Source organism: Tasmannia lanceolata, unplaced genomic scaffold, assembly GCF_043159265.1.
Source record: "Tasmannia lanceolata isolate RefF3 unplaced genomic scaffold, GAP_Taslan_0.1 ptg000006l, whole genome shotgun sequence".
Classification (NCBI taxonomy): Eukaryota; Viridiplantae; Streptophyta; class Magnoliopsida; order Canellales; family Winteraceae; genus Tasmannia; species Tasmannia lanceolata.
In genome coordinates this window covers 25,911,525-25,983,613 of record NW_027518683.1, presented here as the reverse complement: position 1 = coordinate 25,983,613, position 72,089 = coordinate 25,911,525, and the positions used below count along the sequence as shown (strand labels likewise).

The 72,089-nt window shown below is 39.3% G+C and overlaps 2 protein-coding genes across 8 annotated transcripts; both read left to right on the top strand.

Annotated features, from left to right (window-relative positions):
• The first annotated feature begins 17,029 nt into the window (after window positions 1–17,029).
• Window positions 17,030–21,759, top strand: LOC143880156 (uncharacterized). Of its 6 annotated transcripts, none has more exons than XM_077382936.1 (7): window positions 17,030–17,258; window positions 17,365–17,528; window positions 17,635–17,764; window positions 18,398–18,473; window positions 18,579–18,702; window positions 20,732–20,834; window positions 21,424–21,759. In XM_077382936.1, exons 2-6 carry the CDS (start codon window positions 17,495–17,497, stop codon window positions 20,779–20,781), a joined length of 414 nt encoding a protein of 137 aa, XP_077239051.1. In that variant the 5' UTR covers window positions 17,030–17,258; window positions 17,365–17,494; the 3' UTR covers window positions 20,782–20,834; window positions 21,424–21,759. The 6 variants fall into 6 exon arrangements, 5 of the variants coding, with proteins under 5 accessions (XP_077239051.1, XP_077239050.1, XP_077239053.1 ...); XM_077382935.1 differs by having other exon boundaries at window positions 17,031–17,258; window positions 20,732–20,851; XM_077382938.1 differs by having other exon boundaries at window positions 17,038–17,258; window positions 18,579–19,689.
• An 18,423-nt stretch (window positions 21,760–40,182) lies between these two features.
• ABCI15 (trigalactosyldiacylglycerol2) lies at window positions 40,183–70,771 on the top strand. Of its 2 annotated transcripts, XM_077382933.1 has the most exons (6): window positions 40,183–40,335; window positions 40,429–41,364; window positions 42,760–43,089; window positions 69,293–69,408; window positions 70,197–70,287; window positions 70,380–70,771. In XM_077382933.1, the coding sequence occupies exons 2-6, from the start codon at window positions 40,825–40,827 to the stop codon at window positions 70,470–70,472; spliced, it is 1,170 nt and encodes a 389-aa protein (XP_077239048.1). In that variant the 5' UTR covers window positions 40,183–40,335; window positions 40,429–40,824; the 3' UTR covers window positions 70,473–70,771. The 2 variants fall into 2 exon arrangements, with proteins under 2 accessions (XP_077239048.1, XP_077239049.1); XM_077382934.1 differs by having other exon boundaries at window positions 40,207–41,364.
• Window positions 70,772–72,089: the final 1,318 nt, after the last annotated feature.

Here is a 72,089-nt window from a genome sequence, read left to right as displayed (position 1 = left end):
CATGGGATGAGGTGGTTGGTGACATCATAATTGTTTCTAAAAAATAATAAAGAAAAGAAGAATTATAATTAGAAAGGGCTTGTATGTTCAGGTTACTAAAATTGCCATGACTTTTTACCTTCTTATCCAAAAAATTTGCCCTTATACTTGTTTCGAACGTCTTAAAAATATCTACAACTTTCTAGTTTATAACTTTTCCTGAGTCAGCCTCTAAATAGGTCAAAAATGAGCTCAAACGTCGGACAACCCTTTTTGGATGAAAATCATTCATAAAAGCTAGTTTCCTATGTGAGAAGGCTTCTAGATTGATCTTGAAGGATCTCCATTGTGTAATTTAGCATTGCTTGGCTTGCAAGAAATCAATATTAGAAGTAAATTCAATTTAGAAGGTAAGAAAAAAGAAAGCCATATGTGAGAATTGGAAACTAACTAAAGGTAGGAGTCCTTACATTGGAAACTTCTAAATCCAATCTAATCCTAACTTTTTCTATAAAAACAAAGCAAACACAACATTTGGCCTCTCTAGAAAATTCATCAATTTCTTTCTTCTTCCTTGGAATTCTTTCATCTCTTTTGTTGCTTTGGTATTCATCTCTTCCACTTGGTTCTTCACAAAGTGCTTTCACATATTCAATACATTCAACATATTGGACGCTATTTTATGATTCTTTGGGGTTTCTTTTGCGATTAAAAGGGTAAGTCAAAGCGTATATCCAAGAATTACTTACCCTAGAAACAGGGAGAGCTAGCAAGGTTGGTCTTCCAAAACTCTCTTTCATGTAGTTTAAACTAGAAGCATGCTAGGATTGAATTTTTTATTTTCTTTGAAAAGCTATGAATATGAAATTGTTTGCATGTGAAATTTTGAGGAGATGAGATCAAGTTTAGGTTATTTCATAATCTAAAATTTTTCTTGGAAAATCTATTTTTTAATATTAAAATCCAAATTTTGAATTTAAGAGGGTTAAATTCACTTTACAAAGTACATTTAATAAAGCTTTGAAATTTCTTGAATTTTTCATTCTCTGAGTCTATTGTGTATTAAAAAGCATAGAAATCTGAAATTTTCAGAAATTTTGACTCCGTTTTGACTACGATTTGACATTTTGAACTTTACCCTAAAATAGGTAAAATTCCCAAGATCGAATTTAAAATGATGTCAAAAAAGATAAAAAAATCAATGAAAATTTAAACATAACCGACTTTTAAGGTTTTGAAACGGTACGAATGTTTTGAAGAATTTTAGATTTAATTTAAGGGGTTTAAAAAATTATTTAATCCTAAGGGTATTTTTGAAAAAAAATTCTAAAGATGAAATTTGGTTGAGAATGAACTAAGACTTGATCTAATCTCCTGTGAATATTCAAGATTTTTTGTTGCTGTTAGATACTTGTTTATGATTTTTTATACCAAATCAAGCATGCCATATTAAATCAGAATAAAATAGCAAATTGCAATGAAAAATTCTGAAAATATTTTATTGAGAGTTACTGCTGGAATTACATGTTGTCACAAAGTTTGGATTGATTTGGATTAGATTTACAATGTGTTTCTTTGTAAATTCATAATCTAGACAGATACTTTTAAAATCACAAATTGATAGTAAATCATCTTTAAAATTCATGACACTTTTACAGTAATCCTCTCTGGTCTAGATAAATGTACTTTAAAAATGTCATATTATTTAGATTAGATTTTCTAAGAGTTTATGTGTAAATCTATAATCTGGACAGGCATCTTTAACATTGGGAAACGAATAATAAATTATCTTGAAAATTCATGAAAATCTTATAGTAACTTTCTATGGTTAAGAGGAAGCTACTGTAAAAAAATGAGCCTAATTGGATTAGATTTGTTATAGGTTGATGTGTAAATCTATAATGTGAACTGAAATTTTAAAAATCTTTAAGAAAATTGGAATAAATTCAAATTTTCAGAGAATTCTAATTCTCTATCATGCATTCAATATTTGCTATGCTATAGTTTAACCGCCCAAATTGTGTTCATAATCGTATCCAATTTGAGATCAATCCTTGATAATCTGAGCATTTAAATTATTGTATCTTGTTGGCTCCGAGGTCCACTATACACGAAAATCTTGAGAACTATGCCAGGCATTAACATATTATAATTTATGTGCCAAATTATGCTATGGTAGAAAGCACGATTCCCTTTTAATGAATGCAACTCAAAGCTAAAATTCGTCAAGCCCTAGAGCCTTTGGTATTCCTTAGATGTTAGGAATCGAAAATCTTTGAAAAATTGAAAATTATTAATTTAATAAATTAAGATCATTCAATCCATATTTTTAGAACCGTTGGAGAACGGTATCTCTTCGTAGGGACCTTTAGAACAGATTAGGAACACTCATGTCACGTTCTAGGTTATAGGATGTCCTAGAGTTAGGGAGTCCAGCCTCATCACGACCAATTGTGATTATTAGCAATTGAGTCATAGATCTAGTTACACTAGTTACCCCCTTTTCCCATAGGACAAGCCTAGTTACCTATGATGTAGGTTCACCTGCATTAGTCTAAGGGATGTCTTTCACTTAGATACGAATATATATAATCTTAGGTGGAGTCATAGGATAATAAAATCTACTCAACTTGAATTAAATAATCTCTTGAAAACTGTTGAAACAGTCAATCTAGTCTAGATTGGTATCCTAGATGTCTTAGGCATGTAGCTTAGTTCAGGCACCGAACTACGTCGACTCTGATCTCAGTGAGGCTTGGGTATGTAGGCAGCTTGGATTCTTGATGGCATACCAGTCACGAGTCGGCCCCACACACAATCAGTGGGGTTTTTTAGCGTAGTTTTTATTTTCTTTCATCATTTAAAATCTTAAATTAAAATTGATTAAATCACTTAGGACATTTTTCCAAATTAGAATTTTAGGAGAACTTTCACATATATTGAATCCAAACGAATTAAGAAAATCAAAATACACATTAGGAAATGCATTAAAATTAGATCTTAGGATGCATGTCATATACTTCGCACATTAATATAGAGTTAAATGAGCCATTTAAAAGAAATTCAAGAGAGCTAACTTTTGGAATTAAAGACCGAATTATCGGGCAAGAATGATGCATGTGATGGTAACTCCCCATACCTTCCATGCTCGTAATCAAGTAACAAATCTAGATTTCAGGTCAATTATGGGTCATAGATCTCTCATCTAGGTGGTGACTCTGTCATTCTCTTTTGCGTGAAATTTGGATTGCTTTAGTGATCCTAAGTTCACGGAAAAGATGAATTAAATCAATAATAAAAAACGGCACACGCCATTCGCGTGCATATGAGAGACCAAGAGAGGCGGGTCATGCGCCGCGCCTCTCTCGCAGGATTGGGTCCCACAGACTGGCGACTCTGCTGGGGACCACCTAACTTTATTAAAATTCCAAAGGATAACTCATTTGAATTGATTTTAATTGGCTCATGAAAACTCTATCTTATATCTTATATGCTTGATAGATTAGTTTGTATGTTTTATTTTCTCATCATATCATACTCAAACTTAATCTAACAAAATCTTAAGGCATCATAGATTGCACAAACTTATTTCACACACTTACATCATGTGCAACTAAACTCTTGCATCTCACATGCGCACACGTCCTATTTTAGGAACCCGGAGTGTTATCTAGCCTGGTTGACTAGGATTTCATCACCTGGTGCCTTCTTAATAGAGAAGCATTCCACTCTTAGCCTAGTACTTTTATGGTGCGTAAACGGATATCTTGTTCACGTATTGATACACTGGACACTGGTACAGTATATTGAGCACGGATTCGCATTAAGGGAACTCTTGGCCTTTTCCCTAGATTACCCCACACATACATATAGTACAAACACACGTGCATCACGTGTGTGAGCCTAGATTAGGATATCCTACCCATTTGTGTCTAGATTAGGCCGTAGTCCATCTTCCAATGGCTACGATCAGTTTTAGGTACACAAACAAAATCATGAGTTGGGATCCTCTCTCCACTCCGGTAGATTAGGACTAGGTGGATGCCTTCAGGTAATACCAGATAAGATGTAAGAAGATTAAAAGCTTTCCCTTAGAGATTAGGATATAAATCTCATCTTTTTCCAAGATCTCATAGGTTATCTTCTTAGATTATCCCTCATGTACGATCTCATCTTGATTGTATCCTTCTTCATCTATGATCAATCTATCAAGAACGGTGATTCTATTTCCATATTCCTCTAATCCCATAACTTTCATTGGTTTCATTTTCTAAAATTTTCTTACTTAATCTTCATCATTTTGAGGTTTAGAAAGTCCATTTTATAGGTCCATTACCTCGTCAGTCTTTGTTCGGATCATTGTCAAGGTTGTCATCTCCTCTCAATTGTCTATTCATCCGTCTCTAATACTTAAAGCTGTGTTTGAAGAACTCATTGGTCTCATTCTAGTCAAGAAAGTCCATTCCGTGATACCCGAGTTTGAGCTCATTGCATTCCTAGTCTAGGATTATGTTCCTTTGCACTATGAGCATTATTCAAATCTTCTCTCTTAATACCCAAGTGTTCATTTCCGTAGCCCTTGGACTAGGGGCATTCCCCTTTACTCATCATGGCGCTATTGTCATACCTTGCTTATTTCAAAATTCATTATGTCATCCCATTATTTGCAAAGGCCACAGTCATCTCTAATCATTGAGAAGAAATACGTGCTGAATCTCAATCTTATACCTTGCGCTCATTGTTTCCATGTCAGGAGTATTCACCATTGATCACCCTCAAGGAACTCGAGTTCGAGTAAGCTCTCCTTTGCTCAGGAAGTCACCTCCCCCATCTCCTTCGGAAGCTTCTCCAGCATCTCCATCTACATTCATGGCAGAACACATTGAGAACCCTCAGACTAATAACCTTAGTGTTATGATGGCTGCACTCCTCGAGCAAATGAGAGAAATCAAAGAGTGTAATCAGTTTCTTAAATCCCAATTCATCAAGAAGTTTGGTCCATCATTTTCTTCACCTTCAAAGGGCAAAGAATCCATGAACCTTACCATGTCAGAGCCTCTTCCTAAGCCTATGGTGATTCCCATTCCTCAAGGCCCATTTGAAGTTACTGATGAAGAACAATATGGTGATGAGAACTGCAATCCGATACCAATTGATAAGTTGGTCATGGAAAAATTAGAACTGCTGACTAAGAAGGTTGACAACGTACAGATTCAAGAGCAAGGGAAATTTAGCTTAAATGATCTCACACTCTTCCTAGAAACTTGTCTCCCTAAGAATTTCCAGATGCCAGACTTTGATAAGTATGATGGCAGGGGATGCCCTACTTCCCATCTCCAGATGTTCACTATCATATGCCAACCTCAAAACTTATCTCCTGAACAAATGGCCCAGCTTTTTTCGATTTCTTTAACTAAGGTAGCCAGGAGGTGGTTTTTGGGATTGGACAAGACCCGCTATAGGACATGGGAAGACATTGCTAAACAGCTTGTGAAGCAATTCAAGTATGATGATGGGGCAGAGATCACCATGAAAGACTTTGAAAAGACCAAACAAGATTCAAGGGAGTGTTTCTTGACATTTGTGAAAAGATGGAGGGGGTTGGCATCACAGATGATTGACCGTCCCACTGAGAAAGAGCAAGTTCAGATGATACTAAAAAACCTCTCTCCTAAGCTCTATTATCACATGTCTCTCCAGTATTATCCTGATTTCGAGCACCTCATTGATGTTATCATACAAATTGAAGAAGCAATGTCACAAGGGGTGTATAACCGAAGCAATCTTAATATCCAAGATTTTACGAAGCCTGCACCCGCGCAAGTCAAAGAGGTTGGCAATGTCTCTCGTGCCAATCCTCAACCGCCAAGACCTCAGAACCTTATAGTTATAGATTATGATCATCCCATGGTCGCACCCCAGCAGGAACCAAGGAAGGATTTTGATCCTCTACTTGTTCTACCTTCTAAAATCCTACAAGAATATTTAGCCTTAGGTCGCATCATCTTACCTCCCATTAGACCACCTCCCAATCCCTTACCCCGAAGTTGGAGAGCACATGAGCACTGCGATTACCACCAGGGCCCAGGCCACATCACTGATCGATGCATAGCCTTGGAGTATGTGATCCAAAAGCTGATTGATGAGAAAAAAATTAGCATTTCAACATAGGTCGAACGTCGTCAATAATCCTATGCCGACTCATGCAGTACCGCCACCGGCCAATGCTTGAGACAACCCAGGGTTCAAAGAAGCACAGGTTCAGTTGCAGTGAAGAAGGGGGTTGAAAGTACCAGTCATGAGCCGCCTTTGTCGAGCCTCCAAAGCCAGACCTTTGCAGCGCTTAAAGTTAAAGTTTCAGTCATTTACTATTTTGTGTTGAGTCGGTCAATATGTTAGTTCAGAAATTGAGTCTGGTCTTACAAGGTTATAGAGTCAATGCCTAGTCCGGGTGAGTCTTTTTCTGCATTTATTTTCAAGTCCAAAAATTATAAATCTTGAGCATGTTCAGGATAAGTCATCATTTGTAGTGTCTTTCAATTAAATGAAATTTGCTTCCCAATAATGTTTTAGTGATTGCTTCTGATCTTAATAAATAAAAATGAGACTCCCTCCTCTAATGAGGAAGAATATACCGACGAAACTCTCCTTGATTGGCAGCATATGTTCAAACAAGAGGAGGAGCGCCGGGTCCAGCCTCTCAAAGAGAAAATTGAAATGATAAACATTGTACGAAAATTTTAATCCAGTAAATGCCAATCGGAAATGCATTACCCTCTAAAAGAGCACGAAATAAACTCATTTCGAGGATAAGAGGATTATCTAGAGGCCCTATAACCGATACCAGGGGCAAGACATAGAAAGCCAAAGAGAATGAAGGAAGTGAGAGACATATACTATACAAGGGGCATGGATTGGAAACAACTTTCATATCTCCAGTCAATGACCTTGGTTCCCAAATTCATAATATGAAACCAACAAATTCAAGATAAGAGTTCAAGAGCAAGTATTGAAAAGCGATCGTCGAATATCAAAAGTTACCGATTCATAAATGGATGATGTTAAAGAACAAGTTTCGCTCCATCAAAGTCAAAAGTGCAGATCAGAATCTTGAAAGAAGAAGACCCATTATCTCTTAGCTGGAAATGCCGTTAAACTCTGTGAAAAAATAATAATAAAGAAAATTTATCAACCTAGATCAATTCCAAACCTGAACATTGGAAGGCCTTATTTGGCCGAACAAATCCCAAGTTCATGACCTAGTGTGAAAAAAGAATACTCTTTTTGTAAACCCCTTTGGGCCTGAATAATATTTTCTTTCAAAACCCATTATACTAGGGGCATCAGCCCCGAACTACGCGAGACCTGATCCCTACACTAGGGTACGTAGGCAGCTCGGTCAAACCGAGTTCGGTCGTTTCAAAAGAAAAATACCTTTGTTTGCCGTTTAAAACGTCATTTTGATCTGGCCAACCAAACATGAAAAGGTCGTTTGGCAAAATGCCGTTTTGAACCAAAACACCATTTTGCAAAACAACGTTTTAAAAGCTATTTCAAACAGTACGCCAAACACACCCTTGGTCATGGTAAGAGAAAATATCTAAGAAAGCTATACCCAATATCAAGATCAAGGATTCAAGAAGTTCAAGCAAGCACACCCTAAATCCTGAAAACTAGGGGCATGAAACCAAGCGATCGAAGGAGTGGTAATCGAATCCTTTGAATATTACTATTTTAAAGGAGAAGTCCAGTGTTTATCGATTGCAAAATTACTCTTTGAAAGGCCAGACCTACCAAACAAAACATTAACTAAGTCCGAAGCATCACTCTGTGTCCGTCTAGTCAGTTAATTCCTATGTTTCTTTGTTCATCCGTTCAAAAGTTCTAAAATAATCGAATAGTGTCTTCTACCAATTTTTCCCCCTCTAAGTAGAGTCGGTCGTTGTCTTCATATCGAAAGGTTACAACCTTCTTGGTGAAAGATGTAAGGCGTCAGCTTATCCACAACTGTAACTGAGCCATACGAATCTTGAGGGAAGAACTTCAGGAGTCATGTGAAAGATCTGGTTTAAGCAAAGCCACTTCCAAAAGTATTCAGAAGCAGAAACGTCAGAAGGCACAATTTTCATAAGAAGATCATATCCCGAAATGGCACCACAGGCTTGAGAGAGTCTCGTACGTGACAATGGTTGGACCGATTTCTTAGCAAGATGAATCATTAAAATTCTGATTTTTCTTCCAGTTCATTGAATACCATTACGGTCAAAAAATGTTTGTCTAAATACTTGCTAGAAAAAAAATTCCCACCTTCCAATTTCAGTATCCAAGAGAGCCATTGTTCTAGATTACAAGTTTAGGTATTTAGATCAAGATTTCAATTGCCAATACCAAGAATCCCCAACAGTAAAGACCAACAATCTTTATGCAATAATCTCTTCTTAAAAGTTCCTGAAAGCATTCTTAGCAATTCTCATAAGTCATGCTTCATTATTTCTTCTCTAGGGATAAATGTCAATAGCCGTTGCATTTAGTTCCTGATACACATTGTCTCGTCATTCGTTTGAATTTTGGTCTTCCACAACATCTATTTGTTCTCGAATCCGATTTCACATATCTAAAGTTTATCCATTTCCAAATTTATCAAATTTGAGTTCATGCTCAAATGTTGAAATTCAAGTTCATTTCAAATCATCAACTCAAGTCCATTTCAAATTTTCAAGTTCAAGTTCATTTCAGGTCATCAAATCAAGTTTAGATTAAATTTCAAAATCCATTTTCCATTTCTTTTCAGAGAAAAAGCGAAAGTGCCTCTGTATTGAAAATCCTTTTTTCTTTCTTTTCAGAGAAAAAGTGAAGGTGCCTCTGGATCGAAAATTTATCTTCCTTTTCTTTTCAGAGAAAAAGCGAAAGTGCCTCTAGATCGAAAATTCATCTTCCTTTTCTTTTCAGAGAAAAAGAGAAAGTGCCTCTGGATCGAAAATCCATCTTCCTTTTCTTTTCAGAGAAAAAACGAAAGTGCCTCTTGATCAAAAATCCATCTTTCTTTTCTTTTTAGGGAAAAAGCGAAAGTGCCTCTGAATCGAAATTGATCATCTTTTTCTTTTCAGAGAAAAAGCGAAAGTGCATTTGGATCGAAAATTCATCTTCCTTTTCTTTTCAGAGAAAAAGCGAAAGTGCATCTAGATCGTAATTCATCCTCCTTTTCTTTTCAGAGAAAAAACGAAAGTGTCTCTGGATCGAAAATCTATCTTCATTTTATTTTTAGAGAAAAAGCGAAAGTGCCTCTAGATCGAAAATACATCTTCCTTTTCTTTTCAGAGAAGCGAAAGTGCCTCTGGTTCGAAATTCAACCTCCTTTTTCCTTTCAGAGAAAAAGTGAAAGTGCATCTAGATCGAAATTCATCTTCCTTTTCTTTTCAGAGAATAAACGAAAGTGCCCCTGGATCAAAATTCATCATCCTTTTCTTTTAAAAAAAAACCGAAAGTGCCTCTTGATCGAAATCTATCTTTCGTTTCTTTTTAGAGAAAAAGTGAAAGTGCCTCTAGATCGAAAATTCATCATCATTTTCTTTTCAGAGAGAAAGCGAAAGTGCCTCTAGATCGAAAATACATCTTCCTTTTCTTTTCAGACAAAAAGCGAAAGTGCCTCTGGACCAAAATTCATCCTCCTTTTCTTTTCAGAGAAAAAGCGAAAGTACCTCTCGATCAAAATCTATCTTCCTTTTCTTTTCAGAGAAAACTCGAAAGTGCCTCTCGATCGAAAATCCATCTTCCTTTTCTTTTCAGAGAAAAAGCGAAAGTGCATCTAGATCGAAATTCATCTTCCTTTTCTTTTCAGAGAATAAGTGAAAGTGCATCTCGATCGAAATTCATCCTCATTTTCTTTTATGAGAAAAAGCGAAAGTGCATCTCGATCGAAATTCATCTTCATTTTCTTTTCAGAGAAAAAGAGAAGTGCCTCTGGATCGAAATCGATCTTCCTTTTCTTTTCAGAGAAAAAGCGAGAGTGCCTCTGTATTGAAATTCATCATCCTTTTCTTTTCAAAGGAAAAATGAAAGTGCATCTGGATTGAAAATTTCTTTCTTTTCAGAGAAAAAATGAAAGTGCCTCTGGATAGAAATTCATCTTCCGTTTTTTTTCAGAGAAAAAGCGAAGGTGCCTCTGAATTGAAATATTCTTCTCCTTTTTTGTTTAGAGTAAAAGCGCATAAGCCTCTAAACCAAAAAGATTCTTTCTTCTGTCCCAGAGAAAAAGCTTAGTGCCTCTATGACAGAGAATTTCATCCTAATAATCCAATTTCTCAAAATTCTAGGACTTCGTCTAGGGTCTTGCATTAGGAAGCATTTAGGTTGCATTGTGTGTAGTGAATCTTTTGTTAATTAAAGCTACGCAAAATGCTTCTGTCACTTTTACTTTGGTATTCAATGACCATGTCATCACTACCAAAGAGGGGCATCTGTAGACACTCCCATTTTGTTACGCTTTAAAAAGCGAAAGGGTTGTTTGGTCTGTGTCAGTCATCTGTATTAGGTTATGCATTCTTGCATTCTAGAGTGAATTTCACCTCATTTTAGGTGTTTTAAAGTTGATTAGCAATCACGAAGGTCTCTAGGAGGTTTCATTAGTCTCTAGAAGATGAGAATTCAAATTTCCAATCAAGTAAGAAAACCTGCTATTTTTGAAATTTCTCAGGTTTTTTCCTAATTTTATCAATTTTGCACCAGAGGGGTAATTTGGTAATTTCCAATGTGTTTCATTTTACCCCCGGGTTGTGTCTGAAAAATCTTGAGTGATTCCATGAATTTTGAAAAACCTGCTAAATTAGACCTCTCAGAGCTTTCGCTTGATTTGAAAATTTTGAGTGTTGAGGGCATTTTGGGCATTTTCAGGAAATGCCAAATGATCATGTTTGATATTAACCACTAAAAGAAGCAAATTTTAAAACTTTCTATTTTTTAGGTTTGACCACGAAAACTTTCCATTTTTAACTTTCCTTTTTAAAAAATTAACCAATTTGAGGGTATTTTGGTCGCATTTTGCTGGGTAATGGTCAAATAGGAGTGTTTTGGTCCAAAACATTTGTTTCTTTAAAGGGGATGGTTCAACCATATGTTAGGGGTGCACCATAAAGGTCACATGGGTTAGGTCAATACATAAAATATTGAATTTAAAATAATTTTATTAAATTTTTATGAAAAAAACCCAAAACCCATGTGAGAAGGCCCATTGGGCTAAAGCCCACAAGGTGGGGGTCCATGAGGACCCACCCATGTGGGTCGGCCACATAAGTGGGCGCTCCACATGAGGAGGTCACATGCAAAAATGTCTAACATGGGATGAGGTAGTTGGTGACATCATAATTGTTTCTAAAAAATAATAAAGAAAGGAAGAGTTTTAATTAAAAAGGGCTTGTGTGGTCAGGTTACTAAAATTGCCATATTTGTTTACCTTCTTATCCAAAAATTTGCTATTATACTTGTTTCGAACGTCTCAAAAATATCTACAACTTTCTAATTTATGAATTTTCTTGAGTCAGCCTCTAAATAGGTCAAAAATGAGCTCAAATGTCGAGCAACCCTTTTTGGACAAAATCATTCATAAAAGCTAGTTTCCTATGTGAGAAGGCTTCTAGATTGATCTTGCAGGATCTCCATTGTGTAATTTAGCATTGCTTGGCTTGCAAGAAATCAATATTAGAAGTAAATCCAAGTTAGAAGGTAAGGTAAAAGCAAGCCATATGTGAGAATTGGAAACTAACTAAAGGTAGGAGTCCTCACATTAGAAACTTCTAAATCTAATATAACCCTAACTTTTTCTATAAAAACAAAGCAAGCACAACCTTTGGCCTCTCTCTAGAAAATTCATCCCTTTCTTTCTTCTTCCTTGGAATTCATTCATCTCTTTTGTTGCTTTGGTGTTCATCTCTTCCACTTGGTTCTTCAAAAAGTGCTTTCACATATTCAATACATTCAACAAATTGGAGGCTAGTTTATGATTCTTTGGGGTTTCTTTTACGATTAAAAGGGTAAAGTCATAGCGTATATCTAAGAATTACTTACCCTAGAGACAAAGAGAGCTAGCAAAGTTGGTCTTCCAAAACCCTCTTTCAAGTAGTTTAAACTAGAAGCATGCATGCTATGATTGAATTTGTGATTTTCTTTGAAAAGCTATGAATATGAAATTGTTTGCATGTGAAATTTTGAGGAGATGAGATCAGGTTTAGGTTATTTCATAATTTAAAATTTTTCTTAGAAAATCTATTTTTTAATATTAAAATTCAAAATTTGAATTTAAGAGGGTTAAATTCACTTTACAAAGCACCTTTAATAAACCTTTGAAATTTCTTGAATTTTTCAATCTCTGAGTCATTTGTGTATCAAAAAGCATAGAAATCTGGAATTTCCAGAAATTATGACTCATTTTTTACCACGATTTGACCTTTTGAACTTTACCCTAAAAGGGGTAAAATTCTAAAGATCGAATTTAAAAAGATGTCAAAATAGATCAAAAATCAATTAAAATTTAAACATAACCGACTTTTTAGGTTTTGATATAGTACGAATGTTTTGAAGAATTTTGGATTTAATTTAAGGGGTTTAAAAAATTATTTAATCCTAAGGTTATTTTTGGAAAAAATTAATTTTCGAAAGATATATAGAATTTCTAGAGATGAAATTTGGATGAGAAGTGATCTAATCTCCTGTGAATGTTCAAGATTTCTGGTTGCTGTTATATACTTGTTTATGATTTTTTATACCAAATCAAGCATGCCATATTAAATCGAAATAAAATAGCAAATTGCAATGCAAAATTCTGAAAATATTTTATTGAAAGTTATTTCTGGAATTACATGTTCTCACAAAGTTTGGATTGATTTGGATTAGATTTACTAGGTGTTTCTTTGCAAATTCATAATCTTGACAGATACTTTTAAAATCACAAATTGATAGTAAATCATCTTTAAAATTCATGACACTTTTACAGTAATCCTCTCTGGTCTAGATAAATGTACTTTAAAAATGTCATCTTATTTCGATTAGATTTTCTATGAGTTTATGTGTAAATCTATAATCTGGACAGACATCTTTAACATTGGGAAACGAATAATAAATCATCTTGAAAATTCATGAAAATCTTGTAGTAATTTTCTATGGTTAAGAGGAAGCTACTGTAAAAAAAAATGAGCCTAATTGGATTAGATTTGTTATAGGTTGATGTGTAAATCTATAATCTGAACTGAAATTTTAAAAATCTTTAAGAAAATTGGGATAAATTCAAATTTCTAGAGAATTCTAATTCTCTATCATGCATTCAATATTTTCTATGCGATAGTTTAACCAACCAGATTGTGTTCATAATCGTATCCAATTTGCGATCAATCCTTAATAATTTGAGCATTTAAATTATTATATGTTGTTGGCTCCGAGGTCCACTGTACACGAAAATCTTGAGAACTATGCCAGGCATTAACATATTATAATTTATGTGCCAAATTATGCTATGGTAGAAAGCACGATTCCCTTTCATGAATGCAACTCAAAGCTGAAATTCGTCAAGCCCTAGAGCCTTTGGTATTCCTTAAATGTTAGGAATCGAAAATCTTTGAAAAATTGAAAATCATTAATTTAAAAAATTAAGATCATTCGATCCATGTTTTGGAACCGTTGGATAACGGTATCTTTTCGTAGGGACTTTTAGAACCAATTAGGAACACTTACGTCACGTTCTATGTTATAAGATGTCCTAGAGTTAAGGAGTCCAGCCTCATCACGACCAATTGCTATTATTAGCAATTGAGTCATAGATCTAGTTACACTAGTTACCCTTTTTTTCTATAAGACAAGCCTAGTTACCTAGGATGTAGGTTCACCTGCATTAGTCTAAGGGATATCTTGCACTTAGATGGGACCATATAGCATCTTAGATGGAGTCCTAGGATAATAAAATCTACTCAACTTGAATTAAATAATCTCTTGAAAACTGTTGAAACAGTCAATCTAGTCTAGATTGGTGTCCTAGATGTCTTAGGCATGTAGCTTAGTTCAGGCACCGAACTACGTCGACTTTGATCCCAGTGAGGCTTGGTACGTAGGCAGCTTGGATGCTTGATGGCATACCAATCACCAGTCGGCCCCACACACAATCAGTGGGGATTTTTAGGGTAATTTTTATTTTCTTTCATCATTTAAAACCTTAAATTAAAATTGATCAAATCACTTAGAACATTTTCCCAAATTAGAATTTTATGAGAACTTGCACATAGATTGAATCCAAACGAATTAAGAAAATTAAAATACACATTTGTAAATGCATTGAAATTATATCTTAAGATGCATGTCATATAGTTCGCACATTAATATAGAGTTAAATGAGCCATTTAAAAGAAATTCAAGAGAGTTAACTTTTTGAATTGAAGACCGGATTATCGAGCAAGAATGGTGCATGTGGTGGTAACTCCCCATACCTTCCATTCTCGTAATCAGATAACGAATCTAGATTTCTGGTCAATTATGGGTCCTAGATCTCTCATCTAGGTGGTGACTCTGTCATTTTCTTTTGCTTGAAATTCGGATTGCTTTAGTGATCTCAAGTTCATGAAAAAGATGAATTAAATCAATAATAAAAAACGGCACACGCCATTCGCGTGGGTACGAGAGACCAAGAGAGGCGGGTCACGCGCCGCGCCCCTCTCGCAGGATCGGGTCCCACACAAGCGGGCTCCAAAAATTAGTAGTTAACAACCACTAACCTTTTAGCATCTTTCAAATTAATAACAGAAGTCCTCATTCCCCTCTTTATAGACACTTTGTTAACTCAATTGTTAAATTTAAATGATTTGATGATCACACTCCTCATTTTATTAAAGTACAGTATGGCCCGCTCCATAGGATTATCCAAACCGTCCATTGTGGACTGTGGAGACTATTTCAATGTTGAAAAAGAAAAACACATAGGAACCCAAATTCGGGTTTCGGGTTGGGTCGGGTTGCCCGACAGCCCAACCCGACCCGACCCGATTTCCAATTCGGGTTATTTTTCCCAACCCAACCCGATTTGCGAAAAAGCTTAACCCGACCCATGTGAGAACATCTAAGTAACAACGATGGTTTGAAATTATATATAGTGCTAATGTCATCACTACCATATTTTATAATGACACTACTCACCGTATTTTGATCATCGCACTCCTCACTTTATTAAAATGTAAGGTATGACCTGTACCATAGGATAATCCAAACCGTCCATTAGATGGGCCACTGCCTACATAGGTTGTGCCCCAAAAATAATTTTCATAGGTTGATCTGAACCCTCCGATCTATACAGGGTTATAGGTTGATCCAAACCGTCCATGTGATGGAACACAACATCAATCAGATGTGCCCGTAAAATCATTTCCATAGGTTGATCCTAGCCCTCCAATCGATATAGGCGGATCCTAGCCCTCCAATCGATAGAGGTTTCCATAATTGTTGTTCCTCTTTAGGTGTCCGGAATCCGTCAATATTTTGCAAGTCTCCGGCATGAGTAATATAAAGAAGTTCTTTCGTCATTATCATATGTCTTTACCTCTTCTTAGTAGTTTTTTTCGTAATTGTCATAGACAGATACTCTGTGTCAGTACTGTTCGTATGTAGATTACGATTTTACCCTCAAATAATTTCTCATATAGATGTTAGATATAAGCAAAGGGGTTAATGGCAAAAGAGTAATGCTGACGTTTGGAGTTATCTTTGAGGGGCAAAATAGGGAATTGCTAGGGTATTTATTGCCCAACGTTAATGCCGTGATTACCCTTAAGGAAAATCAGAAATGTCAATGCAAAAGGTATTGTGCTGGGCTGTGGGACATGAATGGAAATAACGCAAAAGTGAGGATTAACCCCTGATTCACGCTTTATATATAGTATAACGATTTCTTCTTTCAGTTGGGCTAGGTTTGGGTCGGGTCGGGTCGGGTTAGCGTCTAGGGAATGCTATCTCGGTGGGGTCTCCGCTCAAAACACAGTGCAGTTCAACCCGTGGGAAGTTGTATATTCGCCCCCTTTTCTTCCTCCGCCCACCCCTCTTAGTAAAAAAAATAATAGACATAAATACACTCGACGAGTGGACTCGGGAAGAAGAGGGCCAAAAATGTCACTTCCGTCTAATTTTTGCATTCATTTTGGATTTTGAGAATTGATTGGGTCTGAAGCTGAAAATTAGACTCCAATAGTCAGTATTGGACTTAAAATCAGTTCTCAAATCCAAAATGAACAGAGCCTTAGAAACCCTCAAAAATCTATACTAAAATGGACCGTTTGGATCGCCACAGTGATTAGGTTGTGCCCCAAAAATCATTTCCACAGGGTGATCCTAGCCCTCTGATCTATTTATTTTTCTACTACTCGTTTTGAGATTTTATAAAATTTTCCATATTTTTTGAAAAAAAACAAAAAAAAGTAAGGTTCCGCCCACACCATATGGTGATCCAAACCATCCATTTGATGGTTAACAACTTAATTAGGTTGTGCCCGGAAAAAAAAAACACATTTCTATGACGAGAGTAATGGCTTTTGGCCAAATGTCTAGTTTCACAGCCTCAACTGGCAAAGATTAAATGTCTAGTTTCACAGCCTCTACGAGGTGAGGTTATAAATTCCAGTTTCCAGACCCTATTGGTTGAGTCTAAGATTGGTCTTTCATGACTATGCGCCATTTTCATCCACCCATTGGTTAAGGACGGGATACGATAATCATAGCTATGCTAGGGTTCCGTGTATATAACACCAAAGAGGTCCCATTGGACCCACAATATGAGGAAATTGTTGGTGAGCTTAAGCTCACCAAACTTATGGTGAGCTAGCTTGCCCAATCACATGATAGGAGCTGATTTTTGGTACACATCCTATCTATGATAGGGCCTTGCAAATGAATGGTTTGGATCACCACAGAAAATGTGGGACCCATGTGATTGGGGCGCTTAAGCTCACCAACACTTTCCTCTGTGTGTATATATATATAAAAGGAGGAAAGGGAGTTTCACTGTTTCAGGACACGTCGGCTTCTCATTCCCCCTTAAATATATTTTATGCTTTAAAAGGTCTAAAAAAAAAAAAAATGGGAAGAAAAATGAAAAAAGTAGGAAATAATGCCGGGAAAAAAGTCTAGACAAATGGAAAATGAATTTTGACCAATTTCCGCAACAAAATCTCGGCTAAAAGTCTAGACTCTCTCTCTCTCTCTCTCTCTCTCTCCTCGAGCTCAAGCCTGCTCTGCTTTCACGGATCCAAGAATCGAAGGTACTTTCCCCTTCTTATTCGTGATTTTCCCCTTTCTTCTTCTTCTCAGATTTTGTTTTCTCCCTTTCGCCCTTTCTCATCCCATCCTTTTTCTCTGAAAAATCAGGTCCTTAGCGATCCATGGAAATGCGGCATTTCTGATCAGTACTGAGGTGGGAGGCTGTGGAGTCCCAAGGAGTTTTGAGTTTCCGGCGGGACTTGGTGATGATTTCTTCGGATTCTTTGGGGAGCCACCCATGACTGAGACATGTAAAGCAACACCGATCGATAGTAATTTGTTTACTGTTTCTTAGCCATTTGGTGATGACTCAGACATTTTTCTGGCTCTTACGGTTAGACTGTGCTAATTGATTATGGTTATTTTATTTTGAATCAGAAATACCTACCAGGATCATGATTGCAATGAGAAGGAGAGAACTACAAAGCTTTTTCTTTTTTCGAGTTATTCCTGAGAAAACTATTGATCTCCCCATCAGGATATACAGTCAATCACCACACATAGTGAGGTTATTAAATCTTCGTATATATTTATGGTTGAATCTTGATTAAATGTTGCCAAACATAGTTAGCTGAAAGAGGTTATCAAATTAGCTCTCTGTTTCTTGGATGCTTGACTTTTCAATCTAGGTTTTCCTGTTTTAAGTATTTTTTTTGTTTTTATCTATTACGGGTGTGTCCAAGCAAATATTGGTTATGATAGATTTATATCAATCTGGCTTAATGGCTTCCAAATTGTCTTTATTAGCCCATTTGGAAATGAGATTGAACCGGTTCCCTATTCTAAACAATCCTTTCTGATCTCTTAATTCTGGGTACTACAGATTCTTAATCTTAAAGTTCCAAGTGGAATACTATCTGTTTCAGAAAAAACATAATCCATTCATACAATCCGCTCAAAACCGGATTGGGCATACTGTTTCAACAACCATGACTACGTGTATAAGCCTTAGGGAAGAGATGGGACTGCAATCAAACCTATATTACTTGGAACTGTGATATCTATATAAAGGATTTTGGTCCATAGTTAAAAAACTTTGCAAGAGATCAGTTTAAAAAATCCTTTTGAAAACAAAGATTATGGATATCCGTGGCACCCACAAATCTCACTCATATCTACTTGGGATTTCACTTCAATGCAGGATAAGATCAGAGAAGAATCACAGAGGTTTCTTCAAATGGGCTGGAAGTATATCATGGCCATGGGATTTGCATCAGGTAATAAAGTTACAAATTTTAATTTCTTTTTCTTTTCATTTTTTTTATCTCGCTTTCTCTCATTTTTCTCTTTTGCTCATAATATTCTTTGATGTTTCTGTGCAGCATTTATGGGCAATTCTCAAGTGCGGTAGCCTTTCTCCAGCTTCTAACCAGTCCTTTCCAATTTCTATGATCAATCATTTCTCCCTCAACGCCACAACTGCTTCTATGAAGCAACAGCCCCTTGGTGAAAAGGGGGTTATAGATTATTAGATTGATATCATTATAAATTGTTTCTCTTTAGATGGATATCATCATTGTAAATTTATAGATTATAAATTGATTCTTCTTGCTTCAGTTTGTGTACCCCATGCTTCTTCAAAAAACAGTTCTTCCTTAACTTCTTGCTTTTGATGAACTTCTTGCTTTCTGATGAACTTCTTGCTTTTGAAGTTTGATGAGCTTCTTGCTTTTTTAAATCAGCATTTAACTTGATAGTTCTCTAAGAGTGTATTTGGATGAACACCCCCACTGTTCATAGCAGTATGTATGATGATTGCTCTCTGTGGTATCAATTTCATCTTATTTTCTTGATTTTTTGTTCTTTTTAAATGGAAAAATTTCCTCTACCTCTTGGGTTTGGTGACATGATAACCTGTTTAACAAAATAAATTGACTATGAAATCATATTTGAGTAGTTCATGTAGAGGTAATGTTTCATAATTTTATTGCGACTGCTTTGTAGCCAACAATTCATCTCAGGGGCCGTTTGGGTATGCCGATTTTAGAATCCGGGATTTCTTCAAAATTGTAGATGAGAGGCAAGAGAAGAAGCGGACCTGCCGTCGTTTTCTGATTTCCCGCCCTTTTTCCCGTCAGCAACAACATAGTAGATCATCCAATGTTCCCAGGCTTTAGAAATCTCAAGATGCAGAAGAGAATTCTAAAACCTGGTTTCTTACTTCAAATCCAAGAAATGCTGTCAGGACAGCATACAAAAGCTTGATCATGAACCCTCCTTTACACTGTTTTCAAACTAAAACATGGAATCTAAAATCCGCGTATCCAAACAGCCCCTTGGTTTCTAGAATAATGCATGATCATGGCAACTTTTTTTCTTTCATGGCCTGAACCAGCTACTTGAAGAATTTTGTTTACTAGAGCTTAGGAGTCAAACCACTGAAATGGATGCATTGCCTTTGGTTTAATAGCAGCAGCAGATTGTAGAACTAAGGTAACTAGCACCTGTGAAGAGTCCTGCATTTTAGTAAATACTTTCTACTGCATCATTTTATACTTTTATGAAAAAATAGGTAATTATATTGGAATGATTAGCAAAAAAAACATTGACATGCTATTTTTTAAATAGGTACGGAAAAGGCTTTTTATGGAAATACTGGATTATTTGGTTGGATATGCTATCTTTTTCCAATTTGTTGATCTTGATTGGCTTCACGTGATGAATTTCTTGAATTTACGTTGATCAGTTCTCAGAAAGCTACCCGTTTAACTCATAACCTATAAGTATTGAAGAAACCCATGAAAAAATTGATTCAATCGAATTGTAATATTGAGTTTTGATTTTTAGGGAGAAAGTTATATTTTAAATATCTTTTAATTCTAATTACAGATATTGCAATTGAAATTCCGTAGTACATGCATAATCTGATTTTTTTTTTATGAATTTATGATTACTTCCATATTTCTTCCTTTCTGTGGGGCTTTTCCATATTTACCCAAGATTTATTCTTTGGGTTTCTTTCCTTGAGGGGTTTCCCTTATTCTATGAAAATCTAGGATTTCACCTGCAGAAATGCCATTTTCATTATCACCTATAAAAACATCTATGGCCTGCAGTGCAAGAAAAAATCCTCATTAAATGGGCCATGTTTGGGTTGCAAAGGAAAAAAACAATGGCCCATGTATCTCATGCCTTCCATTAAAAAAAATGATATCTCATTCCTTAAAATTTTGTTGCATTAATTATTGCTTACATTGATTCTTTTACCAAACCGAACTTAGAACTCCACATAAACTTCAGTCATGTTCCCCATCAATTAGAAACCTACATGGAAACTATTGATTCAGGAAATGATATTCAAACTCTGTTGTTTTGGTAATGGCAATCCACCCTTTCTATTATACTTTTCAAATTAACTATTAGAAGTCCAGTATGATTCAATAACAGCTGTCAATACCCAATTACAATAGTGTTTAATACAGTTAAGAGTTCCCCCCACTTGATATTTTTCATTTATTATTTTTTGTATTGGCAGCTTTTGCATTATTGAAGGATCGCATACTGTTCACGACTTTGAATAGATAATTCAAGGCAACATTAGGAATTGGAGGACCAAAATATTTTTCCTCATAGAAGAGGTGAAGATTCTTGAAGGGTAATGTAGATATATAATTGTAGGTTCATTGCCAAGAGAGTTTTCATTTTTTTAAGTTTATGCTTATGCAGAATGTATTTTTTTGTTTTCATATGCTCTATTGAATAATGAATAATGTCAGGAGATTAAGGGCGTGGCGTGTTGAATTTCTCTCTCTCTCTCTCATTTAAATATTTTTGTTGCCAGTATTAGGTTTTTATCACATCTATTCCCCGGATAATGGAATTATGGTTGACGTACTGATTCTAAAATTGGAGTTGCCATGTTGTGTTTCTTTGGAATTGCTTTCTAAACTTGGATGTTGAGGTCATTGGGATTGTTCTATAATATTCAATATTAGTATCTTTTTGTATTTTGTGTAGTCTGTGCATGGCTCGGAAGGTTTTCTATTACAAAAGTTTTTCCTGCAATCCAAATAGGGAGTCTTTGGAGTTTTTGGTTGAAGAAAATATCAGTGTTTTAAACCTTTTCTGCAAGTCCATTGGGTTGATAAACATAAGGACTCTACTCATCATTCTATGCATTCATAGTGTCTGATCTTTCGCATTGTGATTAATAGACTTTTTCTGCAGGTTTTGAATTACTTCTTCTTGAATTACTAGCCCAAACAGGCCTCGACATTTGGCTGCTGACATGTGACGAGATATGGGCTGCAATTAACATGGGGTATGCACCCTCCACATTGCAAAACACCGGAAGTAATCCTTCGCAAAAGTACTCAGCTCCTTGGCTGGCACATTATGACATTGGGTTTTGTACCAAATGCTAGATGAAAATTTTGTTGTATGAAATCAGATTTTGCATTGAATGTTGGATGAATTTTTTTGTGTGTGTGTTGCATGTCTGATACATTTGTTAATGATATCTTTGTTGAAAGAAAAAATAATACATATAACAATTTCACTAAACTCAGTTTGGCTACATAAGTTCAATTAGCAGCTAAACATTTATCCTCATACATTTTTTAAGAATGCATCTATTTTTAAAAGTCTTTAAGAATATTTTTTAAACTTGCCTCGTGCATCGCACGGGTGTCTTACTAGTACTACTACATAGCTAGAGGAAAAAGGAATTTCTTTTCTTTTTTATAGCTAGAGGAAAAAGGAATTTCTTTTCTTTTTTTGTGAACATTACATGCCAGTATTAATAATTACATTTTGTGCCACCCCTAAATTTTCTCTCCTATACTTTTTCTCAGATAGACACATAGCTCTCTCTCTCTCTATACGTTGCTTTTTCCTTTTTTTTTTTTGTCTTTTACTCTCTCTCTCCACCCCTGGCTCTCTATCGAGATATTTATCTTGCATCAAAAGGAATAATTTATTTGGATTTAATTAGAGATATTTGCTTTGTGTTATGGTTTCTTCCTTTTGTTTTCTTTTGTTGTTTTACCAAGACCATCTCGCTCCATTTTTTCTAATGATATCATCATTCCAAAAAAAAGACAGATTGAAATGGGTGTCATGCCAAATTTTAATGGTGTCTTTATCAACCTAATTTTTTACTTTGGAAAGTGACAACCTAATTTTTTACTTTGGAAATTGACGACTACTTCAATCAGAAAGACAAAGGCAATCTAGATTAATTTGCACGGCCATGATCCCTATTTACACATTGGATGATTTGATCTGATGATCCACCACAAGATCTTAACTACAAGATCAAAGCTCTAATCAGTCCATGGTTGAAATTTTGTTGACAAGCCCTAGATATCACTTATTTATATATTAATCGATAATTTAGGATCATCCTATCGTGGTCGGGACTATGTGTTAGATTTACAGTGGCCCACTAAATCAACGGACCTAATCTTCCCTCGCTCCAGTCCCAAAAGATTTAACTAATATTTACTCCCTCAGACGTCTTCATTTTGCGTAGTTGAGTTCTTCTCTTCCATAAAAAAAAAAATATTTACTCCCTGGTCTGTCTTCATTTGGGGTAGTTGAGTTCTTCTCTTCCATAAGAAAAAGCATATTAATTTTGGGCCACTGATATTGGCGCTAAAACATTTTAATAATCACAGTAACTCATTTTGTCTTTAATTATTTGAACAGATGTCAAATGTTATTACATTTCCTGAAAAGCTATCAGAAGCTTATTAAAAAATAAAAGACAAGTTGAGTTTGTGCAATTATTAAAATATGGTAGTGCCAATATCAGTAGCCTAATTTTGTAAGTGTAAAATAGAGATCGGAGTGCCACTGTTAAAGCGAGGGAGTACGGACATCAATTCCCGAAGGAGTACGGACATCAATTCCCGAAAACCATTTTCCAGCTCTGTTTAGATTGCAAGAACAACATTTCTCATGGAAAATTGTCTTGGGGAAAATTATAATTCCTCTAAAATACTAAAGCACAAATGGTTTTGGGGAAATTAGTATCTCGTTTTGGATTTCTAAAGAAACATTTTGGATGAAAATATTTTCTTGGAAAATTTTGTTCTTTCCACATTTCAAAGGAAAATGATTACATTAGGATGAATTTTGAGTGATGTTTTTTCTCAATTGAATGTCCCTTTATCTAATATATGTGAATAGGGGTGGTTCAACTTATGTTATATTGTGTGCAAAAAGAGTACCAAATTTTAGAATTTTTTTCTTTCCCAAACTTTCCACCCCTGTTTAGATTGCAAGAAAAACATTTGTGATGGAAAAACTTTTTTTGGAAAATTTTTTCTTTCCACAATTTAGAAGGATGTTTCTTATGAAAATAAATTTGAAAAAAACACTTCCTAAAAATTATAAATATTTTAATTAACCAATAATTGATTTTTTTTATTTCCATGATTTAGAGATAAATGGAATGATTTCGGTTAATTTAGAGGGATATTATCATAGGTAAAAAGTAAAATTTTCCTTTCCAAACTTAAAAATTTTTTTCCATGATTTAGCGAGAAATTTTTTATATTTCCATCATCCTCACAGGAAAACATAAATGATTCCAATTGGATCTTTCCAAACTCTTCCACCCATTTTTTTCTATTACATTCCCATTTCCTCCAAATTTCTATAGTTTTTTTTTTTTTTTTAATAACCAATTGGATCTTTCGTCTTAGCTTCGATCGTCAATTTTATTTTTTTTGCATTTCTATACATTGTCTTCATTTCTTGTTTCAGTTGGGTTAGGGTTGGGTCGGGTCTCATCGGGTTAGCATTTAGGGAATGCTATCTCGGTTGGGTTAGGGTTGGGTAAGACCCTTTTCAGCTCAAAATACAGTGCAGTTCAACCCGTGGGAAATGGTATATTGCCCCCTTTTCTTCCTCCGGACACCCCCCCTTAGTCATAAAAAGAATAGAAATAAATACACTCGATGGGTGGACTGGGAAGAAGGTATGAAGCACAAAACCATCTAACTCATCATCACTTAAATCACCATTTTCTTCATTTTGATTTTCAAGAGCCATCAATCAATTGTTTTCTTTGAAATTGTTTTCTAATGAAATCCAAATTTCTTTAGCATTTTTGCATGAAGAAACTTTTTCAAATAGATGTGAGGGCAAAGAGCAACATAAGGAAATCATGGCTTTTGAGTTAAGAGAAAATAATCTTTTATCATAATCACTAATTCTCTTAGATTTAGAATTTAAAACAAAGCCATTTTCAATTGATTTAAGCAAGTCTTTATCTAGACTCTTTAGATAAGACCTCATATGGATCGACCAAGATCCATAGTTGGTTCCATTAGGTTGCCAATATAGATCTTTTCTCTTGAAGAAATTTGAAAGTTCAAAAATCTATATAAATGCTTTTAGCTCTAATACCAAGTGAAATCCTACTAGGCAACCCAAGAGGGGGGTGAATTGGATGTCTTTAAAAAAAATTGTCCTCTTTAAAAACTTTTGTAAGATTAGTTTCAAAATCTTAAATGAATATCCTCTCTTAGACCTTTTGTCAAACACTTGTTAGATGGCTTTTGAAAACCCTAGTTGATTATTCTCTTTTTAATCTTTCTATCAAAATACTTGGTGGTTGATTAAAGATTGTAAATCCCACAACAAGATAAATGAATTAGGTGAATGGTTTCTTTTAGGCCTTTTATCAAACACTTGGTTGAAGGTTCATGCAAACTTAATTAACAAGTTTAAATTGGCTAATTAGCAAGGTACTAGATAAGCAAGTTAACTACCAATGCTAACTAGTCACTCAATTCTAAGTGTATAAATGCAAGCACAAATAAGAGTGAGGGTGAGAGAGATAAATACCACACAAGAGACACGAAGATTTATAGTAGTTCGGTCTTAACCCCAAAACCTACTCCACTCTTGTCAAGTTTTGTCTCCTTAAGGAATCCACTATCTTCCAAGGAACTTAAATACGGCGTTCCTTTCCCTTGCACAATCCGAGCGTCCAAGCTCCAAGGGTCATAAATACGGCGCCCTTTGTTGCCAAGTTTACAATGAAGAAGAAGATGGAAGCACACTCTTTAGCCTCTTAAAGTCTTGATACAATGTAAAGCTCCCAAGAGTCTCTCAAAGATAATTACAAAGATAAGCCTAGGTCTAATCCCTTTAGATATTCCCAAATTGAGGCACAATGGTGTTTTCCACTCTCTAATATGTTTACAACAAGTTTAAGAATGAGAGAGATGAGTTCACATGCTTAGGGAACCCATATATATAGAGAAAATCCAAAATTAGCCTTTACAAGGGCAATTCTGTAATTCTGGGCAACTTCCTAACGGATCTATTTCAGGGCATTTTTGACATTTCCCAAATTTCAGATCCGGTTTTGTAAAATTCATATCTCACTCGTTTCTCATCGGATTTTTACGTTTTTATACTTGATTTGAACGGAAACGATGAGATATTTCTATTAAAAATATTTTTAAAAATATTTAGAAATGTTTACAATCAGTTATGATAGGATTTATGCCCTGATCTCAAAATTTAAGTGCTAAGTTTGCCGATTTGAATCTTTTGCAATTCTAAGCTATCTATGGCACTAGGGCTTTGGTCCACGGGTCTTTTTCTTATATTCCAATATTGTTTGGGACCTTATTAGTGACTTGATTATTCCTCAACATGAGATACCTAAGTGGGATTAAATTATACAATCTAATACAAGACTCATTACTCACATCTTCAACTTTAAAGCTCATCTTCAAGTCTTGGTCTCTTGCATGGATTACTCCTTCAAGTTGGTTCAAGCTCCTTGACAAGTTGTTGATCTACTAGCTTTGGCCTTCATTGATCTTCCTTTGTTTGTTCAATGCTTTGAGATGACTAATGTTGAGCTTCTCCTTGGTTGATCCTCCAAGGTATGATTGATCCTTTGTATGCTCTAGCTCCTTTGACACGGGTTTGGATCATCTTCAAGCGTAGGCCATTAATGGTGTGTGCTAGCACAGATTCACCTGTGAATTTCCTGTCTATAGCACAACACTCAAGGCAAACAATTAGTCCATAAAAGACTAATCAATTTGCATTTGTTAATCATCAAAACAAGGTGATTAAGCGAACCCATGGGGAACCCTTGGGATAACAACTAAGTATATAAATAAGTTCTTTACTAAGTAGAGAAATGAATATCTACCAATAATAATAAAGTCCCTAACGAAGCCAATCCTTTCTCACCCAATTCCCGCGAGTCCTTTACATCTACTCTTCAATATTTGTAAAAAATGTAAGATAAGGTGGAATGAGATAACACCCAATACGTAATCAAGGTCTGTATAAAAGATGAATCAAGTACACAATGACAAAATTATGAACATAAGCATTTAAGTGAATTCAACAGTTACTTTGGAAACATGCATTGTATCATGGTTAAAACATGAGAGTAACTTTGAATACAATTTGGAAATAACGACTATCTTTCATGATACAAAATATACAACAATCCATAATCTACTAGTTATAGCTATGGCCATGACCACCTCCAATAGCGACTGGCTGAGAACAAAACACCAACTTCGCATCCCCTACTGACAACAGTTTATCAATCAGCCCCACGTAGTCACAGCCAAGTTTCAAAGCCCCTACTGGCAAAGATTACAAGTCTAGTTTAACAGCCCCTACTAGATGAGGTTATAAATTCCAATTTCCCAGACCCTATTGATTGAGTCTAAGACTGGTCTTTCATGACTACGCACCATTTTCATCCACCCATTGGTTAAGGACGGGATATGATAATCATAGCTATGCTAGGGTTCTGTGTATATAGCACCAAATAGGTCCCATTGGACCCACAATAGTTCCATGGAACATAAACACTCAGCGGCAGAGGCACATATAGCGTAAGGGGGGCCACAACCCCTCAAAGATTTGCTAAATCTCTTTTATTCAATGGTGGATCCAGGTGGGGGCCCTAGATTTTTGCCGAAAAACTTGCCTTTAGCAAGAAAAAATCTCTAACCATAACCTATGCTTTATAAAATTTATAAAATGTACTTATTCATGGGCACGTGGTAAACTCAAAATTTCAGTTTTACTCTCTATGAAGTTCAAAATGCCCCTGTGTTTGCATTAAATTACAAACTTACCTCACCTTGACATTTTAGGGTTAATTTTGTTGGACGTTTGTTAGCAATCATTTCTTCTTTTTGGCCTTTTGTTTCGTAAAAATAGCAAAACTACCCTTGCGGAGGGATTTGTTCGGTTCCTCTCTCGGTTTAGTAGCAGCCCTCTTTTTTCACTTTACCAAGAAAAACATTTGAGATTTTATGAGGTGTAAACCCCCATAGTCCAGTACTTTTTGATGGACCAGAACTTTTCAAAAAGTAAGGTACGGCTCACACCATAGGATAATCTAAACCGTTCATTAGATGGGCCACAAGGCAAATATTTTGTACCCCTAAAGACATTTCCATAGGATGATTGTAACCCTTCTATCTACAGAGAAATTGAATATTATGGAAACCTTTATAGATCAGAAGGTTGGGATCATCGTGTGGAGATTATTTTTTAAGCACATGGACGGTTTGGATCATCCTCGAAAAAACTGATTTTCAACGGAGATATGGCCACGGCCCCCCAATGACCATTGCAGGCAAAGTATAAATTAGTCCGCCCCACAAGTGTAAATTCCTGGCTCCGCCCCTGTAAACAGTCATGTTACAAAATATATATACGACTTGAGATTTGCATGCACCAAGAATACAACAACAATGCAATTCTTGATCCATGGTTTAACATATTTAAATCGTGCTAAAAGATGCTTTCAATAAACCATAATATATCAGTTATGAAACATGGATTTTGATTCACTAACATGGCTCACAAATAACTATTTGCATGCAAGAAAACAATTATATAGAAGAACAAGGTACGTGCCACAATTTTTGTTAATCAAATCCTTCATGCGAATTCCAACTCCTTCTCCAAGATCACCTAATATACATGTGATGACGCCTGAAATCTGACTGCACGAACTAGCTTCGCAGAACCTGTAATCCTGCGCTCACAGAGAAAGCGTCAGTGGGCCCGGAGTTGTGGCTCCGGATGGCCACTTCGACACTCAAGTCAGAGATAGGCAATCACAGACAATGAACGGTGGATAGGGGGGAAGGGCAAAGACAAGTTACCAGACCAAAAAGGAAGAAGGAGAAGGAGAAGTGATTTCGAACTGCCTTTGGTTGAGTGCGTAGCCCCCTTTTTATAGGGCAGGAGACCCACAATCTTGGAGATATCAATCATATCTTTAATTTAGCTTACGTGGAGCGTGATGGCTGGAGAATAAGATTGTGGAGATATGATTTATAATGATTCTGGACGGAGATCTTGGGAGGTGGCCTAGGCGGGATGTTTTGAATTTGAAGGTAGCGCCTTGTGCGTAACGGTTATCCGGATTGGCCGCTTAACGGCAAGATTCCTCCGATCGTATCTGACTTCCCTTGATATTCGATGTCGAACAAAGGGGAAAGGTTATAGGTGCTTTGGTTGGCAACGAGTGTTGCTTGTGGCGTTTGAATTGGTCTGGAAGAGTATTGGAGGATAGTTTTGAGGGTCGGTACCGTGTATACCGATTTTACCCCTAACATACTGCCCCCTGTAGACACCCCATTTTGACCGTGCCCTAAACCCTTCCCATTTTGTGCAAAACCCTCTGTGGGACCCGTTTGTGTGGGACCCGTTGATGTGGGATCCGATTATATTCAAAGAAAGAAGAAAGGGGACATCATCATTTTCTTTTGATTTTTAAAATTTGTAAGCAATGATTATGTTTTTTGTTTTCTTTTGGTATCCTATGCATGTAATGATTTTTTATTTTATTTTTTTAAAAAAAAAAAAAAAAAAAATTAAGAAAATGGGGGACATGAGGGGGACAACCACTCTCACTTTCTCTCCCCCTCATGATGACTCATGATGGTTTTCTTCTCTCTCGCGAGGAGAAACCAGAGGGGGGGAAGAGAAAAAAAAAACAACACAGAAAAAAGAAAAACGAGAGGAAGAAAAGAAAGGAAAAACCAGAGAAAAAAAGAGAAAGAGGAGAGAGAGATCTGCAGAGGGGAGAGAGAGAGAGAGAGAGAGAGAGAGAGAGGAGAGATCTGTAGAGAGAGAGAGAGAGAGAGAGAGTCTTCTCCTCCGGCAACCCAGCCGGAATCCGGCGAGGCCAAACCCATTTCCGACCGGCCATCCACCGATCACCACCACCATCATCCGACCCTCCATCCACCACAGACCACCACCTCTTCTCCTCCGGCAACCCAACCGGATTCCGGCCACCTTCTCCGACATCCTCCCAACCAACCACCGGAGCTCCACCGGCATCCACATCTCCTCCACCCCACCTCCAGCGGGCCCCACCTCCAGCGGGTCCCACATCAGCGGGTCCCACATCAGCGGGCCCCACACAAGCACGACTCTGTCAACACCTTCCTGGATCTCTTGTGGCGTAAGTTCATTTTTTTTTTATTTTTATTTTATTTTATTTTTTATTATTTTTTAATTATTCATTCTTTGCACTACACACACGGGTCCCACAGCGGGTCCCACAGCGGGTCCCACAGCGGGTCCCAAAGCGGGTCCCACAGAGGGTCCCACATCTGCGGGTCCCACATCCGCGGGTCCCACAGCGGGTCCCACAGCGGTAGGTCCCACAGCGGGTCCCACAGAGGGTCCCACATCTGCGGGTCCCACATCCGCGGGTCCCACAGCGGGTCCCACAAGCGGGTCCCACAGGGGGTCCCACATCCGCGGGTCCCACAGCGGGTCCCACATCAGTAGGTCTCACAGCAGTAGGTCCCACAGCGGGTCCCACATCCGCGGGTCCCACATCAGTAGGTCCCACAGCGGGTCCCAGCGGGTCACAGCGGGTCCCACAACAGCGGGTCCCACAACGGGTCCCACAACAGTGGGTCCCACATCAGCGGGTCCCACATCAGCGGGTCCCACATCAGCGGGTCCCACATCAGCGGGTCCCAGCGGGTCCCACATCAACGGGTCCCACAACAGCGGGTCCCGCAGCGGGTCCCACAACAGCGGGTCCCACATCAACGAGTCCTACTATGAATAGTAGTTTTGAATAGTACTTATAAATAGTAATTATGAATAGTAGTTTTGAATAGTAATTATGAATAGTATTTTTGAATAGTACCTATAAATAGTAATTATGAATAGTATTTTTGAATAGTAATCTTGTATAGTAATTATAAATAGTAATTATAACAGTCTTCAGCACAGGAGTTAGTCCTTCAGTCAGTCCAGGAGTTTTTCCTATTATCATAGGGGTTAGGATTCTGTCCATCCTCTCATCAAGTCGTGATCTTTACCCGCTCCTGCAAGGTATAGGATGCTGTCCAACCCTTGCCGAGTTATTTTCCTGTTCGTTCCCCCGCAAAGCATAGGATGCTATCCAACCTTTGCGGGATTCCAGAAGTCTCCCTACCCGTATGATGATAGGATTTTATTCTCTGGTGTCAAAAAACAATAAAAACATTTCAAAAATACTTGAAAACAACAAAAACATTCCAAAAAACACTTGAAAATTCAAAAACATTTCAAAAACAATTCAAAATCCAAAAACATTTTAAAAATCAAAATTTCAAAAAAAAATCTTGAGTCATGTGCAGAGTAGTTAGGAATTCTGGTCCGAACTACGGATGGCTTGATCCCTAGCTGAGGGGTACGTAGGCAGCTCAGGCGTGCTGCTGGCACCCTGAGTTCAGTCACCATTTTTACACCCTTTCACCATTTTTAGACACCATTTTTGTAAATATTTCTCACAACTTTCACCATTTTTCATAACTTCAAAACCTCAAAAAAATACAAAAAAAAACTTCAAAACTTTTTCAAAAAGATCTTCCCCTAGAGTTAGGAGTCTGTCCTAGATATTTAGGGTGTTTTAGAGTTAGGAGTCGGTCTTGATTTGTATTGATGTGGTGTGTCCTGTCGTGTGAGTGTCCCTAGAGTTAGGAGGCCTCGAGTCGATCGGTCAGACACTTAGTCGAACCGATGGCTAGACTAGGAAGCATATAGTCAGCCCATGGTTTTCTTTATGTTGCACAGCCTAGATACACATAGGATGTAGGGCCCACCTGCATTAGCTTAAGGCTAATCAACTTGCATTAGTTAGGGCATATAGAGTCCTAAAAATTACAATCCACTTGAATTTAAGCAATCGCACAAAAAGCTTTAAACATCAGTCGAGTCTAGTGGATCGAGTCTAGGATAGCGGTCCTAGAGTTTTAGGCATCGTAGTTTAGAATAGGGCACCGAACTACGTTGGCTCTGATTCTTCCCGAGGCCGGGATACGTAGTGCAGCTAGGATGGATGGCCATCCTGGTCCGAGTCAAGTATTGCATTAAAGTCTAGGGTTTGTCGTGTCGGGTCATGTGTCGAGTCGTGTTGTGTTGTGTGTTTTGCTGTGTTTTCTTATTTTTATGTACAGATCCTATACCTTTAGCTGTAGCATGCATGTGCTTGTCCACCAGAACTTAGACACCAATTAGGCATGGCACTCATAACCTAGCTATTCTTAGGCGACATATCTTTCATTTCTTTTGTGTGTGCTTCTTATTCATCTCCGAGACATGCATGATTAGCTAGACGTTATCTCGGAGATATTCGTTCTCATTTCGCATGATTTTCGCCCCAAAACTCTTCAAAATTAATAATAAATGGCATAAGAGACCAGGTGCTAGCACTTGGGCGAATTGGGGGCGCCTAATCCCTTCCCCATTCGTCATCAGGCACGAACCCTATTTTATATCTCTGGTTATCCGTTGCAACAGAGCACAGCATGGGATCCAGGGCCCACTTCCTTGGATGGCGACTCTTCTTTGTTTAAGATACGCCTCGAATCTGGGCTAGTCCCCGAATCGAGAGGTATCTCACTTTACATCGCCGCTCATGCTGTGAGGGGCACTCTTTCGAGAGTTCCTTGGTGGGGCTCTCCTTCACGTGGACGATCTAGAGAGACTCGCGCGGGGGCCCGTCCTCCACGCCCGTCCCGGATCTGGTTCCACACCCCCCTACTTTCTTGTCCCTTTGTAAGGGTCAAGGATAGTTAAATTTTCAAGCGGTGAACCGGTGCCAACTCTCTGAAGATGATGGAGTTGAAGCGTCTTTATCGGGAATCGGTGGGTGAATTAGATGTGTCACGTCATTTGACAGGCGTGGATTCTGAGGAGACGGCTCATAATGGGGCACGTTTTTCCACCGATTGTTGACCGTTTTCATCATTATGGGCTTTTGAAAAACGGCGGATGCATTGAATCCCGCCTAATTTTTTGCACGACTTTTCGAAAATGGGCGAGGTTATTATTTTCTCGCTTCAAATGAGGTTTCGAAAATCGGCAGGACGTCAAATCTCACCCAATTTTCGTGCCCAGTGGAGCCTATAAAATAGGAGTGAGGGAAATGATATTTGCCATATCCTCTTCCTTTCTTCTTTCTCATTTCTCCTTTCTCTTTCTTTTTCAATCTTTTCTTTGTTTAAAATGTCTCAGGAGCTCGTCGGCGATGATCAACCAGGGGAGATAATTCTGGTGGTAGAAGTGAATTTGCCATCGGATGAAGATGAGGAGCCTCAAGTTTTCATCGGGGAGCCGGTGTCTCGGAGAACTAGGGGGTCACAGAGAGCAAAAAACTCACCGGGGGCAGGACTTGGCTCGCCGGATGTGGTGACTCCGGTGGCGGTGATTTCCCTATTGGCTAGAGTTGAGGGGGCGGATCATGGCTCCCAGAGCAAGAAGAAACGGAAAGCGGAACCCAAGGAACATTCGGGTTCCCCTTCTTCCGGGAACTGCCTTGCTCCTGGTGACGTTCCCACCTTCGTCGCCAATTACAAGCGGTCTTTGAAGCATACTATGGAGAGGGGATGCGGGGTGGCGGATCAACTTCTTCAGCAAGGTTCGGAGGTTCTCCGGTTGAGGGCCATGGTCGAGAGGTTGGAATTAGAGAACGAGGACCCGAAGGTGATGCTACAAGGAGTAACTTGAGGAGAAACGAGGGTCGGATCTATGTCGTCCGGTCTTGAACCTCATCTGGAGGAAAATTTGCCGGAGGAGGATCCTGAGGAAGACCCTGAAGAGGAGCCGGAGGAAGATCTGGTCGAATGACCGCGCCCTCGGCCACGACCTTGGCACTGTTAGTCTTTAGTTCTTTTTCGAAGCAAAGAAGATTGTGCCAAGTGGGTGCCGTGGCGATGGTGAGGTCCAATGCTTAGTGGTTCACCAGACATTTGATACTGAAATTTCTGGTGTTGATCCTTCTCAATTTCCTTCTCGACCACCTGGTTAAACATCTCAGTAGCAGACCGTTGTCCAAGCTGGTGAATTGTCAGCCGCATTTTGCTTCTTGTAGTTAGCTGTAGTTCAGTGCGGTCTTGAGTGTATTTTCTTTCTCGCATTTGGCCTAGAAGCCCTCATTTTGTAGAGGTTCTTTTACTTGTGAATAAAAGAATATTTGTCATTTTTACTGCTTTCCAGTAACCCTTTTTTATTCAATATCGAAAGTAGTGCGTAGATGCATGATAGGCGCATTGTTCGATAAATAACAATAGGGGCCGAATGTATTCTGACCTTGGCGTGGATATCGCATAACTCGGGTGTATCACATGATTAATTTTCCCAAACGATACTCGGCACCGGGGAAAGCTTTGCTTTGGGAGTACATATTGGCGTGTCTTGAGTAGGTGCCTTGTACAGACACACGTAACAGTCATGACTCTTTGGTAATGACGATTTTGGCGCTTCAAATAATGATGGTGGAACGACGCATTTATTGCCCTTAATCGTGAGCAGGTTAAGGAGTGCCACGTGGCGGTTTGCGTAAGTGAACCGCCACCTTGGTAAGATTCCTTCGAGTTTCTTGGTCTGAGGTTGCATTTCTCATCGGAACGCTTCCCCTTCCTCCATCGTTGTATTCCATATCTCCTTTTCTTGCAACTTCTTGGAGTTTCACAAAGTTCAGATCTTTCCAATCTTATTTCGTCTTCTCCGGTGGGATTTCCGGCACTGGTTTGTCTTCTTCGGCGAGCTTTCGATTGTTTTTCTTCAATCGTATCGGTGCATTCTTTTAACTCGATCTTGCATTTTATTTTCTTTTAAAGTAAATATGTCGGAGGATACCGATTCGCAAAACCAGTCGATTGAACCCGCGGGAATGGAGGAATCATCTTCCTCTCCCCAGATCCAACCGGAAATGGAGGTGGAGAGCATGCCGGAGCAATCGTTGGTGAAGAGGCGTAAAATTAGGGCCAAGAAAGTCGGTGGTGGCACGGTGATTGAAAGGAGCAGAGGAAGAGGATAGCACCACGTCCAAGGAAAGAGGTGGATCTGATTATCCCTATTGAGCCTCTAGGCGCGGTGAAGTCAGTGCCGAGCGATGCCCCGTGATTGCTGCTTTGTCTGAGGATAGGAGTGATTCACAATCAGCACCGATGGATGTTCAGGTTAGGCTTTTAGCCCAGGAGTCTGTGGAACTTCATGACCCTCAAGTGCCTCATGATGGGGTATATCGCCCTGAAGTAGCCATGAATTCGATAGGTATTCTTCAGCTTTCAGACCTTAATCGATTGTGGGAGAAGTATCATATTCCGGACGACTATGAAGTCCGGCTCCCCACCTCCGACGAGCGGGCGTGTAGCAGCAACGTTGAGGGGGAGACGGCCTTTTACAAGGAGGTTATTGAGGCGGGTGTCCGGTTTCTCCTTCATCCGATTATGATAGAGTTTTTGGACTTTTTCGAGCTCCGTCCCAGATTTATCAGAACAGGTGGAGGGGCCTCATGGCATATGTGGAGAAAAGCAGGATGGTGAAAGCCCCGTTGTCTTTGGATGTGATTCAGAAATGTTTCCTTATCAAGTTAAAGGATTGTTGGGTGGACATGGCCCAACGGCGGACACTGATGATCATGGACGGATCTCCGTCTTCCATTAAGCGGTGGAAGAATGAGTTATTTTTTGTGAAACCTCCTCAGTCGGCCGGTTGGAGGTTTCCTTTTGATTAGAGGGAGCCCAATGAGGAGAAGATGGGGCTGAAATCTTCTTTAGGAACATTGAGTCAGTTGGTATTCAACGATGTCGTGGGTAAGGGGATAGAAATAGGAAAGGAAATGTTCGATGTTCGGGATTTTAAATCCGAACAAGTATTGGTCTGATTTGGTTTAAGCAATGTGGTAGTAGATTCAGAGGATGATGTTCTGGATAATGAAGGGGTGGAGGGGGAGGAAGACGATGGCACAAGCGTTGGCGAGAGTCAGTCCGGTGACTTCTTCTACTTTTTCCCCTCATTTCCCATTTTCTTATTTGCTTCTTTTTGTTGCATTTGTGACTCATTCCCAGTTTTATTGCAGAAATGGTAGCGCAAGGTTCAGGTGCTAATATTTCTGCTTCGGCAATGGAGGAGGCGAGGAGGTTGAAGGTCGAGGAAGTAGCTCGGCAAAAACAGGATAGAGCCTTAAAGTGACAAGTGGCCAAAGCTGGAAAAGATACAGTCCCGACCGTAAAATCCAAAGAAGTGACGCCCGCTTTCCAACCTCAGGAAACAATGGGGCATGGTAAGCGGTCGATAGACTTACCGGAGAAAAGTCCCAGCAAGAAGGGCAAGTCTGTGGAGGGGCCAGGTTCCAAGGGGAAGGATCCTGTTGAGAACAAGAAGGCACAGTAAGGCATCTAGCCCTACTGGACCACCATGTTTCATATGCAAAGGGAACCATTGGGTAAGAAATTGCCCAAAGAAATAAGCTCTCAATGCTCTCTTAGCCATGACGCCTTCACCTGAAGCTGAAAATGAAGGAGAGGACACAAAGAAAGAAGAGGGTGAGGTAGAACCCAAGATGACCAGTTTAACTCTGTGCAGTGCTATCAAGGGCAAAACACCAACAACATTCCCTCCAAGGGCTTGATGTACGTCGATGAATGCATAAATGGAAAGACAACTCGGGCTATGATTAATACAGGAGCTACCCATAACTTTGTCTCTGAGAAGGAGGCAAGGCGCTTAGAGTTAAAAACTCGAGAAGAATGGCAGCAAATTGAAGGCGGTAAACTCTGCAGCACGACATGTTGCTGGTGTGGCGAGGGGTGTGCCAATTAAGATCGGAGCGTGGTCTGGAGTGACCAATCTCATAGTAGCGCCCTTAGACGAGTTTCATGTTATATTGGGGATAGAATTCTTGAATCAGACCAAAGCACCACTGATGCTTTACCTCAATTCTTTATGCATGTTTGGAGAGAATGCTCCTTGCATGGTCGCTACAGCTAGACAGGAGAAGCAGGGTGTCGAGCACTTATCAGCCCTTCAGCTTAAGGGGAGCCTTAAGAGAGGGGAAACCACTTTCTTGGTAACCTTGAACATGGGAGAGACACTAGTGGGGGACAGTCCCATTCCTACCAGCATTCAACAAGTTCTGGATGAATACGCAGATGTCATGCCCAAGAAACTACCCAAAACATTGCCACCAAGGAGGGCAGTGGACCACAAGATTGAGTTTGAACCTGGTAGCATACCACTAGCTCGCGCCCCTTATAGAATGGCTCCTCCAGAGTTAGTAGAACTCAGGAGGAAACTGGACGAACTTCTTGAAGCAGGATTTCTTCGACCTTTAAAAGAACCCTATGGTGCCCTTGTACGATTTCTGAAGAAGCACAACAGTATTCTTAGGCTGTGCATCGACTCCTGAGTCCTCAACAAGCTAACCATCAAGAACAAATATCCCATCCTCATAATTGTTGATCTGTTTGACCAATTGGGAGGAGCAAGATGGTTTTCTAAGCTAGACTTGCGGTCTGGCTATTACCAAGTGCGGATCGCCGAGGGAGAGGAGCCTAAAACAACCTGTGTGACAAGATACGGTGCCTTCGAGTTTTTAGTGATGCTGTTCGGTTTTACCAATGCCCTTGCAACTTTTTGCACTTTGATGAATGGGTTATTCCATGAATTTCTATACAAGTTTGTGGTAGTTTATCTTGATGACATTGTGGTGTACAGCAACACCTTTGAAGAACATGTTGGACACTTGAAAAAAGTCTTTGATGTACTCCGAAACAACCAGCTCTATGTAAAATTGGAGAAGTGCTCCTTTGCTCAAGAACAAGTCATGCTTCTTTGTCACGAAATTGGTGGGGGAGAAATTCGCATGGACAACAAGAAAGTTCGTGCTATTGAGGACTGGCAAGTCCCAACCAAGGTGGGTGAACTTAGATTTTTTTTTGGTCTTGTGAACTATTATCGGAGATTCATATCAGGATACTCTGCTCAAGCCTCGCCCTTGACAGATCTATTGAAGAAGGAACACCCTTGGTCATGGTCCGAGAAGTGCGACAAAGCCTTTAAAGATTTGAAGAGTGCTGTGATGGAGGAACCAGTGTTGCAATTGCCAAACCATGCCTTATCCTTTGAAGTCCAAACCGATGCCTCTGATTATGCTATTGGGGGCGTACTCATGCAGGATGGACACCCCATTGCTTATGAAAGCCGCAAACTCAATGATACTGAATGAAGGTACACAGTGCAAGAAAAAGAGATGACATCTATAGTACACTGCCTGCGGGTCTGAGACAGTACCTCCTTGGCTCCAAGTTTGTGGTGAAGACAGACAATGTAACCACAAGTTATTACCAAACCCAAAGAAAACTATAACCAAAACAAGCCCGTTGGCAAGACTTCTTGGCAGAATTTGACATGGTACTTGAGTGCAAACCAGGCCGATCAAATTAGGTGGCAGACACCCTAAGTCGAAAAGCAGAGTTGGCCACAATGAATCCAAAAGAACAAACTTCCATGTGCCAAGTGAAAAGTAACCTACATGACCGAATCCATGAAGGTCTTGAGAAAGACTCCTTTTCCCAAGCCCTAATGCCACTTGTGAAGGAAGGAAAAATACGATGTTTTTGGGTCCAAGAGGGCCTCCTAGTCACAAAGCGAAGTCGGTTGTACATCCCTTGCACGGGAGACCTAAGGAAGGGGCTTCTTAGGGAATGCCATGATATGTTCTGGGCTGGACACCCCGTAATTCACCATACCCTCTCCTTGTTGGAACTCAACTATTACTCGCCCAGAATGAGGGACGATGTGAAAGAATATGTCCGAACATGCCTCACATGCCAGCAAGATAAGGTGGAAAGGGATAAACCATTGGGACTCTTAGACCCATTGCCAGTGCCGAAGGAACCTTGGGAAAGTGTCTCCCTTGACTTTATTGTTAATCTACCTAAGGTGGGAGTGCTTGGCTCCATCTTAGTGGTTGTGGATAGATTCTCCAAGTATGCAACCTTCATTCCAGCACCCCAGCGTTGCACTGTAGAGGAGGAAGCTAGGCTATTCTTCAGTCATGTCGTGAAATATTGGGGAGTGCCTCAAAACATTGTCAGCGATAGAGATCCAAGGTTTACAAGCCGCTTATGGACCGAAGTTTTTAAGTTGCCAGGAACACAATTGAACTTCTCTACTAGTCTACACCCTCAAGCCGATGGACAGACAGAAAGAATCAATGCCCACCTTGAAGAGTACATGAGACACTTTGTTAGTGCCAAACAATGGATCCACTTACTCGATGTGGCCCAGTTCTGCTACAATCTACAAAGGAGTGGCACACAAATGCAGATATCGCCAGAGCTTACTTGGAGAAAGCCTCTAGAAGGATGAAGAAGTGGGCAAATCAAAACAGAAGGCCATAAAACTTCAAAGTTGGAGACTTAGTGCTGCTCAAGCTCAACCCAAGCCAACTCAAATTCACCCACGAAGTACACAAAGGCTTGCTTCGCAAATATGAGGGCCCCCTTCTTATCCTTGAATGGGTTGGGAAAGTCTCCTTTCGAGTTCAACTCCCTTCTTGGTTGAAGATCCATCCTGTCTTCCATGCAAGTTGCTTGAAACCATATCGACCCGATAAAGAAGATAACAACAGAAACACATCAGTTCGCGAAGAACCATATGCAACTTCCTTCATACGTGAAGTTGAGAACATCATGGCTGAACGCATCATGCCGCGGGGAGTTCTCGGAGACCAACAAAAGAATACCTTGTGAAGTGGAAAGGCCTACCAGAATCAGAAGCCAGCTGGGAACCAAAGGAAAAGCTCCACCTCATAGAAGATGAAGCACACGCCTACATGGATGCAATGTCGACGAGGGCGTCGACGTAATTGGGTGGGGGTATCACGAGCACAAAGTAATTAAGTCCTATTGTAACTTGTTCAAAGATCATCAATAAAGTTAACATTTGCCTACTCGTGTACTCCATTACTTTGTGCTTGCTTGAAAACTCAGTGTTTCTCCTTCTACTTGTTTTGTAGGTTTGATCCTCACAACATTGCTAGGCTTACTTGCTTGTCGTGTGATAACACAAGTGCCGCACGGACCTCACTTTCAAACCAAAGGTCCGTGACATTTGCCATGCAATTTTTCACGGTTTATCTGCTAAATTGCCTCGCAAATCCCTCAAACGCTATTACAAGTGGACAGCACAAGTGCCGCATGAACCTCGCTTCCAAACTAAAGGTCTGTGACATTTGCCATGCAATTTTTGACGGTTTATCTGCTAAATTGCCTCGCAAATCCCTCAAACGTTATTGCAAATCCCAGAAAGCTCTCACAAGCCAATTAAAAATGAAAAACAAGGCGAGTTAGCTAATTATCAAAATATAGTAGTGTCAATGTCTGTACCCGAAATAAAAAAAGGCTACTGATGTTGGCATTACCATGTTTTGATAATTGCACAAACTCAACTTGTCTTTTATTATTTAAACGGTTTTCAAAGGTTATTATTCTTCCCAAAAAGCTCTAAGAAATCCCATTAAAAAAGGAAAAGACAAGTTGAGTTTGTGCAACTATTGAAACATGGTGGTGCCAATATCAGTATCCACGGAAGATAGAAGGTAAGATTCATTAGCCAATAAATCGTCACTTAAACCTTGCCTTAATTTTTCAAATGACGTGTATGCCCTCCATATTGAAACAAAGTGCTCGACGAACACCTTTTTTTTTTGCTCTCTCTCCCCCAAAGTATGGCATCGATTTTTCTTACTACATCTCCATTTTAAATTTCTCAAACTCGTAAAATTATCTCCACGTATGCATCTTCTCTCATAGACTCTACAAGGTACTCAACTCTATTTCGTTTTCTGCAATTAATCTATGTTCCATGGGTGAATGGTTTAGGGTTTTGAGTGTGCTTGTGTCCTATCTGTTGCAGAAAATCCAGAGATAGAGAAAGAGTGAGAGAGATGGACGAAGAGATTCACTTTTTGCTTCTTGGGTTTTAGATTTTCGTGTGTTAACTGAATTGGGTCTGGCTCTGCTTTTAGAGATTCTTTGAGATTACCCCTCAGCGTTTTAGGGTTTTTGACTTTGGGGTATTCGGTTTTGCTCTAATTTAGTTAAAATTTAAGGTTAAACCTACCATTACTTTTTAGGGTTTTGGATCGAGCTTTACTTTATGAGGTGAAGGTTTCAGTCAAGCTTTAGTCTGTGGGAAAAAAAAAATCCAATGCATACCCCAAGTTAGCTATCGCGGGATTTGCATTGGGTTGAGAATCGAGATATAATCCGTGTTAGTTTTCTCGGTGTCTGTGAATTGGGTTTGTGCAAGATGGTTGGGATTCCATTGGTTCAAATTTCTACTTGCAAAACTGTGTTGTCATCAGCAATTAGTTTCCCCGCGAGTGAGTCGCGCAACTTTATTCCATATCTTCCTACCAAACCTTTGAAGAAACTTGTTCAGGTGCGAGCAAGCTCTGCAAACACTGGACAGAGTCCACCCCCACCCCCACCCCCACCCCCACCACTGTCTGCAAAAAGAAAGAACCCTCTCATGGTTATATGGGAGATTCCACGGAGTATTTGGAGGCAAACGTTGCATCCGCTTAGTGATTTTGGGTTTGGTAGGAGGAGTATTTGGGAGGGCGGTGTCGGGCTATTCATTGTCTCGGGTGCAGTTCTCCTCGCACTTAGTTTGGTTTGGCTGAGGGGGTTCTATCTGAGATCTCGGTTGAGGAAATATCAGGCAGTGTTCGAGTTTACTCAGGCTTGTGGTATTAGCATGGGAACACCTGTGAGAATCAGAGGAGTTACTGTCGGCAGTGTGGTTCGCATCATCCCTACTTTGAAATGCATTGATGCAATCGTAGAGGTGAGTACTTGCTTCTTTTTTTGTCTGCATTGATGGTTTTGCTAGGATTTGTGTTAGTTATTACTGTAATTTTATAGGACTCTGGATATCAAATGTCATTTATCTGCTATCGCTCTTCCATACGATTGTAGTTTGTCTATTGCATGCAATTGCCCACTGACTGTTTATGATAACTACCAGTGAAATAAGTGCATATTTAATACAAATACCAGATTTACTGTTTCACCTGTTGCACTTTTTTATCGTGGATGTTTGTCATAATCAATTATGTATGTATGTTCTTTCTCTTTCGTTTTTTTCACCAATTTTATTTGTTTCACCAAATTTTTAGTACTTTCTATGTTACACAACGCTTGCCTTGGTACAACTGTCTTAAACAACTCTAATATATTGTTGCTACTAGGTTTGATCTTGTTTTTTGACTACGACTAAGTTCTCTAGGTCAGCAGACAAACGGGAGACTTTGCTTTGGTATCAAGCAAAGAATTCACCATCTACAGGGTTGGAGAAATAAAGGGCGGCCCGGTGCACGAGGCTTCCGCCATTGCGGGGTCTGCGGAGGGCTAGATGTACGCAGCCTTACCCCTGCTTTGCAGAGAGGCTGTTTCCGTTACTCGGACCCATGACCACCTGGTCACAATGGAGCAACCTTACTGTTGCAGGCTCGCCCTCAGGGTTGGAGAAATAAATGTCAATTAAATTGCCTTTAGGGTATGAGGATCCTACATGCTTTTGATTCCAATCCCTCGCTTGCTTGTATCATCTCATCCATTTACTGGTATCTCTTGCTCCATGGTTTATCCTATCATTCTGTTTGAAATGGCCACACAAATAATCCGGGTCGCTGTTTATTTAATTTACAGCATTTTCCATCGCCAAGATATCAGGGTAGAAGTTGTTACTGGGATTCTTTAATGCATTCTGGTCTCAAATCTCAACCTTCTGTCGTTCTGGTATTCCACCATCTGATCATTTAAACCCTGGAATTATAACCAGACTAGAATTTCTACTCTCTACTCCTGCAGCGCTTCTGTAGTTGTCTGCACTCATACATAGCTATTCTACTGTGTTCATTTTTCATCGACCTCCACAAACTTTATATAGAATCATCCCAGTTAATCGTTTGTGAAATAAAAATTCGAATACTCTAGGTACCGTCTTCTTTACTATACATAATTGGTCATCAATGTGACGAAACTAAGACAGCACAAAAAGAAGGTACAAAGCGCTACAAAAGGGTAATAAAAAATCAAGGAAAACATATCATAAAAAAGGAATCGGCATCTGTGTTTGATGGCTATACAACCCAAAACCAATGTTAAATGATGATGTCATGCTCAATTTTTTTGACAGAATTTGGCGCAGGCTTACTCATTGTATTATTTTCTTCTGTAGGTGGAAGATGATAAAATAATTATACCTCAAAATTCATTGATTGAGGTGAATCAGTCGGGCCTTCTTATGGAGACTATGATTGACATTACACCACAGGATCCACTTCCAACACCTTCGGTGGGTCCTCTTGACTCAGATTGTGTCAAAGAAGGTCTCATTGTATGCGACAGACAGAAGCTAGCGGGTCGTGAGGGGGTAAGCTTGGATGCGTTGGTTGGAATATTCACTCGTCTTGGACGAGAAATGGAGGAAATTGGCGTTTCCAAAAGCTATATGTTAGCTGAAAAAGTTGCATCTGTTATACAGGAAGCACAGCCACTTCTTGCAAAGGTGTGGGCACTTGACTTTTGCATGTTTGTATTCTGTTATACTTGTATAGTGTTCCCTTATTTCTTGATGACATTTACCAAAAAAGGGCAAATTTTGTATGTGTTTCTAAGCTTGATTACCATTTCAATTGTTAGATCTCAATCTCATTATATCAATGGGATTTCTAAACGAACAATTAACTTTTCGTTCAAAAAAATCAATGGGATTTCTAGCCATATGAAGGGTCGTAAGCTGAGAATTAGAGATTATGATAGGGCATCAACTGCAATCTTTTAATGACTTTGATGGAATGCCTGACTTGAACTGTTAGCCAGAAAAGAATGTCTAGAAGGGGGTATTTTCCAACATTATCTTACACTTGCTAGATTGAATGTATACGACAACAAGTCAGTGAAAATTATCAGAATGGGAGACTAGTGTATTCACTAATTTACATATAATGGATTACCTTGCAATTTATAGTTTTATAGGTTCTTACACCCTATATCCACCCGTCAAACAGAACATTTATAGGTTCTTACACCCTTTATCCACGAGTCAAACAGAATAATGCAAATATAATTGAATTAAATGGAAGGCATTGTACATTTTTACGAGCTTGATTGTCCTATTAAAGAATTAAAAAGGACTAAACGGATATAGGATTGTTTCCTCCGTAGAATGAAATTCTCTCTCTTGAAATGATGATTGATCACTTTGATGGACCCAGTTTTGCATGTTTGCTGGAAGGTGCAGAAAGATAGCTAATTATTTTCCTGTCAAATAAAAATTGTTGTCAAAACAGCTGAATGATAGGATTTTTAATGGTGTTCTAGGTTTATCTGGTTGTAGGAGATGATGCTGAACGGGGAGATTTAAAGGGGGAAAGCAACCGGTGAATTGTGGTTCACCAGGGGTCAATGCCCATCCTTTAAACAAATGGCAACCAGGGGATTGGAGATGTAGCAATTGTTGTGGTTACACACTTTCAAAGGAGAAAGTTTGGTCTGAGATGTCGATCGGAAAAATAAAGCACATGGATGAAAAGAGATGAAGATCGGGCCACGAGAGGGGTTCCTTAGGTGGTGGTGATGAAAAGAAGTAAACAAGGGGGGAGGAAAATAGGAGCTGATGGTTCAAAGGAAAAAAAAAAGGCGAGGACTGGATGAAGGTAGAAGAAGTTGCTATTACTTCAACTTCATAGGAAGAGTTGTAAAAGGTATGAAAAGCCGATGGAGATCATGAAAGGTGCTACCCATGATCAAGCAGTAGTTGGGAAGAAACAAAGGACAGTCGTTAAAATAGGTGACGGAGATTAAGTTGATTTTTTTATTTTTTATTTTGTGTGTGTGTGGAGAGGGGGGGGGGGGGGGGGGGTATTATATAGGGAGGATTGAAAGAGGAGGGTCAATTGGGGTGAGGAAAACCCAACACCTTATCCCGCCTGAGGTGGATGGCCCAATGTCTCTGAAGTGACAATCTCATGCTAATGTGCTTATGGAGAACCCTGATGACCTCGAACACCCTTTTCTCTTGCCCAATGGAGGAGGGCTAAGTGGTCCCTAAAAAATGGGTTCCAAGGATCAAATCCAATGATGCAAGTACGGCAGTTAGTGTGGAGTTTCTGAGCAGGTCCTGTTTTTTAATAATAAAAGAATTCTGATTAGGTCCCTAACCGTGGTGGTTTACCATATTTGGTTAATGGAAGAGGTGAAATTGTGGGTGATGGTTAAATGGATCTTAGGAAAGATGGGTTGTAGAAGGTTTATAAATTGATGCCTGCTGATATTATCGTTCAGCAATGACGAAAATCCAATACTAGCTATAGTTGAGAGGGGTTTATCAAGTCCTATTAGAGAGCTCAAGGTCTTGACAGAGGAAGGGAAGAATACGAAGAAGACCACTTGGTATTGCTTCTACTGGGCATCATTGCAGGCATGGGGAACAGAAACACTGTTCATGCTGGGACATGAGGTAGAGAAACTGTTGGACGTGGACTTTTAGTCAAAAAGGACCATGAATGTGAAATACATTCGGATCATGGTAGAAACCCAAGTCTATTGCAAAGTTTCGAAGGTTGATGTCATGGTCCTCATGGAGGTGGAGAGGGACAAGTTCTTGATCACCATAGTGGAGTCATAGGAGGTCAGGGCGAACTCTAAGGATACGGTGGTCAACAGCCATTTAATTGGTTAATGTTCTCCAAGGATGGTGAACAATAGGTGGTTGGTAGAGGATGAGCATGGGACCCATGTTCCAAGGGTGGAACACAAGTTAGTGGCTCTTGGTGAGCCCTTGGCTCATAAATTTCAAATTTTGAATGGAGATGGTGCTTCTTTGCGGGCTACTAGGCGGGTTGGTCATGGAAGATAATGCTGGAAGGGAGGGTTGGTGGGCCTGAGGATGTACGAGTAGAAATCAGAAAGGAGAACCAATATTAAGACGAAAGGGAGGTGGTGGTATAAGATCCTAGGTTTTCCTCGTATCAGCTAAGGAACCCTCGTCCAAGGGTGATAGAGGTGCTAAGGAACCCTCGTCCAAGGGTGATAGAGATGCTGCTAAATCTAGCTGACAAGGTCAATAAACATATATATATATATATATATATATATATATATGATTTGTGGACACGGACACGGAGTGTCAGACACGGCGAACTCCCAAAATTTAGAAACGAGGACACGCCTAAAATAGAAAGTACATATAATCATGATTTGTGGACACGGATTCGTGTGCCGATGTTTTGACACGGATTATGAGGTATCTAACATGGCAACCCCTAAAAATTTAGAAATAGTGTCACTCATACACATACATACATATAAAGTTATTGACACTTATAGCAGTGCACTTAAAAGTGTCTAAAGGAGTGTCGACACGTGTGGACACGGGTATCGTGTCGGACACGACAAGACACGTGTGTTGGCAACAAATTCAAAGTGTCGGCCAAATCATATATATATATATATATATATATATATATATATATATATATATATATATATATATAGAGGAATATATATATAGAGGAATAAGAGTGTGCGCTTGACCGCACCAAGCTTAGGTGCGGTCGAGGGCCAAAAACTCATGTGGGCCCACATTGTTAGGATGGCCCAAAGCATTCATTTGCAAGACCCCAGCATAGATAGGGTGTGTACAAAAAATCAGCTCCATAGGATCATCCTAACCCATCCAAAAGTGGAGGGCAAAATGGACAGACACCGTTTGCCACAAATCTGCCCATTTTTGCCGTCCACTTTTGGAGGGGTTAGGATGATCCAATGGAGCTGATTTTTTGTACACACCCTATCTATGATAGGGCCTTGCAAATGAATGGTTTTGATCACTACAAAAAGTGTGGGACCCATGTGTTTAGGCCCTCGACCGCACACTCTTATTCCTCATATATATATATATAATATATATATATATTTAGATCTTGCCAATTGTAGTTCAATATTGTCCATCTTGTACCATTATATATATATATATATATATATATATATATATATATATATATATATATATATAATGGTACAAGATGGACAATATATATATAATGGTACAAGATGGACAATATTGAACTACAATTGGCAAGATCTAAATCTATAAATCGCAGGATGTACGCCACAAACATAGAAGTACCTAGGATTTACAGAAGTGATGATGGACAAGTGTGTCTTGATTGGGTAGACATACTGGAGTATTTTATGAAGCCCAACATGAATGGTGACCAAATGATCAAAGATTCCGTGATGTCTTTTTTTGGGCGTGCTAGAGAATGGTGGATGCTAGTGGAGCAGAAACAAAGCCTAATGAGAAACTCACCCATCATTTGTTGGAGTGGAGGCATAAGGTACTGGTAGTTGGAAAGATTTGCGCGAAAGACTCTTCAGAGATACGGAAGGCTATGTTCCAAAAGGGTTTGTAGAGGAGAAAGCCAAGAAAACCAAGGCTTGTGCTGTGAAGCTATTTGCTTGGCTGAGGACAACTTGTTGAATATACCGGGCCAAGAAAGCTTACAAAAGGCAAATTACTTCGGATATTTATATCCAAGCTTGTGTGTGAGGATTGACTGCATGAAGCGTGCTCTTAAAGTGACAGACGAGAGCTACACTCATCATCCAGAGTTGATTTCGACAATATGTGGCTCCATCATGTTACTTACAGATTAAGAAAAGAAAGCTGCAATGTTAATCTGAAAAACCTTCGAGTCTGATATATAAAAAATGCTGCTAAATCGTCCAATGGTGGTCCACCAATTCAGCGCCCCAACAATCTCATTCGAGCAATTCCATTTAGCATTTCCTCTTAAAATTTTCCACCCAATAGATGTTAGAAAGATCCAGACCATTCATTTAGAGTCAAATTTGTTAGAAGCTAGCCCAAGTGCATTATATGACGACCAAGAGGGCAACAATATCCAATACATGTGGAAGAGGAGAGCCGTTTGACAGAGTGGCAGGAGCTTCAGATGATACCAAAGGATGCTAATGATGTTGCTGGAATAAACACGAAGCCATTTATTTCACATACGGCCGCAAAGCTCAACGTATATATTGAAATTGAATTCAACATCCGGATTGTGCTCATCAAAGGGATACGATTGCCTGATGTACCTACTGTGTTGGAAGTATTGCGATCGTCTGATGTACCTACTGTGTTGGAAGTATTTGGTACGATGGAAAGGTCATCCCTTATTCAGATGTATGTGGACTATGGCAGAGAAAGATCGACATTTCAACCCCAACTTACATGCATAATACCCCCACTTTAACTCGTTATAGACAAGTTTTGTCAGCCAGGGAGAGATGTTAGGGATCTGAGTACCCCTTAAAGTACACCAACAAACATCTTAAGAAACTACGTTCAAAGCCTCTCATGTAGTGGGATGAGGATGGAGGAGATTCTACTACATGGGAGATTTCCTAAAGGCTGTCATTACCAACTATATGTCCTATTATCATCAAGGTTTCATTATCATGCTAGGGGTATCATTATCACTTGTTGGCATCATTATTGATGGAGTGCCATTATCACTAATAACCCCAACCCATTAGACACGTATGACATAATGTGACATCTATCTCACTTGTCACACAGGGCCCACTCTTTGATAAGAAAGAATTCTATTGGTCAATAGGGTTATTATTATTATTACTATTGCATTATTATTAGGAAAGTTGATTACTTGGGACACCCAGCAGCAGTGTACGTGGCAATCAGCCCCATTGAATACTTCTGACATGAAGTACATTAGCCCCTCTGCAGTCATTGATACACTGCTGCTGGGTGTCCAAGTAATCAAAAGGGGCGGATATATCACTTCCCTTTTCTTATTAGGATATTTGCATAAGTCATGTGACATGTGTCAGAACGCTATTAGCATATGGAGTCATAGTGTGGTTGTAGTGCGATTATTAAAGAGTTCTTGTAATGGTAGGGATTAGAAGCTTAAATTTAATCATTCAAAAAAACAAAACAGGAAGCTTAAATTTAGAAGGTTTATTAAATCTTTGGACACATTTCAGTTTCTTTTCGGTAGAAAATAGAGTTGTAGTCTTAGTTATCAATTCCGTTCCGTTCCGGCCGGAACGCAACGGAATTCCGGAACAGAATGCCTATATTTTCCGTTCCGGTCCGGATTCTGGTCCGTTCCAGTCATTCCGGAGGAATGGGCGAAACCCCCTATTCCGGCCGGAAAGTGCTGGAAAGTTGGAAAAAAATCAAAAAATTCCAAAAAATTACATAAATGCCCTTATGGCTGTTGGGGAGTGTATTTTACATATTTACCTTCGTTTTATGACCGTGGGGGTGCTATTGGGAGAGCTATTTTCGTCTTTTTGCAAAATAATTGAAAAAAATTCAAAAAATTCCCCTCGCCGGAGCGGAATGAAAAGTTCCAAAAAATTTACTATACCCATTGGATTTTTTTCATATTTTTAACTATTTTTTTTTTTTAAATTCCCCTCGCCGGAGCGGAACGAAAAGTTTCGAATGAAACGGCCGAAACACCGAAACGTTCCGTTCCAGTAGCCAAAACAGAACGGCGACCGGAACGGAATTTATAACTTAGGTTGTAGGTTATTAGGAGTTGTTTGCAAGTAGGATGAACTTTTTTGCGACAATGATTAGTGATTGTCAGGTAATAGGATTAGTAGTTTTCAATTTTCGTATTGTTTCCTATTCCTATAAATATGTAAGGCCTATTGTACTCGGGTGTGATTCTCTTGCTTTAAAGTGTGATGCCTTAGACCCCGTGGTGTGATACGTAGAAGATCCCTGGGGTGATTTCAGGTTAGTTATCTTCTTCCTTCGCTCTACTTATTCATTTCTCCTCCTCTCCCTCTCCATTATTCCTTTTATTTTCCTTATTTCCCAAACTTGCTACTACGGTTACCATCCTCAATTCCATAACAGCCCTATCCATAAGCCTTTGCCTATGACTAAAGCCCCCAACCTCCATAGCCTTCAACATGCCACCACCACCTTAGCTAGTTGGCTTCCCATATCTAAATCCTCAACCCTAGCCTCATTACATCATCCCAGATCCCACGAACCATACCTCTTCTACCCTTACATTCCTCGACCACAAACCTAAACTTTTACCTTTGAACCCTCTCCAAGAACCTAAACCCTGATATAAAACTTTCGTCTGGTTAAATTATTCAAAACCTTTGACCTGTGTTGAACCTTGAAGCTTTTTTTCCTCTTTGATAGTGGAATCTTTAAGCTTTTACCTTTCACAGCCATAGATTTATCCCATATCTTATTCTAGATCCGTTTCAATATTCTGTTACAGTTTTACTTACAAATCTGTTACAGTTCTACAGATTTATTTACAAATCTGTTACAATTCTGTTACAAATTCTATTCCAGATCTGCTACAGATTTTTTGAATTGAGCTCGTCCTCTCTGCAAAGCAGGGGTAAGGCTGCGTACATCTAGCCCTCCCCAGACCCCGCAATGGCGGGAGCCTCGTGCACTGGGCCACCCTCTTTAGTAAGACCTCTATAAGTAATGCGAACCTAAAGTTTGCAGAACTCTGGAGCCTAATGTGTCTAGTATTCAGTGAAAACCAACACTATCAATCTATAAAACAGATTAGGCCTTCAAAAGTGATCAAATTACAGCTAGGGTTTGCACTTGTGTTAGCCTTAAAGTTAAATCATCAATAAGTTTAATTCAACCCGAGATAAAACATGCAACAAATTAGCTCAAATCAAATGATGACTAGGATTTGTGTTGACCTCATTCTGACCTGTATCCACGTTTTGAAACATTCAGATCATTGATGTCAGATATATAAATAAAGAGGCAACAATGTCATAAAAGTTTTTTTACAAAGGTGATCAAACTTGGGCCCAAAACACTAAGTTGTCGTAGGGTTATTTTGTGGGAAGAATATGGATGAAAAGAGGGCTAATCAAAGAGTAAGGACAACTATGTATGGGCAATGATGGTGCACAAATAAATGGAACTTGTCTCACCCAATAATGTGCGGATCAGCCTCATATCCTGGTGTTTAGGAGGCGCAAGAGGATGAGGAGATGCTGTGACAGCCACAATATGTCCAAGGAACTGCATCAACCACCGAAATTGTGTATGCCAGTGGGGAAAAGTGAGGAGAATATGTGTGTGAGAAGCAAGAACAACAATGAGCGGCATGGGAGTAAAAGAGGACTATGATAGAAATGAAAGACAGCAAGAGATATCCCGTACAACTGCTATTAATAGAGGTGCGGTCCAAAGATGAAGGGAGATAAAGAGGAGAGAGATGGGAAAAGAGTGCATACACAATTGCAACCAACAAGTTACTGGTTGAGAGGTGAAAATGGGAAGAGGAGGCTGTGCACAAAGGTATAGAATTATAACCGACAGGAAGGAAGTAGAGGGAAGTGGTGTGAAAGCTGTTAGCTATAAAAAGTCCCTGGACTATTGGCCGACAGCAGGTGAAGGCTGGACAACAAGAAAACATGAGAAGGAAAGAGAAAAAGGAAATGAGAGAATGTGAGGAGAAGTTTGGAGAAAGAAGGGAGGAGAAGTTTGGAGAAAGAAGGGAGGAGAGAGGAGATAGGAGGAAGAGGAACGGCGAGAAGGAGATGGAGGGAGAGGAGAGAGAAAGAGGAGTGTTACTTTGTGTCTGCCTTTTGGGGAGAAGGGGGTGTGTGTGTGTTATTTTATGGAAAAAATATGGAAGGAAAGTGGGCTAATCATAGAGTGACGACAACTGTATATGGTCATTGAACGTGACAGAAATAAATAGGAATTGTCTCACCTGTTAATGTGCACATCATCCTTGAATCCCGGTGTTTAGGAGGCTCAAGAGGTGGAGGAGATGCTGCGGCAACCACGATATATCCCGGAACTGCATTAGCCACCGAAATCGTGTGACTGTGAGTAAAAGTGAGTAGAATATGCGTGTGAGAAGCAAGAACCCCAAGGAGCGGCATCAGAGTAAAGGGTACTATGATAGAAATGAAAGACAACGAGAGATATCCTGGACAACCGCAATTGCTAACAACAGTGCTATCCAAAGTTGAAGCGACATGGAGAGGAGAAGAGAGAGATGAGAAAAGAGTGCATACACATAAGCAATCTCAACCACATGTTATTGGTCAAGTGGTCAAAGGGGAACATGAGGCTATCGGCTGTACAAAGGTACATAATTATAACCGACAGCAAGGAAGTAGAGGAAAGTAGGGTTGGAGGAGATGGATGAGTGGTGGGAAAACTATCACCATAAAAAGTCTTGGACAATTGTCCAACAACAGGAGGATGGGACAACAAGAAAAAAAGAGAAGGAAAGAGAAAATAGGAAGGAGAAAAAGGAAAGGAGAGAGGGAGGAGAAGAGAGGAGAGAGGAGGAAAAGGGAAAGAGAGGACAAGAGAGAAGATGGAGGGAGAGGAGTGAATGCTATTTTGTGACTGCCTACTTTTCCGGCGCCGGGGGGGGGGGGGGGGGGGGGTTATTTTATAGAAAGAATATGGATGGAAAGAGGGCTAATCATAGAGTGAGGACAACTATATATAGTCAGTGGCGATAGCAGAAATAAATAGGACTTGTCACACCCGATAATGAGCTCATCAGCCTCGATTCTCGGTGTTTAGGAGGCCCAACTAGAGTCATTGCGGGAGCCAGGATATGTCCAGGAACTCAGGAACTGCATCAACCACCGAAATCATGTATGGCGAAAAGTGAGGAGAATATGCGTGTGAGAAGAAAAAGGGACTATGATAGAAGTGAAAGACTATAAGAGATATCCTGGACAACAGCTATTAATAGCTAACAGCGGTGCTGTTCAAAGATGAAGAGAGATAAAGATGAGAAGAGAGAGATGAGAGATGAGTGCAGACACAGCTAGCTGCAACCAACAGGTTGTTGGTCGAGAGGTGAAAAGGGGAAGAGGAGGCTGTCAGCTGCACAAAGGTACAAAATTATAACCGGGGGAGGAGATGGATGAGTGGTGGTAAAGCTGTCAGCTATAAAAAGTCCCTGGGACAACAAGAAAGACAAAGAGTAGGAAAGAGAAAATAGGAAGGAGAAAAGGGAAAGGAGAGAAAGGGAGGAGGAAAGAGAGAAAGGGCACCTGGACCGTGGCAAGTTTCTTTCAGATTCTGGATGAGTGTTACATCAAACAATCTTGGGAGGACAAAAGGATATGGATTTGGCATTCTACTGGCATTTTCTCTGTCAAATCATTCTACCACAACTTAGTGGCTCTCTCTGTACCCTCCATTGAAGCAAAAGTGTGTAAAATCCTGGCTCCTCCTAGAGTGAGCATATTCTCTTGGGTGGCTCTTAGAGGTCGTATTCAGACGATTGATTTTCGGCGAAAGAGGAGGATGGGACTGGTAGATCATTGCCCTTTGTGTATTGTAGCCGTGGAAACGATCAACCACATCTTCATTCGTTGCAAAATGGCTAGATCGGTATGGAGTGGTATCTTATCCTGATTTGATATAGTGTGGGTGTCTCCGTCTAAGCTAACGGATCTTTTGGAAGGGTGGGCAGCAGTTCCTTGGAATAAGAAATGTAAGGTGCTTTTGAACGCTTGCCTTCTGGCATGTTTATGGGTTCTATAGAAAGAAAGTAATGCTTGATTTTTTTGTTGTGCAAGATTTCCTTACTTTTTGTTTGTTAAAGTTATTGCTTTTGTTTATGACCCATAATTCGGGCCCTCTAATCGTCGAAGGTGATTCCTCCAACACTATTGCGTGGGCATCCAACAAGATTTGCAGACCTTGGCGATTGGCATCAAAGCTAGATCATATTAGGGACCTGATTGCTGCTCTTCGACCGTCCCTCCAACACAAGAGGAGAACGGCCAACGATTGGGCCGATTCCCTCGCCAAAGCAGGTGTCGACAGGGAGGATATCATTATCAATGTAGCCGATAGTCGGTTCTCTTAGTTGTAACTGGCACGTGGTTAATATATCGAATAGGTACTCATACAAATGAATCGATATGGATCAGGATCCATATTCTATTCGTTAATAGTCTAGATCATGATACATACTTATCCATCTAGGGATATAGATATATACCCCATTTTTTTTGAATGGGTAAAGAAAAGAATTAGATTCTGTTCCCAGTTCCCAGCTTAATCTTTCAATAAAATACTCGTTGTATCAATAGATATTTCTACCCATATCTTTCGATTACGAAAAAGAATTACACTCATTAGTTCATTTCATGAATCATGATAAGAAACAACGCCACGTTTGAGGAAGAATATACATTCTCGTGATTTGTATCCAAAGGTAAATTATAATTTGAATAAGGAAATTGGATTATGGAATTGCGAAAAATAATTTTTTTTGAGTTGGATCAACCGTTCCTTTTGAATGAGTATGAGTAAAGGATCTATGGATGAAGATACAAAAGTTTATTTCTAATCGTAATCTCGTACGGCTCAAGCGGAAACACCCAAATACTCGTTGCAACGTTTTGGTATAGTTTGGGTATCTCCTTGCTCTCTTAGTTCACTTTTTGAGTGTTGGCAATTGTGCCCTTGGAGGAATAAGGGTAAGATGCTTTGGAATATTTCTTTCCTAGCGGTTCTTTGGGTATTATGGAAGGAGAGAAATGCAAGGATTTCAAAGGTAGGTCTAAGAGGGCTTCTTTTCTTCTCAATAAGACTATCGCCCTCACCATCTCGTGGGCTAAATCTTCTTCATCTTTTAGATTTGTCTCGGCTTATGATTTGTGGTATGGATGGCGAGTGGTTTGTTTTAGTTCGGAATCTAGACCTAAAATTATTGAAGTATGGGTTCCTCCTCCTATTGGGGGCTTAAAACTAAATTTTGATGGCTCGAGCATTGGTAATCCGGGGCCGGCTGGCATATGGGGTGTTCTTAGAGATGAGGAGGGCTTGGTGAAGTGGGCTTTTTCTGGTCCAATTGGAGTTGCTGACTCAAATGAAGCTGAGGTTCGGGCTGTGCATCAAGGTATCAATTCCTGAGGGTTGATGAGTTGGATAGCGTTATGGTAAAGGGAGATTCCCTTAATGTTATTCGATGGTTGTGTGGTTCCCGTGTTTTTCCTTGGAGATTTGCTGATTATTTTGAGGAGATTAAGGACATCATTGGAAACCATTCCAGTTCATTTCGTCATATTAGGAGATCTGGTTACGAGGTGGCGGATAGGCTTGCTAGGGAAGGGGTGCAGTTGGATGATATTGAGCTGTTTGATTTCCTCCCGCCCTGTTGTCGTGTTCTATTCTGCTTCATTTATGTTCTCTTTGTATCTTTTTTCCATTTTTTTTATTTCTTGTAATTGACCATCTTGGCCTTTTTAATGAAATCTTTGCCATTAAAAAAAAAACGGATATGTAATAGAAAGTTTGAAACTTCTTAGCCACTTGATTCAATCAACCTTGAAGATACGAAGGAACCCAAATCCGGAATCTCTTCTTTGTGATGATAATGCCAAAATATGAAGCAATTAAAAGGAGACATTTTCTCGATCTTTGTTATAGCTATTGCAGCCGCTGAAGTAGCTATTGGGCCAGCTATTGTTTCGTCGATCCATCGTAACAGAAAATCAACTCGTATCAATCAATCGAACTTGTTGAATAAATAGTCATAATGATATAAAAAAGGACAGATATATATAATATTATATTCACCAATTAAAATTAGCATATATGACTCATATGACCATGTTTGCTAAAACGTAAGAAATCAAAGTATCTTGGTCCTCTTTCCTAAACAGATCCAGAGGTAAATTGATTCCAAAAAAATCAATTCTGGTAAACTACTGATTCATTTGGTGTCTACAATATATGATTCATTTACTACCGATTTTACCAGATAAAAAATTGATAACGTTTAAAAATTACCAAATTGGTAATCTATGTATGATTACCACTCGTATCATAATGGATCCCTATTTATACCTCTAAAACTACCAATTAATGGAGTAATATGATTAGTCGAATATTTGGTGGAAGGCATGAACATACATGAAAACGAATTGGAAAAAAAGAAAGAAGTGGTACTGTGATCATTCAAATTCAGGTTGCAGTTCAAGTTAGTAAAGTTATTTTATTGTGATTCAACATTACAAGAACAGAATCACGCTGTGTAGGATTTGAACCTACGACATCGGGTTTTGGAGTCTACCGAACTGAACTAAGAGCGCTTTCTTATGACAGGAGATACAACTGTAAAGAGAGGGATTCTTTTTGTACCCCCAATACTAAATGATCCCTATTTATACCTCTAAAACTACCAATTAATGGAGTAATATGATTAGTCGAATATTTGGTGAAAGGCATGAACATACATGAAAACGAATTTAAAAAAAAAGAAGTTGGACCAAAAGAAGTCGGAACAAAAAGAAGTGGTACTGTGATCATTTGTCCTATATGTGCAATTAGAATTCGGGCAGATCTTCACCCGGACTTTCCTCCCCCGGTCGGTTGGTTTTCTGTTGTATCTAGGGACGCCTCGTCCCTTCTTTTTGATTAATAAATAAATTGTTACCATTTTCAAAAAAAAAATTATTGCTTTGGTTATTGTTTTGGTAAGAACCCATCCAATGTTTCGATTTACATTGGCTTTTGACTTGTGGGAGGGATGGAAGGAGGTGTGCTCTAGTGAGGAGTGGAGGGACTCATATGTTCAACCTTGGGATGTTCCATTGGACGGTTTGCTCAAGCTTAACTTTGATGGGTCTGGAATTGGGTAATCCAGAGCCGGCAGGAATTGGTGGAGTTCTGAGGAACTCAAGTGGGGATGTTATTTGTGCGTATTTGGGTCTGGTTGGGACGGCAGATGCTAGTGAGGCGGAAGTTAGGGCGGCCCACCAAGGAATTATATGTCTAAATAGAGATTCTTTTGATTACACGATTGTGGAAGTTGACTCTTTGAATGTCATTCGGTGATTGAAAGGCTCGGTTGTCCCTCCTAGGAGATTTGCATGTTTTTTTGATGAGATTCAAGATAGGATAGGAGACTCCTCTATCGTTTTTAATCACATAAGGAGGTCGGCCAATTGTGTGGTGGATACACTTGCTCGTCAAGGATTGGGGAAGGTGGAATTGGAGATGTTTGACTTTCTTCGTCCGTGATTGCTTTTCTTTGTATTTTCTTTCCTTTTGTATCTTCCTATTGTACCTCAAAGTCCACTATCTCGGTCTTCTCCTTTTCTTTGAATCAAATTGTAACTATTAAACCAAAAAAAAGAGAGAGAAAGGGAGGAGAGGAGAACGAAGGGATGAGAGAGGAAGAGGAAAGGGAGGAGAAGAGAGAAGGAGATGGAGGGAGAGGAGAAAGAGAAGGAGGAATGAGTGCTACTTTATGACCCCTTTTTTGGGGGATGAGGGGGTTATTCTATAAAAAGAATATGGATGGAAAGAGGGTTAATCAAACAGTGAAGACAACTTCATATGATCAATGAAGGTAACATAAATAAATAGGTCTTGTCTCACCTGATAATGTGTGCATCAACCTCGAATCTCAGTGTTTAGGAGGCCCTATAGGAGTAGTCGCTGCAACAACCACGATATGTCCTGGAACTACAGCAAACACCGAAATCGTGTACATAGTTTTAAATTTCGGCCGAAATATTTCAGTTTCAGTTTGGACCGAAACTGAAAGTACATTGAATTGGATTTTTACAGGATTTTCCTGAAATTTCGCTGAAATTCCGAACCGAAATTTTGTTTTTCACCCTTGTTTACAAAATTTCTACTGAAATGTTAACGATTTCCACCTAAATTTTAAAAATTTTCACTGAAATTTAAAGATTTCCACGGAGAAACTTCCACCAAAATTGCCGAAATTTCGATCGAAATTTTATACATTTCGGTTGAAAATTAGAAAAAAATTAACCAAAAATTTTGTCCAAGTTCTACATGATTTCGCCCGAAATTTCCACCAAAACCGACATTTAAAACCTTGATCGTGCATGAGGATGGGAAAAAATGAGGAGAATATGCGTGTGAGAAGCAAGAACAACAATGAGCGGCATGGGAGTAAAGGGGACTGATATGTGTGATACATAACAAGAGACATCCCCAACAACTTGCTGCAACCAACAGATTGCTAGTCGAGAGGTGAACAGGGGAAGAGAGGGGGTTGTGTCGGCTGTACAAAGGTACATAATTATAACTGACATCTAGGAAGTAGTGGGAAGTGGGATTGGATGAGATGGAGTAGTGGTGGGAAAGCTGCCAACTATAAAAAGTCCCTGAATTGTTGGCCAACAGCAGGAGAAGGCTGGGACAACAAGAAAAAAAGAGAAGGAAAGAGAGAAGAGGAAGGAGAAAAAGGAAAGAGGAGAAAGAAGGGAGGAGGAAAGAGGAGAAAGAAGGGAGGAGGGAGAAGGAGAGAGGATGAAGAGAGAAAGAGAGGTCAAGATAGAAGGAGACCTTCTGGAAAGTCCTCGTATTGCACCCCAATCTCTCTTTCGTATATGTTTCTCTCCATTTCTTGACTTGTGACCCAACAAATCTAAAGCAAAGCCTTTTTCTCTTCAAAAAAAGAAAAAGAGAAAAAGAAAGATAGGACAAGCGAGAATGATAAATTTTTTTTGGGTGTGTGTGTGTGTGGGGTGGTGGTGGTGGGGCGGGGGGGGGGGGAGGCTTGCTCCACGAAATTCAAGAAAAGTCCTCTCTCCCCTCTAGGGCTCCCTAGTGTATAGGTGTTGGGATTTTAGTTAAGTGGCGGGCCATTTCTGGGTGGCTACCAATGAGAAATAAGTTCACTTGAGGCATAGTGGGTTATGGTATGGGTAATGGGTTTGTCATTGTGGGATGTGAGCCTTAGCTGATGTGGACAACCCCACATTTAAGATATCAAAATAGAAACATGTCCAAAATAGAAAGTGGTCCCAAAATGAAAAGTGGTACAAAATAGAAACTATCCGAAGATGGAAACTCCTCATGTGTGGGAAGAACTAGACTCTATGTCCTCTTTAAGTCATCCCAAATTGATATGAACCTAGGCTCTGATACCAATTTAATGCAACCATGGGGTTCGCGGGTTCTCTAAGGAGAACTTTGGAGTTTAATGTGTCTGGATTTCAGTGAAAACCAGTGCTATCAATATCTAAAATAGATTAGGCCTCCAAAAGTGATCAAATTACATCCAGGGTTTGCACTTGTGTTAGCCTTAAATCATCAATAATTTCAGTTCAACCCATAATAAAACATGCAACAAGTTAGCTTAGATCAATGGTATCACATATATAAATAAAGGGTCAACAATGTCATAAAAGTCTACAATTTGAATTAGGGAGCTGACCCCTTTTTATTCTTGGGACACCTACCTGTCTACACCAGCTAAAAGTAGGTAGTGAGGGACACGCATGTAGGAAATGACCGAAATACCCATGTAAGCAACCTACCTCTCTCTCTCTCTCTCTCTCTCTCTCTCTCTCTCTCTCTCTTAACCCTTAACCCTCGTTTCTATTTTTCTCTCACACCTCTCGCCCAAAACTGCCAAATCCAGCACCCAAGTGCTCTTTCTATTTGGAGCTAAAGATCCATTGTAATACTAGGCCAGATGAAGCTTGCCTTGCAACCCAGAGGATATTCCCCTACAACCCACTCCTCCCCCCGCCCCTCTCTCTCTCTCTCTCTCTCTCTCTCACACACACACACACACACACCAAAAAAATGAGGTTTTGGCAACAGATTCCATCTTCTTAAGCCTAGATATTTGCAGTAGATATTTACAAGAACAACTTGTTTTGAAACGTATCTCGACCAAATCCACGCAGTTGTTTCCTTCCCCATTCTATTATCTTTTTTTGGGTAAAAAAAGGTTACTTACTGCAGACTGTCTTGATACCCAACACACACACACACACACACACACACACACACACACACACTACACGCGAAAAAAATGAGGTTTTGGCAACAGATTCCATCTTCTTAAACCTAGATATTTGCAGTAGATATTTACAAGAACAACTTGTTTTGAAACGTATCTCGACCAAATCCACGCAGTTGTTTTCTTCCCCATTCTATTGTCTTTTTTTGGGTAAAAAAAGGTTGGTTACTGCAGACTGTTTTGATACCCAACTTCAGTTTATAATCATTACCTTCCGTTAGCACGAACATATTATATTTATTTTCTTGGGTGTTCTATTTGGATTAGATTCATATACTTGAGTTGAAGATTAGTTTGGATTTTTACTACTACTATTTAGTGTTCACCAACACCCCAAATTTTACATTCTTGTCGATTAATACAATAGTTCTCTCACAACCATAGCAGACAAGACTTATGCAAACAAAAAAACATTTAGAAATTCAATCAAACCCATAGCCCGCCCAACTAATTAATCTTTTTAATTCAGTTCTCTGGTCATCAAAATACAAACTAAAAAGAAGAACCCTCAAGAAAAAAGCACGAAAAGGAAGAAAAGGTGAGACGTTATCTCCTCATTCCAATCAAGCATATCTGGCACAGATGCAAAACTCTAATATGATACGCAACTCCCCCAAACGCTCACAATCCGAAGCGAACATCTCACTAATCATAACCCAAAAGACGGGATCCTTCGAAAATATGCCTTGCAAAATTGTAAGTGTCAAAAATCGCTGCAAAAATCAACGAAATCATCAAAGGGTAAAGGAAAGCAAATTTTACGGTTAGAGAGAGAGGGAGAGACCTTGGGTTCGCTGGATTTGGGGGATGGTGAGGAGATTGCTGCTGGATTTGAGAGCTGGATTTGCTAGTTTTAGGTGAAAGGTTATGAGAGGGAAAGAGAAACTAGGGTTAGGGGTTATGGGCAACTAGGAGAGATGGATGGGATGTGGGCTACTTATATGGGTATTTTGGTCATTTTCCAAAATACCAACCAGGTGTAACTGGTTACTTTAGCTGGTGTGAAGGGTGTCCCTGGAATAAAAAGGGGAGAATATATTAGGTCCCTTTGAATTAACATAAAGTGATCAAATTAGGGTCCAAAACACCAAGCTATGGTAAGATAATCTCAGGGCAAGGATATGGTTTTGAAGATGGCCTTTCAAAGAGTGAGGACAATAGTATATGGCCAATAAAGGTAACAGAAATAAATAGAATTGGTCTCACCCAATATGTGTCCATCAGCCTTGAATCCCGGTGTGTAGGAAGCCTAAGAGGAGGAGAGGTAGCAACAACCACAATCTGTCCAGGAACTGCGCCAGCCACCAAAATCGTGTACAGCAGTGGGAAAAAAGTTAGGAGGATATGCGTCTGAGCAGCAGGAGCAATAAGGAGCAGCAGGGGAGTAAAGGGAACTGTTATAGAAGTAAAAGGTGTCAATAAATCTCCCAGACAACAGCTATTACATTGTTGTTGTCCAAAGATGAAGGGGGATAAGGTGGAGGAGAGGTGGGAAAAGAGTGCAGTAGAATCAGATCTTCATTATCTAAACGAACCCGGAGCATACCATTGGGAAGTGATTCAGTAATTAAACCTTCATGAATCAATTTGTGTTCTTTCATTCCAGGTAACCCCCTTGAACTAATGGAGGGGTAATATTAGACAAGCTCCAACCAATAAGTTTCTGGTCGAAAGGTGAAAAGGGTACGAGCAGGAGGCTGTCGGAGTGGGGGGAGTACTCAGAAATGAATCGGGAGTGGTTCTTTGGGCTTTTGCAGGGCCTATTGGGACTATAGATGCTTCAAAGGCTGAGGTGCGCGCAACTTATTGAGGTTTAGAATTGGTCAAGCAAAACCACACTGATCATATAGTGGTGGAAGGCGATTCATCCAATGTTATCAACTAGCTCAAAGGAACACACCACCCCCCTTGGAGATTTGATAGGCTTTTCGATGAAATGTTTGATTGGGTGAGGCCTGTGGAAGTGGTGTTCAACCATGTCAGGCGATCTGCAACTCAAGTGGCTGACCATTTGGCTAGAGAAGGAGTTTCCAAGGAATCCCTAGCCCTTTTTGACTCTCATCCGATGAAATGTTTGATTGGGTGAGGCCTGTGGAAGTGGTGTTCAACCATGTCAGGCGATCTGCAACTCAAGTGGCTGACCATTTGGCTAGAGAAGGAGTTTCCAAGGAATCCCTAGCCCTTTTTGACTCTCATCCGCTGTTATTCTATATCATATTGTACATCTTTTAATGCTTGTATTCCTCTTCCATGGATGTATCTTAACCATGGTTTTAAATTTTGACCAAATTTCGGATTTCGGTCAAGACCGAACCCGAAATACATCGAAACTGAAATTTTCAAAATTTACCAAAATTTCGGTTGAAATTTCATTAAATATTATTTTTTAATATTTTAACAAATTTCGGCCAAAATTACCGAAATTTCGGCCTAAAGAAACAAAATTTTGCATCTTTTTACCGGATTTCGGCCAAAATTTGTATCAAAACCGAAATTTAAAATCATGATCTTGACCATCTCAGTCCTTTTTATAAATATCATTGGCTACTATTTTCCAAAAAAAAGGAGGCTGTCGGCTGCATAAAGGTGAAAAATTATAGCTGTTAGCAGGAAGTAGAGGTAAGTGGGGTTGGAGGCGATGGAGCAGTGGTGGGAAAGCTTTCAGCCGCAGAAAGTCACTGGAACGTTGGCTGACAGCGGAGGGATGTGGTCTGGGTCAACAAGGGAAAAAAGATTCGGAAAGAGAAAAACAAAAGCAAAGAAATGAGAGAAATGGAGGAGAAGAGAGGAGAAAGACAGAAGGAGAGGAGAGGAGGAAGGGGAAAGAAAAGATACGAGAGAAGAAGATAAAGGGAGAGGAGAAAGAGAGAGAAGTGAGGGCTACCTTTGCATGTGCTCCATGAAATACGAGAAAAATCCTCTATTACCATTTCAGCTTTTTTGACCCTCTCTTGAGTTATTTATTCCTTCGGATTGCTCTACCTACACTACTCTTGCTACCCATACTATTGCCTTATTTGCTAGATGGTTTGTGGGGCCCTGGTGATACCTTTTACTTGATTTTTAGCTTGTATTCAGACCTATGTTCTTTGCATCAATATTTATACTTAGTCTTTATTTGATGTGAATGGCTATAGTCAAAGCATCCTTGAGAATGGTTTCAGCCCTTGTTGATTCTTCTTAACAAGTAACACAAAGTAAGCTTCTTTGGATTGACTTAATTATCTTTTAATTTTCCAATCTGCTTTTGGGCATGATTTGAGCTACTTTAATTACAGGATTAACTCATTGAGCTCCTAAGGTTCTTCAAAATTACTTGCAAACCTCCGGGTTTGCATCATGCACCCTACCATCAGTCCTTAAACTTGCAACTTTAATCCTCATACTTCAGCCTGGCTCACGAGCAATATCCTGATCATCAACTTCAAATCTGTCATATAATATCCGAATATTAACCTATTTTCAAATCTATCCTGGTCTGTAAAATTCTTTAATCCTGTCACAACAACCTGTTACCTATTGTTTCCGTTACCTATTGTTTACCAAACCCTAATACCTTCATACCCTACCACTTTGGCCTTACCTTATTCCTTATACTAGATGACCAAACCTTGAGCCCAATTGCAATCATTATCCTAGTGGTGACAAATATTGACCAGTGATTGACTGTCTTACCTCAATTGGTTCCGGAGCTACAATAGCTAGAGTTTACCTTTGGTCCTATATCATTTTGGTATCAGAGCTATATGATAAGTGATTCCTAAGCATTTTTCCTACATAAGATTGGCATCCGAGCTATATGAGAAGTGATTCCTTGTCATCTGCCCTATTTCAATGCGGTTAATAAGCCATAAAAGGACAAAAATGTCATGGGACACTGGGCCTACTCTCTCTTGCCCTGAAAGTAAAAAGAAGGAAAAAAAATCAATAGTTGATGGTCACTTGTTCCAAGTCAAGTAAACATCATATGCAACAACAAAAAATTATAGACTATGATTTGTGGACACAGACACGAGTGTCGCGTGTCAATATAGACACAGAGTGTCGGACACGGCAAACCCACAAAATTTAGAAATGGGGACACTGCTAAAATAGAAAGCATATATATTCATGATTTGTAAATATGGATTCGTGTGTCGAGTTTCAACACGTATACGTGTTGTCTAACTTGGCAAACATCTAAAAATCTAGAAATGGTGACATGTACATACATGTAAAATTACTGATTACTATCATAGTTTGTAATAATATAAATATGGCCTTCATTTAATAAACTACTAAAACAAACATGAGATAATCAAACAACAACGCATTCATCAATTTAATTTAGTGCTCTTTTGTCTTCAATATACAATGAGAAAGGAAGACCAATATGATACAATGAATATAGTATTGTAATAATAATTTGTTTAGGGTTTTAGGTCTAGGGGAGCGGATATAACAACTAATATTAGTTAAAGAAGAGCTAAAAGAAGATTTTATAATAAAAGAAGAATTAATAGTAAAAGAGGTAAACACAGTATTCAGTAATAAAACAGAATGTCACACTTGACACAGTACAAAAATGTGACCACACGCCCACATTAAGTCTAACACTTTAAGTAGTACATTTAAAAGTGTCCCAAGGAGTGTCGACACGTGTGGATACAAGTGTCGTGTCGGACATGGCACGGCACTGGTGTCAGTAATAAATTCAAAGTCTTGGCTAAATCATAGAATATGAATGAGTTTCATGGAGGCAAAAAGTGTTCTAAAGTCGACACGAGAGATTTGCTGGGGCTAACCCTTGGGTCATGTATGTTCCCTTTTAAAAGAATGTTAGCTTTCTTGGCCTTAGTAGTTCGTCTTATCAAGCTAAGGGGTGCAATCCAAAGATAGAGCGTTTGTTTTTTATGCAAAAAAAAAGGGGGAAGAGATTGATGCTAGCAAGGCAAACTGATGCAAATCAAGTAGCACATGATTATATGACGCTCAGGATCATGCCAAGAAGAAATCCATCAAAGGCTTGAGGAGAAGCCCGTGATTATTGGGGAGTGGGTTCGTTTGGATTGCCGGAATCAAGAATTGGAATTAGCATCCCATTCCAATTCTATTCCGATTGTGCCTGTAAATGGAATTCCAATCCTATTCAGACTGTATGGTTCAAGAGTTGGGCGATTTCTGGGTCGGGCGATCAAGGAGCACAAACAGAAAGTAATAAAAAAGAGAACTAGTCAAGGATATTGGAAAAGAGATGGTTGTTAGGAAGGGTGGAACCCAGAAGGATGGGGTTACATTGGAAGCTAGAAGGGGTGGAAATCAAGAAGGGTGGAACCCAGAAGGGGTGGAAACTAGGAGGGGTGATTGGTTTTGCACCAAATGTGGCTACTATAACTTCCGATGGCGGAGGAGCTGTCGATGCTGCAAGTATGGGCGGAGAAAAGGTTCATCAAGGCGACCTTCACCGTCAGTAGATCAAACCCCCATATCATCAAGAGAGAGGACTGAGGGGGTTTGGTCTGATTCTGGAAACATCTCATCTCGGTTGAAGGAAGGAATCCCAACCTTAACCATCTCAGGGAAGGAGGTGGAAGATCGCAAGCATCTTCTAAAATCCTGCCTGGTTGGTTGGATAAAATGGAAAATTGGGACCTTGTTAATATATGGATTTGGGCTAGAAATCTTTTGAAAATTCCATCCCTGGCTAAACCAGGCATTCTGGGCCCTAATAAGATTCACTTTATGTTTGCAAGTAGGGAAACAACATCAAGGATTTTGAAGCTGGAAGAAAAGGCATATGGCTGTTTCCTCCACTCCCTTATGCCGTGGAGTCCGGAACACAGTAGAGGGGAAAGGACAGTTTTGATCAATTTTATTGGAATTCCTCTTCCCGCATGGGCAACCTCGACTGTGGAAGCTTTGGGTAGTCTTTTTGGGAAGGTCTTGGAAATTAGAATGGAAGGAAGCCATAGTCAAGGTATGACCTTTGCATCGGTGCATATTCTTAATTCTGATTGGCACTCTATCAAACCATTTGTCCATATCCGGATACATAATATTTGCTTCAAGATAGGAATAGAAATCCAAGCTCCTTTGCCCCTTAATGACGGGGTTTTCGGTCGACACAGTGCTGTCGGACCTCCCGTAACCCACCTGGCCCGTTTTGATGTGTCTGACCCGTACAATTTGTATGAGCATTTTTCAAATTTGAAATTTCAAACTCCTCAACCCATTTGGAATGGGTCTGCCAAGGTTATTCCATTAAAAAATGGTTGTACTCCGGGTGACGTTGACCTGTCACTTTAAAAATCCTCGCAGGAAGTTATCGACCGGGAGCATCTGGATACTATTTCTAAGGAACCTACTCTGCCTACTGTAGGTGTTTATGGGTCATTATGGAAGAAGAAATGTTAGGCGCCGAACCCCGGCTCATCCGAGTTGTGAAATCTCAATGGCCTCCACGAAAGCAGATAAGGTGCTTCGCACCCTTGCAAGGGGTATTATTGGGCAGAATTTGACCCCAACTACATCTCGTGGAGCGTTCAAGATGTTTAAATTTTTGGAACAATTATTTGGCCAACAAGCTTGGAAGAGAATTTTAACTTCTGCTTTTAAGGCTTAGGTTTTCTATGAATATTCTGGAACTTGGCGTCCTCAGGACAGAAATAATATGAAATCAGTAGTATCTAGACTTGTACGGAGAAGCGCTATTAAAGTACTTTTTGTTCGCTGACAGCTGTTTTTGTCACCGCCTACATTAAATGGGAGGCGACGGTTTCTTCGTTAATGAGACCCTCGTGTTGAAACATGGGGCCCATTTAATGGCAGTTAATGGGCGGTAGTGTATACATCGTAGCCCTTTGGGTTCCAAAGATAATATTAACTTACCAACTTCTCCAAAAGCTTAAGCTGTTGGAGAAAGGCGTTATTTATCTATTATACTTTAACACTCTCCCACACGTGTGGCCCACTTGGCAAACACGTGGCACATGTGGTCCCACTTTGGGCCGACCATCGCATGTGGATTTTTGCTATCTCTGGGAGGTTTGAACTCGAGACCTTTGGCTCTGATACCATATTAACTTACCAACTTCTCCAAAAGCTTAAGCTATTGGAGAAAGGCGTTATTTATCTATTATACTTTAACAGATAAAATAGAGGAAATCTTTTCAAATAGGATTGAGAAATGGAGTCATCTCTATCTACCACCCTGGAAGTTCGCACTGTTAAAAGGAGGAGACTGGAGATCATAGATTGTTCTATGTGGATTGAGAAACTGCAGATGATTAAACTCTGGAGGTGTAATGAAACCAAAGCCTCTATGGAATCACCCACTGTTAGCGAGATTGTCAAAAACATCATCAAGACAATGGCGTAATTTTAAGGAAGATTATGTGCACAACATTGAGGAACTATTTCCACTAATGGGCACTCGCAATGTCAAGGAAATATGTTTGCCAGTTTACAAACTCCCCTTTTTCAAAACCCGTCTGGAGGATGAGATCAGAGACAGGCGTCACAGTTGGGAGGCAGACCGTCTTCTTTGCATTAGAAAACTAGAAGAACTCATTGCTATTAAATCGGATCCGATGGAGGAGGTTCCCATCCCAGAGTTTGCCATTGTTTTCTTCTCCAAGGAAAAGGAATTGGAAAATGGAGTGGAGTTTCTATCAAGGAAACTTAGAAAGTGTTTATAGAATAGGGTATGGTTTGAGTCAGTATAGATGTTTTTAGGTTTGGCGATATGGCCTCTTCTTGAAACTGGGGTTTTTTTGAGAAAGTCAGAAGGAGAAAAGTATCTGCAGCAGGGACCTCTACTCAGGCGTTGTGGTAGCAAAGTATGGAAGATTTGCTTCAGACTTTGCAGTAAAAAAAACGGGGGGAGGAAGAAGTAGAGTCTTGAAAAGAGTTTTTCTGAGTTTTCAAGGAAGGGTTTTTCAAGATCTTCGTTGAAGATTGCAAAGTTTTGGTTATTTTAACAGGGATTGTCTTTGAAGATCTTAGAAGAAGACAGCATAATTTACACTAATATTTATGTTTTGTATGATGATAAAGAGTGAACAGAAATGGGGGAAGTGTTTTGGGTTTCTGTTAGGGACCGGGAGTTATCTCCTAGGCCCTCATACCATGATTTCACTAGGGACTCCTGGTCCCTCTCTTGTGTAATTATCGTATGAATTATCAATATAATTTGTCATCTTTAAAAAAAAAAGAGTTGGGCGATTTCTGGAACTAGGGGTTCCATTTTCAACACTTCAAGAATCTAGTCGCATAACTAGGATTTTCATCGCATTGTGGTATCCAATGTTTCAAAACACGAGTGCGTGTTAAAACGCCGCCAAATCAAATCCTTGTCAACTCGGCATGCTGAGGTCGAGTACTCAGTTGACGCAGTCTTAATTCAGGAGTGTCAAAAAAATTTTGATTGACTTTGTAGGGAAAAATGCGTACTCTGACAAGAACATGACCAAGGTAAAAAGAAGTCTACTTGGGGGAGTCCACAATGATGTGGGGGAGTTTTAAAACTACAGTGGTATCTATTTCAGAGAAATCTCCATGTTTTCCTTTTAGGAGCTGATCACAAAACTAGGGTTAATAGCTGGTCGGAGGGACGATTTCATGTGACGGTGGAGAAGGCGAGGTGTGATTGAAAGTTTTGAAGGGAGGGCGACGCACCTCGACGCCATTTTTTGGAGTATTTTTTGTTATGTGATCTTTGGTTAAGTAGTTTAGAGAGAGAGAGAGAGAGAGAGAGAGAGAGAGAGAGAGAGAGAGAGAGAGAGTACCACCCTCTAAGGTTTCTTTCTATGTCAAAAGTTCCGCCAACTATTCTGTTGGTCTCTTCCCATTCCACCTACATGTGATAGCCTAATGCCGGAATAGGTGGAAAAAAATGGATGCCAATTCTAAATCCCTACTCCGACGTACTAAACACACCCTTTAGGTATTGGGGAGCTGGCTTTGCAAACACTTTAGGTACCTTGGGGGTGCATCATTTGGAATATGACGCTGGTGGGGCATATGGAATGAAAGGAATGAAGGAACCTTCAACAACAGTACAAGATCAGCCAAATCAGTCGCTATGAAGATTAAATTTTAACTCTGCAACTGAGTCTTAAAAGTAGAAAAGAGGCAAAAGGTTACTCCCTTGGTATCACTCTTATGAAGTGGAAAGAATCAATAATTGGAAGCTGTCATTAAAATGGTTGAAACAGGATGTATACCTCCTCCCCCAAGCACTGTCAAATTGGAACTTGATGGTTGCCCTCTTAACCGGCATACAACTCTTTAAATCCAAATTCCATACTAGATTGTTGATCTATGGGGTTCTTCAAACGTAATCTCATGGATAAACAGTGATGAGGATGGTCGTGGAGGCTTGGTCAGATCTTAAACTAGTTAAAATATAAAATGAGGGGTGAAACACAAATGAAATTGCCGGTAGGCTAGCAAAGAAAGAATGGGAAGGGCAGAATTGTATTTTGGGCAGTTGTTACCCTTTGATGTAATTCTGTAATTTTCCATTTCATGGCTCTTAATTAAGTTGTCTTTTTTAAGAAAGATATTGTACTTTTGCTTTTTGTGTACTTAGTGCCCTTGCTGATGTAGATCTAGTGTTCTTTTCATTTGAGTTTCAAAAAGCCACCATAAGTTCTTTTGCATTTCATTCTGAGCCACTGTGAAGATTGAGGAGCATTGATGGTCATGTAGTCTTCGTCTGTATATTTTTCCCTTAGCTTAGCATAGCAATAATTCTTTATTTTGGCTAATCACCATACAGAATTAATATGACAGATTTTGATTAATTTTGATGATTACAGTCTACGGTACCATGCTTACTCAACATTGTATGTACGCTCACGTGCAAAATTTGTGTTTGATGTAGTGATGTCACAGATTGAAGCCATGGCTGAAGATATTCAACCTTTGCTGGCTGAGGTTCGTGATAGTGGTCTGCTGAGAGAAGTTGAGGGTTTAACGAAAAGCCTGACAAAAGCAACTGATGATTTGAGGTAAATTTGCACTTCTATAAGTTAAGTTGTGTTGTGCAATTGATGAAAAAAGGGGACTACTTTTGTCATGATCCAACTTTGTATTATTCCGTCTGCCTATGATGGATTTTTTCTTTTTTAATTTTTCTACTGATTTCCCTTGCTCCTCGTCATTCTTCACATTTTTTTTAATCATGGAAGAGAATTTGCTGCCAAGTATTCTATACCAATTAGAAAAAAAGCAGATTGAATAAAATTGCTGCTGTGCATTTCATAACAACATCAATGTACTGCTAAGTGATGTGTAATGCCCCTTTGAATGTATTTGGCTGCTTGTCTTGCAACAGTGAGGGACAACAATATTATTGTCTCCTAATTTCAAAAAAGTTCATCCTTTTCTCGTTAATGCCTGTCACAATCACTTCATTTGTAGCAATCAAATGATTCCCATCTTAGATAACATCCATATTTCTTTTGTCAACCTGTTCTCTTATTTATATGGTAAGCTGTGAAAGTGTGGCTCCTTATGCATATGTATCTCCATGTCATATTTTTGCCTAGTCAAGCTAACTCCAGTGAATGATTTTCAGCCCATATGGATGCTGAATAAAATTTGTCAATTTTCAAAAAAAATAAAAAATAAAAAATCAGCCCATGTGAACTTCTCATTTCCAATTTTGCACATAATTTGCCCATCTGAACTCTCGGGTTTGTGAAATTTTTTTATGCTTTCTTTTTGAGCAATCTTTCATTGTTTTGAAAAAACAAGCAGATGTTATATATGGGTTCTTTTCTCTTTTGCCTTGCAGAGTGGTGCATTCGTCCATTCTAACCCCTGAGAACACCGAACTGATCCAAAAGTCTATTTACACCCTTATATTCACTCTGAAGAACATTGAGGTGATGCTCCTTCCTTCAGTCTTATTATATAGCAGGGCTGAACCTTCTCTGAACAGACACTTTAATTGGTCTTTTGCTCTCTGCCTTTTCAGAGTATAAGCTCTGACATATCAGGCTTCACAGGCGATGAGGCTACAAGGCGAAATTTGAAGTTACTTATCAAATCTCTTAGCAGGCTATTGTAAAAGAATCAGTGGATGGATTTAGACAAGATCGTGTTACAGTCTCGGGTGATTCATGTTTTCATATTATGGAAGAAAAATGGCTGAGAATCTCTGGTATGCTTCTTTCATCACATCCCTACTTTTGTTCACTGTTTATAGAAATAGATTAGAGCATCCCCATGCTAATTTCAGATGGATATGGAGTTTGTTTTTGTTTTGACCTCAGCATTGTTCAACTTTGTGAAAGTGTGCATGTATTCTATGAAATCGAAATAGGATGGCATTTTTATGGAGGTATGTCTTTGTTTCTTTTGCTTGAATTGGTCGAGTGAAAGAGTGAGGTTTTGCATGAATACTTGTTTTTCCTTTTTACGCCTTCCTTTACAAACCTGAAATGCATGTCACATGGTTTTTCTTTTTCTTTGTCTTCCCTTCCTTTTCTTTGCATGAAATTATATATATATATATATATATATATACATATATAAAAGAAAAGAGTTCCTACTCCCTATATGAGAAAAGTGTTTCTACTCGATCGGCTTAAAATACAGTGGGGGACCACATTGTTTGGGTGATGTGAACCATTCATTTGATGGGCCCTCACATAGATAGGGTGTGCCCAAAACAAATTAGCTCCATAGGATCATCCCAACCTTTCAATTCGTGGAGGTTAAAATGGATGGAGCTGATTTTTTGGGCACACCCTATTTATGTCGGCCTATCAAATGAATGGTTTGGATCACCCAAACAATGCGGGGGCCCCTGTGTTTTATGAGCGATCGATCCCTTAGATACCTTATCTTCAGAAACGGTCCCTTTGAGTATCTGGACTGAGGAAATTTAAGAGAAATAGAGAGACGTTTGGAGATGAAAATGGATTTTCGGCAACCAAAACCCCCATTTTCTCTTGTTTCTTTCTATATTATTCCTGTTACTGGAGCTTTTATGTTTTATAGAAGATGATTTAGGCCTTTTTTTATTATCTAGGGCTTCTTGGGGATTTCTCTTTGCCTTTCTCAATTTCAATCTTCTGGAAGAGTCTGGTGTCCATCCAGTCTCTGTTCATCCGTTCTAAAAATTGCAAATCTAGAAATGGAAAGCCCTAACCTCTCTCTCTCTCTCTCTCTCTCTCTCTCTCTCTCAAACATCGCAAACATCATCACCTCAATAAAACAATTATATCAATATAATGAAAAATAATTTACTATGTTATTCAAGAGATAATTTAAAATGGTATAGTACACCTGCATAAGTCGGATCGGGTTTTGGGTTTTTTTATATTTTAAACCCGACCCTACCCAAGATTGAACCGTGTTTTTAAACTAAAACCCGACACATGCTATTTTTGGGTCGGGTAAATACCCAAGTTGTACCCCCTAATAATAACTATTCAGTTTCACGATTCCATCAATCTTGCTGGAATCATAGATTCCCCTCAACAAGAGAATCTAAACGTGAAAGGAACTCCTAATTCATTCATTTGGTTCTAACAAAAAGGAATGAAATCACGTTGGCGGAATCGACACCGACGGGGAATTAAAGGGAGCAAAATTGATAAAATCTATTTCCCACCCCAAGAGATGGTATTATGATTCCACTCTGATTAGAATGAAATTTTTATTGAATTCTTTTATTTTA

Excerpts from the sequence above, each read along its gene's own strand:
- LOC143880156 (XM_077382936.1), top strand. The coding sequence starts at position 17,495 with ATGACTGAGACATGTAAAGCAACACCGATCGATA. Across the intron at positions 18,474-18,578 it reads GGCCATGGGATTTGCATCAG|CATTTATGGGCAATTCTCAA; the intron begins GTAATAAAGTTA and ends GTTTCTGTGCAG. Across the intron at positions 18,703-20,731 it reads TATGAAGCAACAGCCCCTTG|CTTTTGCATTATTGAAGGAT; the intron begins GTGAAAAGGGGG and ends TTGTATTGGCAG.
- ABCI15 (XM_077382933.1), top strand. The coding sequence starts at position 40,825 with ATGGTTGGGATTCCATTGGTTCAAATTTCTACTTGCAAAACTGTGTTG. Across the intron at positions 41,365-42,759 it reads GCATTGATGCAATCGTAGAG|GTGGAAGATGATAAAATAAT; the intron begins GTGAGTACTTGC and ends TTTCTTCTGTAG. Across the intron at positions 43,090-69,292 it reads CACAGCCACTTCTTGCAAAG|ATTGAAGCCATGGCTGAAGA; the intron begins GTGTGGGCACTT and ends GTGATGTCACAG.